The 72089-nt window shown below is 37.9% G+C and overlaps 1 pseudogene, besides 1 other annotated feature; it reads right to left on the bottom strand.

Moving 5' to 3' along the window:
* LOC392440 (MAGE family member B18 pseudogene) lies at positions 36244-37251 on the bottom strand (annotated as a pseudogene).
* Positions 50885-51092: a silencer, noted in NCBI's record as "fragment chrX:35063242-35063449 (GRCh37/hg19 assembly coordinates)". NCBI's record gives its function as "represses an EF-1alpha promoter that drives an FKBP-Casp9 reporter gene in an ReSE screen in K562 erythroleukemia cells {active_cell/tissue: K562}" and the evidence as "EXISTENCE:reporter gene assay evidence [ECO:0000049][PMID:32094911]".

The following is a 72089-nucleotide window of genomic DNA, read 5'->3' as shown; positions in this document are numbered from 1 at the left end:
AGTTGAGCCCTTAAAAGAGATATGATCCTTCCTGATAAAGAAAGATTTAAAAAGTGAAAGGGATTTGATGCAAGAGAGAGTCTTCATCACTGGCTCTGAAGATGGAGAGACCATATGGAAAGGAATGTAGGCAGCCTCTAGGAGCTGAGAGTGGCCACCGGCTGACAGTTGGCAAAGAACCAGGGACCCAGTCCTAAACCGCAAGAAACTAAATTCCACCACAACCACATGGACTTATAAGAGAATCCTGAGATCCAGATGAGAACACAGCCTGACTGACACCTGGATTTTAGCCTTGTGTGACCCTGAGCAGAGAACCCATCCATGCTGTGCCTGGGCTCCTGACCTGACCTATAGACAGTGAGCTAATAAGTAGACACTATTTTAAGTTGCGAAGTGTGTGGTATCTTGTTGTAAAGCAACATTTCTTTCTCTTTTGATACAGGATATTACTCTGTCGCCCAAGCTGAAGTGCAGCGGCATGACCATAGCTCATTGCAGTCTCAACCTCCTGGGTTCAAGTCATCCCCGTGCCTCAGCCTCCCAAGTAGCTGGGACTGCAGGTGTGTGCCACCACTCCCAGCTAATCTTTTATTTTTTGTAGAGGTGGAGTCTCACTATATTGTCTAGGCTGATCTCGAATTCCTGGGCTCAAGCAATCCTGCCACCTAGGCCTCCCCAATTCTGGGATTACAGGTGTGAGCCACCTTTCCCAGCCTTAGTAGTTTTGTCTTTATATATAAATTTTCCTATCAGTTTGTGGATATCTTTGTATATTAAAAAAGCTTACTGAGGTTTTCAGTGGGATTGCATTAAATCTTTAGATCACATTGGAAAGAATAGCCATTTTAGCTATATTGAGTCTTCTAATCTATAAACACAAATTTCCTCTAATTATGTTTATCTTCTTTGGTTTCTTTCATTAGTGTTTTTTCAGGTTTTTGTGTAAGTCTTAAACATATTTTATCAGATTTATACCAAAGTGCTTTGATGTTTTGGAGCTATTATAAATATTTCAGATTTCCTAACTTGAAATTCAGATTCTTGATTGCTATTATATAGCAAAGCCATTTACTATCATACATTGACCTTGTTTCTGAGCCCTTGCTCAACTTGCTTATCATTCCAGGAGTTGTGTTATTGTGTTTTGTTTTTAAGATTCTTATATTTTCTGCATAGACAATCATGTCATCTGCAAATAGAGATAATTGTATTTTTCTTTCCAAACTGTACATTAAAAAAATTTTTTTTCTTGTCTTATTGAACTAGCTAGGACATAGAGAGAAATGTTGAATAGGAGCGGTGATTGAGGATATTCTTGTCTTGTTTCAAGTTTGTATTCTTTATTCTTGGATTCCAAATTAAGCCAACATCATTTCTTGAAGAGTCCATTCTTCTCTGTTGATCAACAAATGTCCCTTTTTAAATCATACACCGAATGTCCGTATATGAGTTGGTCTGTTTCTATGTTATCTCTTCTATTCTGTTTGGTTTATTTTTTACCCAACCACCAATTCACATATTCTTGATTACCATAGTTTTAATAGCAACTCTTATTATCTAGTAGGCAATTTCCACATCTTGTTCTTCTCCAGGGGAATCTTGACTGTCCTTAACACTTCTTTTCTCCATAAAAATTTTAGAATCAGCTTTCCATCTTTTATAAAAATAACTGTTGGGGGTTCCACAGGGATTCCATTGACTCTATAAAACAATTTGGGTAGAATTGATATATTGACAATATTGAGCTTTTAATTCACAAAAATGTGTGTCTTATCATTCAATGATTTTCTTAATTTTCTTGACTTAATTCCATAAATTTTCTCTGTAAAGTTCACATAAATATTTGTTAAATTTATTTCCAGATACTTGCTATTTTTAATCTTATTGTAAATGGTATTAAAAATTATATTTAAATTCTTGTTCTTCGTAAATAGATATGCAATTAACTTTGTTATAAGGAATAAATACCTAAAAAATTAACTTTCTTATTATTTCTTATACATTTTACTGCAGATTGTTTTGTATTATCTATATACACAATCATATCATTTGTAAAAATGACAATTGTTTATAATTTCAACATATTTTGTTTTTACTCTTTGTCTTATGGTGGAGGTGAAGACCTGCAAGATAAGGTTGAATAGTTGTGTACAGCATCCTCGCCTCAAATGGAGATCTTTCAAAGTGTCACTCTTTAGCAGGTTAAAACATTTCCTTTCTATTCTTAAGTCATGAAGAAGATTTTTTTCCTTTTTAAATCCTGCCTGTGTGTTCAATTTTATCAAGTGTTTTATTATAAAGATTATATGAATTTTCTCTTAGAATAATGCAATAATTTATAGTAGCTGCCTTTCTAATGGTAAATTAGCTTACTCCAAGAGTATTATTCTTTTTATATCACAGATTTGGTTTGCTATTAATATATCTAAAATTTTTGCATCAATGTTCATGAGTGAGATTGGCCTATAATTTACTATTCTTGTACATTTTCCCCCGGGTCTCTCTATCAGGCATCTGGTAGCATAAAACCAAGTCTGGCACGCTCCTTTTCCCTCTCCTCTGGAAAAGTGTGTGAGAGATTAGAATTACTTGTTTTTAACCCTTGAGACCACTTATTCTGAAGCCATCTTTTGTTCATTCTCCAAGTAGCATTCCTTGCAGTTCCTGAGAGTATGTAGGGTGTGAGAGAACTTTACTGCTAATTTTCCCTCATCCTGAGAAGGTAGCCCATGTGGTAAAACGAGTTATGAGGGAAGAATTCCTATTAGTCTTCAGGCTTGGGCAGGCCTGCACTTGGCACTTTGTACCCTAAACCAGGATTTTGAAAACTTAACGTCAAATTTAGTAAATGCTCTCAGAGTAAAATCAGCTTCCATGCTCAAATTAATTATCTAGTTCCAGTTTACATTTAGATGTAGCCTTATCATTTTTTCCTGTTTTATCAGCTTGTCAGTGTTTTAAGAAAGTTACTTTTTATATTTCATCTGGCACTTTTGGTTGTTTTCAAAAAGTTGCTCAGTCCAAACACCCCGGGAGCCCTGGCACTAAAATCAAAGTTAGATTTGCACTAAATTTCTATGAATTTTAGTTAATGTTTCCTTTCTAGACAAGAATTCATTTTGGCTTGAGAACAATTTCGATTTGCTTCAGTCCCACTTATATGCCAGCCATGATGTTGGAATATGGATGATACAGTGATTAATAAGGTCTTCAGAACTTTACATTTCAACAGATGCAACCAACATCTAGGATTAGCAAGAATCTCAATTCTTTTACATTACTTTTTTAAAAAATAGACCTTTCTGTTTCCATTTATCACATTTATCATTTAATTCTTCATAATTGATTTTCTTTCTTTCTTTCTTTCTTTCTTTTTTTTTTTTTTTGAGAAGGAGTCTCACTGGTTCTCCCTGGCTGCAGCGCAGTGGCGCAATCTCCACTCCCTGCAACCCCCGCCTCCTGGGTTCAAGCCATTCTTCTGACTCAGCCTCCTGAGTAGTTGGGACTACAGGTGTGCGCCACTACTCCCGGCTAATTTTTGTATTTTCAGTAGAGACGGGATTTCACCATATTGGCCAGGCTGGTCCTGAACTCCTGACCTCGTGATCTGCCTGTCTCAGCTTCCCAAAGTGCTAGGATTACAGGCGCACCTGGCCCATAATTGATTTTCTATAGGTAGTTCTAGTATTACCCACTGCTTCTGGGTGCAAGACTAAGATCCAAATTTCTCATTCATAGTAATTAGTCTGCACTGGGTTATTACCACATAAATAAACAGAAGGGTGCATTATAACCACAGAGAAGGCAGGAAGATATGAGAAGAATATTCACAGCATTGTGCAGAACTATCAGAACTATTGCAGTGTTTGGGCTAGTTTGGATTTTGGGTAATGAAGATTTAGGTGGTATAAATGTTTCAGGATGAACTCCATGGTAACATGTGCTTTGAATACTGGTTTGTAGGAAGAAAAAGAAATGGACCCATTGTAATGTACCTTTTTCAAGTTCTGAAACTGCAGGGCAAGTCTACAGAGTTGGGATTTGGGGAAAAGCCAAAAATCACTACTCGTGAAAGGGTCTCTCCATACAGAATAACCAAAGGATTTAAAACATAAACTAGTATGTAACTGAGTGGAGTCCCCATTGGTTGGTGAATTCCTCCTGATGGAACTGAAAGAGTGCAAATCTCTTTAATGGTTCTCAAATTTTGCATCTTCAAACAGGCTAGACTTTATAAAGTTTCCTAGTGCTAAAATAAACTAGTCTCTACTGACTTTAATCAGTCTTTTATAAATTTTAAGTGTAGTGGGATATTTATCTTTCTATATCCTCACAGTTTATGATTGAGCACATTTAAGTAATAAAATTATTAGTCCATAAATATCTATCAACATATCATTTATTCTTTGGAAGCTATTTATACAAAAGGATTTTAAAAACTGATTAAGAATTAGTTATAATTTTTATGGGGTATTTTTCTGATTGTATATAAAATCTTGTATCTATAAAATGTAAAATAATGTTTCTTGTCTATCACCTTTTTGTATTGCCAGGATTGAAAGCACAAACATATTTATCCATTTTTTGTCAAGCTATCCAAAATGAATATCTTAGAATTTTAAATGGGAACTCATTTTGAATGTATTGCTCACATTTGAGCAAATAAACATCTAAGATTTTCAGTCTACTAACCAGATACATAGGTGAGGTAAGCCTGCTTGACATCTGGAAACTTCACACAAAGGAAGCTATTGCTTGGTGTCTAAGGAAATATATTTCTGAAAGCACATTCAGGCTTTTGCACTTACTGAGTGTAGATAAATTGACAGATGGGGAGGGAAGTTGCAAGTACTGTCCATCTAAGAACTGAGTAGCTAAGAAGGGATAGGGGATCATCTTTCTAGCTAAAGAGCACGTTTTCTGTAACCAAATCAATAAATGTACACTAAGACTGATTAAAGCTCACTTCCTAAGTTTTTACTCTGTATTAGGCAAATTATCTATGTTAGCTCTAACCTTTGCCATAACCAGAAAAATTAAGCATTATTATTTCTCTCATTTTACTGATAAACAGAGTCACAAACAGGTTAACAAGCTTGCCCAAGGTTACATAACTGGTAGTGGTAAAACTAGAATCTGAAGCCATTTCTTTCTGAGTCCAAATCTTGAATTCCTTTGACTATACTGTTAGCCTAATGTTTACTGCTGTGGGCAAACAAAATGTGCACAGCTTCACTTGACACCTATTTAAAACTGCATATGTGAGTCACACAAGCAACCCTTTCTAGTATAGTTTCACATAAACTATACTTCCAGTGTTTTTTCTTTCTCTAATATTTATAACTTTCAATGTTGAAAGTAATACTTGAAATTAAGTATACTTTAATTTTATTTTTCACATTAAATACTTAAAAGTCTTAGGTCCTACTTGATGTATCATTCTTTAAATATTTAACTTCTTGCTTTCTGAATAGCCACATTTAGAAATAAGGGTCTCACAAACCTAATGTTGAGAAGAAATTAAAAAAAATTTGACTGAAACTCTGCTGAGACCAGCTCGGTTGTGGAGACCCTAACCCAGCGGTGCTAGAGAAATTAAAGACATACGCACAGAAATATAGGGTGTGGAGTTGGAAATCAGGCCTTTAGAGGTGAGAACCCCAAACAGAGATTTACCCACATATTTATTGACAGCAAGTCAGTGATAAGCATTATTTCCATAGATTATAGATTTACTAAAACTATTCCTTATGGGAAACAAAGGGATGGGCCAAAACAAAGGAAGGGGTGCTGGCTAGTTATCTGCAGCAGGAACATGTCCTTAAGGCACAGATCACCCATGCTATTGTTTGTGGTTCAGGAAAGCCTTTAAGCAGTTTTCCGCCCTGGGTGGGCCAGGTGTTCCTTGCCCTCATTCCGGTAAACCCACAACCTTCCAGCGTGGGCGTCATGGCCATCACGAACCTGTCACAGTGCTGCAGAGATTTTGTTTGTGGCCAGTTTTGGGGCCAGTTTATGGCCAGATTTGGGGACTTACCCCCAGCAAAACTTCTTTTCCCTGTAGGCATTTTATAAAAAGGTATAAATAACAGATACTTCATTTTTGTTCTACAGAAGGAAAGAAAATGAGAAACAAAAGTATTCTGAAGAAAAAGGTCATAGGAAAGTGAGGATAAAGATACCAAGACAAAATATAATGACTTCCCCTTTGGACCTCAGTGCTTGTACATGGAGAAGATAATTTTGACTTGAGTTTTCTGTTTATTTGAAAAACCTTTTATTGTAATTTTCACCAGTAAGGGAGATATTTCTGGACTATGAATTGTAAATAGACTTTGTTAAATAAGACAGTAGACTTAATTAAGTTAGATCATGTATAAAATATTTATGCTACATATTAAGTGTCCAGTTAATAAACATCAATTTATTGTCTCTCTCTCTCTCTCTGCCCCTTCTCTATGCCTTTATTCTTTACAATTATTTTATTTTCTCTGAAAGTTCTGATCTTGTACAGAAAGTACTGTTTGGGTCTTTAGTTAAATTTGTGTTTACATCCTGATAAAAAAAATTGTGTTTATATCCTGATATTATGAAATTATGTTTATATCCTGATATTATGAAAGACAAAATATCTAAACTGTGTAAGCCTCAGTTTTTTCATCTTAAAAAAATGAATTCATAGTACTTTTATGAGGCTTTCATATTGTGCTGTACATAGGAAAAATACTTTTTAAATGTCTGCGACTTGATTACAATTATTCAATGGCACATTCGTCAATAAGAAAATAAACTTCTAAACAATTAATTTACATTAAATCATTTATTTTGGTTTCAATCAAGGAAAGATTTCTTGCAACCTCATGAAAGACCTTGACCAGCCATGACTACCCATCTAACATGCTGTCTAATTCCTGACCTATGGACACTGTGAGATAATAAATGTTTGTTGCTTTAAATCACTAAATTTTGGAGTAATTTGTTGCATAGCAATAGATAATGAATAAAAATCTCTTGAGGGATATGCCTAACATTTCAAATATAATTGCCTACAATTTGTGGATGTCTTTAACATTATCTGTAAAAGAAAAAAATTCCTAAGCAATTAATGAAGTGTTGTAGGTATGGGTAATGGGAAGAGAATTTGAGAATATAAACAAACTGTCTTCAAGGATATGGATTAATCACTCTCTGCTATTGTTTGTGTGTTTTATTTCAATAGGATTTCAAAGAGAGGCTGTTTGCTTGACTGAAGGAAGTGCCTTTTGACAGAAGATGCAATTTATGTTATATGAATGATATTTCTGATGGCCAAAAGGACCTGTGATAGCCTGAGAGTCAAAGACAAGCAGGAACGCATCTGTAGTCAAACAAGGTCAGGTTTATTTAGTGGACTGCATCAAATAAGAACACCCCCAAATAGGAACTTGGGGCACCTCAGTAATGGAGATTTCACAGGAGTTGTTTATATGTTTGTGCTTGTGCTTGATATTCCCAAGGCAGATATGGAATGAATCCTGGCTTGGATTGGTTCTTGTCAACAAGGAGGAGCAGGTTAGCAATCAGATTCTCGGTATTCATTGTTCAGGTGGTGCTGTATGTCCCCTCCAAAAGCATGTTGAAATTTAATTGCCAATATAATTGTATTGTGAGGTAGGACCTTTAAGAGGGGTTTGGCTCATTGAAGCTCCACCCTCATGAATAGATTAATGTCATTATCGTGGGAGTGGGATTGTTATCATGGGAATGGGCTCCTGATAAAAGAGTGGTTTCTGCCTGATCTCCTCTTTCCCTCTCTCGCATGCTCACTTGCCCTTCCACCATATTATGATGCAGCAGGAGGGCCCTCACCAGATGCTGATAACATTTTTTTAACTTCTCAGCCCTCAAAACTGTGAAGAATAATTTCTTTCTTTTATACATCACCTAGTCTGTGCTATTCTGTTATAGCAGAAGACAATAAACTAAGACAGACATCGGGAAAACAACACGGGCTTGGGGACATCATTTATAAGAAAGTGATAATCACTCAGAGAAAAAAATGATTAGTCATATTTTCAGCTATAGTGTGGCCTTTTGTATAAGCACTGTATACAAAAATGCTATATCCCATTGGAAGCATTTTTTTTTTTTTTTGAGAAGGAGTCTCACTCTGTAACTCAGGCTAGAGTGCAGTGGCACGATCTCGGCTCACTGCAACCTCCTCCTCCTGGGGTCAAGCGATTCTCCTGCCTCAGCCTCCCGAGTAGCTGGGACTACAGGTGTGCACCACCGGGCCCAGGTAATTTTTTTGTATTTTTGGTAGAGACAGGATTTTACCATGTTGGCCAGGCTGGTCTCGAACTCCTGACCTTTTCACTTTCTCAAAAAGAATATTGTGACACAACCATGAAGTGAAGAGTTCTAAGATCCAACATAGTCTCACTGAGTTGATGCATGTTTTTACCTGACTTCTGATCATTTTATAAACAATTAAAATAGTACAGCGGGACAGGACCTTAGAAATTGTCATTATATGTATGGAGAGCCTGGAGCACATTCCCAGGGTCTGCCAAGCAGTTTGTGCCAAAAGAAGGATTAGGACCCAGATCTCTGACAATTAGACAAGGATCCTTCACAGGACATCTATTTTCATCCTGGTACACACACACACACCTGTACCAATTTCAGGGGTAAAGTATTTTGCAAGTGATTTACTACTAATAAGAGTGAAAATACTGGAGTGATTCTCTATTACTGTTTTCTCACTGTAAAAATTTCAAGCATACAATCATAATAAAGTTATCTCTTTACTTCAATCTCCTTTCTCATCTCCATATGGATAAATATGTGTATCTGACTATTATATTAAAGTAATGATATAGTAGTACATATTGTTTTGCTGTTGGCTTTTCCCAATTAATAACACACTTTGGATACTGTTCTGTGTCAGTGTCAATAAAATCTGTAAACATAGATAACATTATTTTATTATTTTACAAGGTGAAGATGTCCTTAATGATATTCAATATACTTTTCTACATTTACAGACTATGTACATTTTGTAGATAGAACTTTTTTATTAAAATTAACGTTATTAACCATTTATTTAAAATACTCACAAATATTTTTATTCAAAAATTATCTTGAGTAGTAAGGTTATTGAGATGCACAATAAATGAGCTACGTACTGCTTATGAGAGATGGTAGGCCATTCTTTCTGTGGATCATAAGAAATATTTTAAATAAATAAATAGTTTGAATACTGCTATACTGTATCTTTCTATAACATATAAACATATCTTTGCATTTTCAGTTTTTGATCATCAAGGTACAATTCACAAAATCCTGCTGATCATAAATATAATGATGAAATAGCAAGTAGCAGATTGGGAAAGACACAAAACATGATATTCTTATCTTGATTTCCAACGGCCTGAATGCTCCAATATTAAACACAAGGCCAGTGAGACATTTTTCATTTGCCCCTTGAGAGCCTATTATATCATCATTATGTTGTTTTTGGATAAAGCAGTTTCTTAAACTAATCCATTTGTCATGGAATCATTTTATAGACCTTTAGGCTTATGCATTCTTTTTTGAACTTGGAGACAAGAGTAAAGCCAGCCTGTAGAACCAAGCTTCTACCTGTGAAATTCAGTTTCTATGTCTTCATTTCATTTTCTTTATTCACCTTCATATACTTTTTTTTATTAACCCCAAATAATTTGTCCTTCCTTATGCTTCCCTATTTCTTATAAAATGAGGGTTTTGTAGAAATAGATTATTTATACAGTATGTAGAATTAATTCCATTATGGGATGTCAATAATTTTTCTTTATTTCCTCCCATATTTGGCTCTAAATTATGCTTCATTACAAAGAAAATGAGTTTTAAAATGGGTAAAATACAGAACTAGACAGGATAGCATTTCATCATTTAATTTAGGGTGTTTTAATGGCACATTAAACACATGTGATTCATGAGGATTATGATATACGATAAGTAACAAAATGCATTAGGAACTTTTTTGGTAAATATAGCAAAAGGACTCCTAACAAGAACGACTTTTAATGTGTTCACCGTTCCATAAAACCTTTACATGGCAACTGTCACTGGAAACCTCCTCTATTAAGAACAGTAAATTAGAATATTAAATTAGTTTCTCTGAGTTACTGAGATTAAGAAGTCAAAAAGTGCACAATCTTCATATGGCGTTTTAATTAAACTGCCTATGATTATTGTGTGTTATAAGATGGTAATGTGCTGTGGTTTGAATATTTTCCTGAAAATGTATGTGTTGGAAACTTAATTCCCAATGCAACAGTGTTAGGAGGTAGAATTTAATGGGAAGTGTTTAGGTCATGACAGTTCTACCCTCATGAATGGATTAATGCTGATTACAAACAGGCTTGAGGCTGTGAGTTTAGTCTCTTGATCTCTGTCCCTCTCTTGACCTGTTGCCTTCTGACACAGCAAGAAGACCCTCACCAGATGGAGGCTCCTCAATCTTAGGCATTCTAGTCTTCAGAATTGTGAAAAATAAATTTCTCTTCACTACAAATTATGTAGTTTGTGTTATTCTGTTATAGCAGTGCAAAGTGGACTAAGACAGCACGTCAGCACATTACATGTGGTGTTTAATTTGCCCATGCCACTTCATGTTACAAAATAACATTTTATTTACTTTTATTATGTAATCTCTGTCCTCTGCTCCACATTTTTTTCTTTCTTTTATTTTTATTTTTATTTTTTGAGACAGAGTGTCACTCTGTCGCCCAGGCTGGAGTGCAGTGGTGCGATCTCGGCTCACTGCAAGCTCCACCTCCTGGGTTCACGCCATTCTCCTGCCTCAGCCTCCCGAGTAGCTGGGACTGCAGGTGCCCACCACCACACCCGGCTAATTTTTTGTATTTTTTTTTTTAGTAGAGACAGGGTTTCACCATGTTGGCCAGGATGGTCTCGATCTCCTGACCTCATAATCTGCCCACCTCGGCCTCCCAAAGTGCTGGGATTACAGGTGTGAGCCACCACGCCCTGCCTGCTCCACATTTTCTAAAAACTATTTTCTAGAGCAGTAAGCAGGTCATTGAATGTTAAGTTACGAAATTTGCATGTCCATTCAAAGATACTCTACCTTAACTGACCATCACCTGCTTATAAACAAACCAATAAGTAACTGGTTAGTACTAAGTTATCTCACTAAGCTGACTTGTTTCTTATAGAATTAAAATACGTTAATTGACATAATTGTAGACTGAACTAGAATTAATAGTTCATTGAATCTTAGAGGAAGATAAAATCTTATATCAGGTATTCTCAACTTCAGCACTACTGATATTTTGGGGTTGGATTTTTTGTTGTGGTTGTGACGGGCTGTCCTGGGCACTGTAGGCTGATTAGAATCCTCCCTGGCTTTTACCCACTAGAAGTACCAGTAGCACTTCTCCTCAGCTGTGACAACCTGAAATGTCTTCAGCTATTACCAAATGTCTTCTGGGGGACAAAATACCCCCAGTTAAAACCTACTGCCTTAGAGAATATCTGACTCAATACATTCATTTATCAAAGGAGAAAACTGAAAGCCAGGTAGATAAAATTACCAGGTAAAAATCACTATAATAATTATATAAACATTATCTGAATTGAATAATCACTTTACTATGTCAAATTCCACATTCATAATAAATTTAATAAAGCTCATATAATGAGCACATCCACATAATTTGGGGGTGTATATCTAGATTGTGAATTTGAAGTAAATATATCTTACAGCTTAGTAAGTGATGTTTTCCCAGATAAGCCAAGGTTTCAGATGCAAGTGTTTTAGTAAGAATTTGCTCCCTAGAGAAATTATCAAGGGATTGAAGGATTGATGATAGAAAAGGGGAAGAAACTAGGTAACTGTATAATTTCAGGTGAGGTCTCAGACTCAACACTATCCCTCAGGGAGCTCAAGATCATAAATTACTCATCAGGCTGGGCGCGGTGGCTTATGCCTGTAATCCTAGCACTTTGGGAGGCCGAGGCGGGTGGATCACTTGAAGTCAGGAGTTTGAGACCAGCCTGGCCAACATGGTGAAACCCCGTCTCTACTTAAAATACAAAATTAGCCAGGGGTGGTGGTGTGCGCCTGTAATTCCAGTTACTCCAGAGGCTGAGGCAGGAGAATTGCTTCAACCAAGGAGGCAGAGGCTGCAGTGAGCCAAGATCGCACCACTGCACTCCAGCCTGGGTGACAGAGCGAGACTCCATTTCAAAAAAAAAAAAAGTACTCATTAAAAGTATTTTGGCTTTCAGGCTTCTATAATGTCAAATCATTCAGTCACTGGCTATGGACTACTATGGGATTGGATGTGGTAATAGAAAATTCCTAGGCACTTCCAGTTTTCTGTACTGAAAGGAGACAATGGATTACCTGGAGACTTGGAGGGAAGTGTACCAAATTACTAAACATTTCTATCTCTGTGGGCAAGAAGATTCCAGTGCCCAAAGGGAATCCTCTGAGGGTTAAATGTATGACGCCTCAGCAGCAAAGCATGCAGAAACTTGGAAAGGGACACACAAAGCTGGTAAGAGGTATATGAGGGTTATTGGGCAGGTCACTGACAGTGTCTACTTCACTGGCCTTGTGAAAAAAGCAGGGACTTTTGAGACAGACATATATATTCAAGTTCTGGCCTTGCTGCTTAACGATATGCTTTTAGGCAAGTTACTTGAATTTTTGACCCATAGTTTCTATATCTTCAAACTTAAGGCAAAGATACCTAACCAATTTCATCCAACTTTGTAAGAATTAAGTTATTTAACAAACACAATATGGAGACCATATAACGAGGTATTGTTATTGTGCATTTCAATTCATGAAAACTTATATCTTCCTATTTGTTTAGGTTTTCTAAAATGTCCCTCATAAAGGATACAAAATTTCTCTGTAAAAGTTTTGAACATTTTGCATTAGATATTTTCCAAGTACTTGACATTTTTACTCCCATGGCAGATGATACTTCTTAATTTTATATTTAAGCTTCTTTCCTGATATGTAGACATAATTAATTTTGTTTTATTAATTAGTATCTGGAAAACTAATTGTTTTTCATCTATTTCCTCAGATTATTTTAGATTATCCATGTGTACAATTATATCATTTGTGAATAATAACAATTTTGTTTCATCCTGTACAAGTTCAATATATTTTGTTTATGGTATTTGCCTTACGGTGGCAGTAAGGACCTGCAGTACAATGTTGAATGACCATAAAAAACATCATTGGTTCAATTGATATCTTTTAAAATTTTAACATTGACTAATAATCTCTAGCAGGTTGAAGAACTTTCTATTACTAGATTGTTAAAAAGTTTGTCGTTTTTTTCAATGCTTAATGTATGTTCAATTTTACAAAGGCTTTCTTTCATATAATTACGTGAATTTTTTCTCTTATGGTAATGCAATAATTTATATTAGCTGACTTTCTAATGATAAATTAGATTGTTCTAAGTGTGTTTGTGTATCTGCAATATATATAAATATATTGCAGATTCTCTTTACTATTATTATGTGTCCAGGGTTTTTACATCTATGTTCATGAGTGATAAATTGGCTTATAAATTGCTCTTTTTGTGCTTTTATCCTCGAGTTTCTTTATCAGGATGCTTGTAGCATAAAACTGAATCAGGAAGTTTTTTTTTTAAATTTTATCCTCTGGAAAAGTGTGTGTGAGATTATAATCACTTTTTCTTGTACATTTGAGACCACTTTTTATGAAGCCATCTTTGTTCATCATCCAGGCTGCATTTCCTGAGAAGAGTGTGAGGCAGCTTTGCCTTTCATTCTCCCTCAGCTAGGGCTACAAAAAATAGCAAATGAAAATGCAAGGTGCCTAGTTAAATTTGAATTATTTCCCATTGTCTCTATTAGTTTGCTAGGGCTCCCATAACAAAGTATCACAGACTGGGTGTCTTTAATATCATAAATTAATTTTCTTACAATTCTGGAGGCTAGCAGTCCAAGATCAAGGAGTCAACAAGGTTGATTACTTCTGAGGCCTCTCTCCTTGGCTGGTAGATGCCATCTTCTCCCTGTGTCTTTACTCTTGTGTAGATGTCTTAATCTCCTTTTATTATTAGTATTCTGGTCATAAAAGATCGGGGCCCAACCTAATGACCTTATTTTAATTTAATTACCTCTTTAGGAAATTAAGACCGTATCTCCAAATAAGTAACAATATGAGGTACTGGGGGTTAGAACTTTAACATGAATTTTTGAGAAAGATATTTCAGCCCATAACATTGTCTGTGCATATTCACATCAAGATAAAGGAAAAATGTATGTGATATTCTTATACTAAAACATTATTTGATGTTTATCTAAAATAAATTATAAATTTCTAAACTATCTACCTTTCTCTTTAATTATATTTTCTTCAGGATTTACCTCTCTTTAACACTTTCTTGTTTTGCAGAATTTGCTTATAACATTTCTTGCAGTTAGTCTTTGTTCCATTTACATTGTATAGTAGCTTCTACAGAGGTCCCTTCCAACTTATTTCACTATTTTGCCCTTTGAAGATTCATTAATGAGAAAATATGCTCAACATTAGCATTATGAGCTGGTATACTGAATATGTACTGGCCCAAAGTTAACAGTTCTAAGAACTGTTCTTCAAATTTGCTTTGATGAAGCAAATAATTCTTTCATGGCACAGCTTACTTTTCCATTCTTCAGAATTGTGTTGTATCTCTTAACTTTTAAAAAAAATGTTCTCTATCAAAAGAAAACATGGTTATCAATTGTTATCCCCGTCTTCTTGGTCCCATGCTGCAAGAATACTTAGTGACATACATGTTACTAAATGAAATTCTTAAAGTGGTGAAATCCAATTAAAATGATAGGCTTGACAAATGCCATAATAATTATCAACTTCAGGTCAAAATTTCTTTTTTTATTCACAAGTAATGTTGTCCATTTGAAAAAACAGCCTTGATACTTAAAGCAATTCATTTTTCATCAATTCTTTAACACATTCAACAAGTTCTCTTAATCAATGGACTACATCAATAATACTTTTTTTTCATTGCATATAATGTTATTGCTAGAGAGATACTGAAAATGATGAAGAATAAATAAGTAGGCTTTGCTCAGCAGCTAATCTTAAAAGCCGACACGAATTTTGAGGGCCTTTTCTTTAGAATCAAAATATGGTTAATATGGCATCAGAGCTTCAAATAAATTAAATATTCTCTCAAATGCATTTGTACAAGAAAGTCAATGGATTTTTTAATAGGAATTGAAAAAGTTTGCATTCTAACAAAATCACAAAAATCCTATAATCTCTCAGGTTAAAAAATGTAAGGACTGAAGTAAGAGAGCTGTTTTATGACTATTACTTCAATACCAATATATAGGACATCAGATGCTCTTTGAGAGGCATTAAGCAGAATATGGGCAACACAGCCAACATTCATCAAAGAATCATGCATGCTTTGCTTCAACTTTAACCATGTTATCATTAACACTTAGCTTTTTAGATAGGGCTGGAAATTAGCTATTGTTTCTAAAATAGCATCTGTCAAAAACTTTACTCACAGCAGCCTGATGAGAAAGTATTTTTTATGAAAAAACAATTTCACAGAGGAAAAATGTATTCTGTAATGTCATTATATGCATCTGTGGCCATGGTATAAAAAGGTGAGGCATTTAGATGTTTGATAATTGTTGTAACAGTAAATAAAACTATTATTTTTTGTCATTATTATTATTGCAGTAGATTTGGTCTTGGCACTTGAAAATTTGCTTCCAGTTTGAGTTGAAAGACTGATGGTTATATACAGTGTGAAAAGTCATTACAACTTCTATTGTGATAGTCTTCTTAATTTAAATGTGTTATTTTATCATTGTGTTATTTAAAAATTTGCTATTTTATCATTGTCTTTGGAACTAGCTGAGGAATTCATGCACAGCTGATAATATATGATTGTTTGAATTTCCACAATTTTCTGTATTGAATGAACAATTGGGTATTGCACAAAAAGCTTTTAAAGGACTTTTTCCTTATTTAATAGATGTCAACTTTTCATAAATTTCATCATTTTTGCACTTGTGTTTGGGCATCGCAAGGTTCAAATAGACATGAAATAAAGAGAGATGATACCAAAAATTGCAAGAATGAAAGACTGAATTTGAAAATCTCACAGCCAGGCCAGGTGCAGTGGCTCACGCCTGTAGTCCCCAACACTTTGGGAGGCCGAGGCAGGCAGATCACTTGAGGCCAGGAGTTCAAGACCAGCCTGGTCAACATGGTGAAACATGTTGTCTCTACTAAAAATACAAAAATTAGCTGGGAGCGGTGGTGCACATCTGTAATCCCAGCTACTTGGGAGGCTGAGGCACGAGAATCGCTTGAACCTAGGAGGTGGAGGTTGCAGTGAGCTGAGATGGCGCCACTGCACTCCAGCTTGGGTGACAGAGCATGACTCTGTCTCAAAATAAATAAATAAATAAATATCTCACAGCTGGCCAGTGTGTCTGTCACTCACAAGTCTGAACAAGTTTGTAAATAGGGATTGACTGGTGGAAAGGCTGTAAGCTTAACTAACGAATTGAATATCTGATGCAATAAAAGGTGAACTACCCTTTTTCCCGTAGAGAGAACTGAACTTGTTAGGCACGGACTTCATAAACAAAGCCAGAGCTAATCCTATATAAGGTTTTGGTTAGTCTGGGGTGTCAGGGGTTGGCAGACGTACAGAAGTGGTAGTGTTTAGGGACTGACGGACTTTCAGCTGTGTTTCCATGGTCACTAGACTAAGGCTGCTGTGTTCTGGTGGACTTTCAGAAGCAAAGCCAGTGAACAGATAGACTTTCTGACTGCTTCTGTCAAGAAGTGAGCAGCTGTCACTGATTGGCTACCTTTTGGGACCAGAGCTTTGTCAGTGATTGGCTGCTTTTCAGAAGTCTTGGGGCAGTCACTGATCTGCTCACTTTCAGAAACTTAGTTACTGGAGTGAGGCTGTCATTGACAGGCTCATGATACTGATTAGTAATTTCATTTAATGGTGGTTACTTGTTCGTGACTTGGGACTTTGGCAAAGAACAGACGTTTCCTTCCATCAATATTTCCTTTAATTCTAAGTCACTGATTCTGATTTTCCTTCAACTAAACCTGAATGAGAACCCAGATCTTTATTTGTCGAGGTATAATTTCAGCTAATGTTGTCTTAAGTAATTTAATTGCTGATTACTGTGGTGAAAAAGTAACTCTAAGTGTTGAATGTTTGCAACTTGTTAAATTAAAAAAGCCAAATACAGGACATTTGGGGTTTCCTGATAAAGTCAACACAAGATGCATGACAAAATCATATAGAGTACATATCCTGTGTATTCAGGATATCTAGCAACTCTAGATGAAGTCCGTGTCTGAGGAAGTGTCTTTTAGCACTGAACTTTCCCAGTAGTGCTTAGGATACTCCCTCGATTTCTGTGAGTAACAGGGCCCACTGACCTGAGGGGGAAGAAGGGGAAATGAGTGGAAAGGACTCTGGGCTTGCAGTCCCTGCTTCACTGAGTGCTCAGACTTCTTCATGCTTATAAATTAGATTTGTAAGGAAGGCTTCAATTGGGATAAACGGTCTCATGTCTAAATATTTGGCAATCATTGTCTCTTAGTTAGACACAAAATGCATCATGGAGGTCCAGCCTCCAGGGCCCATGATTTCTTCCAGTCCCTTGCTCTGTATATCATGAGAAACTCGAGTTACTCTGGAGTTACTGTGGAGTTACCAGCTTCTTAGAACAAACATAGTAGTTAGAACAGATAAGAGTCTGGGTATTGGGGTAAACTCAAGTTTACACAAAAGTGATGAAGAGTGGAATCCTAAAAGAGATGTATGATAGCAGATGTGAGATTGAAAAGTTAGGATATATAACTTTATATATGTCACAAATACACAAGTATAGGTAATACATAAGCAAAGGTATAAATATATGCTTTAAAAAGAGAGTTTAAGGCAACACAAAATTTTTTTCTGATTGGAGAATTTCTGGGTGATTACTTCATTTATTCCTTTAATCTCTTCCCTGGATTTATTAGACTTTGTGTAATTTGAGTTTCCAGTGGTATTTGCAGGAGAGTAGACAAATTATATGCCAGCATATGCATAACACTTGATTTCACCTAACTTATGGCCTCACAGGACCTTTCCTGACTTAGCAAATCCTCATCTCCAGCCCAGGCCCCTTTCCTGATAGCAAAATTCACATTTTCTATTTCCCACTGAACATCTTCACCTAGACAGCCAGTACAATCTTGCCATCTATGTGGCCCACACTGATCTCATCTGCCACACACTTCCTTACTTCTGGAGAGTTGAATTAATTGCCACCAACTCTTCCTTTTCTTTTATCCTCAATCTCAGCTAAGAGGAATGGCTTCTACCTAGCCATCCAACCTCAGGACTTAGTCATTATAGACTCTCCCTTACCCTCTCACATAGTCAATAACTTTCAAAAACTCAAACCTGTCTCCCCTTCCTCATCATCATACCCACAGCCTAAATCAAGTGGCTTGGTACTTCCTTTTATTTTGTTTACTTAGGGTTTCTCTTAGTATATGTTCAATAAATTTTGGAAGAATGAATGAATGAGCCAACATATGAAATGTGACAGGAGAGCAAGATGGTGGAAAAGAAGGCTGCACCGATCTTCCCCCACACAAAGACATAAATTTAACAACTATCTATACAAGAAAAACATGTTCATAAGAACTAAAAATCAAGTGATTTTAATTTAATATCACTGAACGAAGCACTGAAAAGGCAAGAAAAACAGCCTTGAATCACCAGTGCTACCCCTTTCCCATCTCCCAGCAGAGGCAGCGTGGTGCAGATGGCATCTCTGGCTGTTAGGGGAGAAAGATCACAGCAGTTGTGAAGCATTGATCACAGTGCTGTCTAGTTATAAAAGACATGAAAATTGGACCAAACTCAGTTGATGCTTGTCCATGAAGGAAGCATTTAAGTCAGTCCTAGCAAGAGGGGAATTGTGATTTTAGTGGTCCAAACTTGAGTTCCCACAAACCTCATCACCACAGTCTAAAGTGCCCTGGGGCCCTAATAAGCTGTAAAGACTACAAGTACTCCAACTTTTAGGTGGATCCTTGTGCTGAACTGGGCCCGGAACTAAGGACACAGATGGTTGGGTCGGGGGGCACATGGCCTACTGAGACATCAGCCAGGGTGGCTAAGGGAGTTCTGACATCATTCCTTCCCCAACTCCAGGCTGAAAAAGTTGTGACTCCAAAAGAGACCCCTTCTTTCCATTTGAGAAGTGGAGGGGAGAGACTAGGGAAGACTTTGTCTTGCATCTTGGATACCAGCTCAGCTGCAGCAGAATAGGAGACAAGTCAGAGTCACGAGGCCCTCTTAATAAGCCCTAGCTCCTGGATGACATTCCTGGATATGCTCCGAGCCAGAAGGTAACCTGCTGCCTTGAAGGGAAGAACCCATTCCTGGCAAGATTTGTCAATTGCTAACTGAAGAGACCTTGTGCCTTGAATAACCAGCAGTGATACCAAGGTACTACACAGAGGGCCTTGGGTGAGATCATGAGACTTGCTGGCCTCAGGTGAGACTAAGCACATTCCCAGCTGTGGTGGCTATTTGGCAAGGCTCCTTCTGCTTGAGAAAAGAGGAAAAAGTAAAGGTGACTTTGTCTTGTACTTTAGGTACCAGCTTGGCTACAACAGGATAGAGTACCAAGTGGGGTCTTGAGGTCCCCGATTCCAGAACTTGGCTCTTGGGTGGCATTTCTGGACCTGCCTTGAGCCAGAGGGGAGCCCACTGCCCTGACGGGTGAATCTCAGTCTAGGCAGCATTCACTGCAAGTTGACTCAAGAGCCCTTGGAACTTAAGGGAACATTGGCAGTAGGCTGGTAGTACTTCTTGTGGCCAGTGGTGGCAGTTGACATAGGGTGAGGCTCCTCTGCCTTTTGAAAAGGGAGGGAAAAGTGGGAAGGACTGTGTCTTGTGGTCTGAATGTCAGTTCAGCTGCAGTACAATAGAACAGCAAGTAGATTACTCAGATTTTTGACTCTAGTTCCTGGCTCCTGGATGGAACCTTTAGACCCACCTGGGCATGAGGGAACTTGCCACCCTGAAGGGAAGAACACAGGCCTGCCTGGCTTTGCCACTGGCTGATTGTAGTTCTCCAGGGCCCTAAGTGAACATAGGCAGTAGCCATGGAATGGTTACACCAGGCCTTGGGTGACCCAGTGCTGTGCTGGTTTCAGGGCTGACCCAGCATAGTCATAGTGGCGGTTGACACAGGAGTGCTTATGTTACACAACCCATAGCTTCAGGTAGCTCTGAACAGAGAGAGAGACTCTGTTTGGGAGAAAGTAAGGGAACAGAACACAACCACCCCCAGCTTCAGGTGGTTCTGAACAGAGAGAGACTCGGTTTGGGAGAAAGTAAGGGAAAAGAACAAAACTCATTCCCCGGTAATACAGAGAATTCTCCTGGATCATCTCCAAGGCCGTCAAGGTGATGTCTATACAAGTCTGCAAAAACCACTGCATTACTGGACTTGAGGTGCCCCCTAAAACAGATATAGCTTAGATTACAACACCCAAGTCCTTTTGAATATGTAGAAAGTCTTCTCAAAAAGGACACATACAAACCAGCCCATGCAGTGATGACTACTATAAATACCTAACTTTTCAGTGCCAAGATACTGATGAATATTTACAAGTATCAAGACATTCCAGGAAAACATGACCTTATCAAATGAACTAAATAATGCACCAAGGACCAGTTTTGGAGAAATAGAGATGTATGACTTTTCAGACAGAAAATTCAAAATAGCCGTGCCACGAAAACTCAAAGAAATTCAAGATAAAACAGAAGGAATTCAGAATCATATTAGATATATTTAACAGAGACTGAAATAATTAAAAATAATCAAGCAGAAATTCTAGAACTGAAAAATGCAATTGGCATACTGAAGACTGCATCAGAGACTTTGAATAGCATAATTGATCAAGCGGAAGAAATAATTAGTGAGCTTGAACACGGGCTATTTGAAAATATACACTCAGAGGAGACAAAAGAAAAAAAATTAAGCAGACATACAAAATCTAGGCCTCAAAACCTCAAATAACCTCAAATGGCAAATCTAAGGGTTATTGGCCTTAAAGAGAAGGTAGAGAAAGAAGTGGGGGTAGAAGGTTTATTAAAAGAGATAGTAACAGAGAACTTCCCAAAGCTAGAGAAAAATATCAATATTGAAGTACAAGAAAGTTACAGGACACGCAGCAGATTTAACCCAAAGAAGACTACCTCAAGGCATTTAATAAGCAAACTCCCCAAAATGAAGATTAAGATAGGATCCTAAAAGTAACAAGATAAAACAAATAACACACAATGAAACTCCAATATGTCTGGCAGCTGACTTTTCAGTAGAAACCTTACAGGCCAGGAGAGAGTGACATGACATGTTGAAAGTGCTGAAGGAAAATAACTTTAACCCTAGAAGAGTATATCCAGAAAAATGGTCCTTCAAAAATGAAGGAGAAATAAAGACTTTCCCAGACAAACAAAAGCTGAGGGATTTCATCAACAGTAGACCTGTCCTACAAGAAATGCTGAAGAGAGTATGTGAATCAGAAAGAAGATGATGTTAATGAGTAATAAGTAATCATCTGAAGGTACAAAACTCACCGGTAATAGTAAGTACACAGAAAAACACAGATTACTGTAACACTTTACTTTGGTGTATAAACTACTCTTATCCTAAGTAGAAAGACTAAATAATGAACTAATCAAAAATAATAACTACAACAACTTTTCAAGACATAGTATAATAAAATATAAATAAAGACAGCCAAAAGGCAAAAAAAAAAAAAACAGAGGAAAAAGTTAAGGTATAGCATTGTTATTAGTTTTTTTTTTTTTAATCATTGCATGCTTGTTTGTTTACGCAAACAGAATTGTTACCAATGTAAAATACTGGGTTGTAAGATAGTATTTGCAAGCCTCATGGTAACCTAAAACCAAAAAACATGCAACAGAGAAAATCACCTGCACTAAAGGAAGAGAGAAAAGAAAGAATGAACAAAACAACCAGTTAACCAAAAAAAAAAAAAAAAAAAAAAAAATGACAGGAGTAAGTTCTTACTTACCAATAATAATGTTGAATGCAAGTGGACTAAACTGTCCAATCAAAAGACATACAGTGGCTAAATGGGTAAAGAATTCAGACCCTTTCATCTGTTGCCTATGAGAAAGACACTTCATGTATAAAGACACACATAGACTAAAAATAAAGGGATGGAAAAATATACTCCATGCCAATGGAAACTAAAAATTAGCAGGAGTAGATACCTACATAAGACAAAACAGATTTTATGAAAAATCTATAAGAGACAAAGAAAGTCACTACATAATGAAAAAGGGGTCAATTCAGCAAAAGGATATAACAATTTTAAAAATATATGCACCCAACACTGAAGCATTCAGATATATAAAGCAAATATTATTAGAACTAAAGAGAGAGATAGGCCTCAATACAATAATAGCTGGGGACTCTTAACACCTCACTTTCAGCATTGATCAGAGTTTTCAGACAGAAAGTCAACAAAAAAATCTTTGGACTTAATCTGCCCTGTAGACCAAACGGATCTAAGATATTCGTAGAACATTTTATCCAATAGCTACAGAATACACATTTTTTTAAATTTTTTTATTTTAATTTTTTTTTTTTTTTGAGACGGAGTCTCGCTCTGTCGCCCAGCCTGGAGTGCAGTGGCACTATCTTGGCTCACTGCAAACTCTGCCTCCCAGGGTCACAACATTCTCCCGCCTCAGTCTCCCAAGTAGCTGGGACTACAGATGCCCGCCACCACGCCTGGCAAATTTTTTGTATTTTTTTAGTAGAGACGGGATTTCACCGTGTCAGCCAGGATGGTCTCCATCTCCTGACCTCATGATCCACCCGCCTTAGCCTCCCGAAGTGCTGGGATTACAGGCGTAAGCCACCGAGCCCGGCCCAGAATACACATTCTTTTACTCAACACATGGATCATTCTCAAGGATAGGCAACCATATGTTATGTCAGAAAAAAGTATTAAAATATTCAAAAGTAATTGAAATAATATCAAGCATCTTCTCTGACCACAGTGGAATAAAGCTATAAATCAATAACAAAAGAAATTTTGGAAACTATACAAATACAGAAAAAATGAACAATATACTCCTAAATGACCAGTTGGTCAATAACAATATTAAGAAGGAAAATGAAAAATTTCTTAAAAGGAATGATAATGTAAACACAATATTTCAAAACCTATGGGATACAGCAAAAGCAGTACTAAGCGGGAAGTTTATAGGTATAACTGCCTACATCATAAAAAGAGAAATTTAAATAAACGATCTAATTGTATGTTAAAGAACTAGAAAAGCAAGAGCAAACAAAACCAAAAATTTGTAAAAGAAAAGATGTAATAAAGAACGAAGCTGAAATAAATGAATTTGAAATTTAAAAAGCAATACAAAAGCCCATTTAAACAAAAAGTTGGTTTCTGAAAAGTTAAACAAATTTGACAAAACATTAGCCAGACAAACTAGGAAAGAATATCAAAATAAATAAAATCAGATATAAAAAATGAGACATTACAACTGATACTGCAGAAATTCAAAGCATTATTACTGGCTACTGTAAGCAACTATATGCCAAAGAATTGGAAAATTTAGAATAAATTGACAAATTCCTAGACACATACAACCTGGGAAAATTGACCCAGAAAGAAATCCAAAACCTGAATAGAGCAATAATAAGTAACAAAATCAAAGTTGTAACAAAAGATCTTCCAGTAAGGAAAGGTCCAGGCCACAATGACTTCATTGCAGAATTCTATCAAACATTTAAAAAAGAACTAATAGAAACGCTACTTAAGCTATTCTGAAAAACAGAGGAGAGAATAATTCCAAACACATTCTACAAGGCAAGTGTTACCCCAATACTAAAACCAGACAAAGACATATCAAAAAAGAAAACTACAGACGAGTATCTCTGAGTAATGTTGATGCAAAAATTCTCAACAAAATACTAGGGTTTTACATTTAAGTATTTAATCTATCTTGAGTTAATTTATGTATAAGGTGTAAGGAAGGGGTCCAGTTTCAGTTTTCTGCATATGGCTAGCCAGTTTTCCAAGCACCATTTACTAAATAGGAGATCCTTTTCCCATTGCTTGTTTTTGTCAGGTTTGTCAAAGATCAGATGGTTGTAGATGTGTGATGTTATTTCTGAGGCCTCTGTTGTGTTCCATTGGTCTATATGTCTGTTTTAGTACCAGTACCATGCTGTTTTGGTTACTGTAGCCTTGTAGTATAGTTTGAAGTCAGGTAGCATGATGCCTCCAGCTTTGTCCTTTTGTTTAGGATTGTCTTGGATATATGGGCTATTCTTTGATTCCATATGAAATTTAAAGTAGTTTTTTCTAATTCTGTGAATAATGTCAATGGTAGCTTGATGGGGATAGCATTGAATCTATAAATTATTTTCAGCAGTATGGCCATTTTCACTATATTGATTCTTTCTATCCATGATGATGGAATGTTTTTTCCATTTGTTTGTGTCCTCTCTTATTTCCTTGAGCAGTGGCTTGTAGTTCTCCTTGAAAGGGTCCTTCACATCCCTTGTTAGCTGTATTCTCAGGTATTTTATTCACTTTGTAGCATTTGTGAATGGGAGTTTATTCATGATTTGTCTACTTGTCTATTGTTGGTGTATAGGAACCCTTGTGATTCTTGCACACTGATTTTGTATCCTGCGACATTGATGAAGTTTCTTATCAGCTTAAGGAGTTTTTTGGGCTGAGACAATGGGGTTTGCTAAATATAGAATTATGTCATCTGCAAACAGGGACAATTTGACTTCATCTCTTCCTATATAAATACGTTTTATTTCTTTCTCTTGTCCGATAGCCCTGGCCAGAACTTTCAATACTACATTGAATAGGAGTGGTGACAGAGGGCATCCTTGTCTTGTACCTGCTTAAGAAACTATCATCCGAGTGAACAGGTAACCTACAGAATGGGAGAAAATTTTGGCAATTTACCCATCTGACAAAGGTCTAATATCCAAAATCTACAAGGAAATTAACAAATTTACAAGAAAAAGTAACCCCATCAAAAAGTGGGCAAAGGATATGACCAGACACTTCTCAAAAGAAGACATTTATGTGGCCAACAAACATATGAAAAGAAGCTCAACATCCCTGATCATTAGAGAAATGCAAATCAGAACCACAGTTGGATACCATCTTATGCCAGTCAGAATGGTGATTATTAAAAAGTCAAGAAACAATAGATGCTGATGAGGCTGTGGAGAAATAGGAACGCTTTTACACTGTTGGTGGGAATGTAAATTAGTTCCACCATTGTGAAAGACAGTGTAGCAATTCCTCAAGGATCTAGAACCAGAAATGTCATTTGATCCAGCAATCCCATTACTGGGTATATACCCAAAAGAATATAAATCATTCTACTATAAAGACACATGCACATGTATGTTTATTGCAGCCCTATTCACAATAGCAAATATATGGAACCAAACCAAATGCTTATCAATGATAAACTAGATAAAGAAGATGTGGTACATATACACCATGGAGTACTGCAGCCATAAAAAGGAATGAGATCGTGTCTTTTGCAGAGACATGGATGAAGCTGAAAGCCATTGTCCTCAGCAAACTAACGTAGGAACAGAAAACCAAACACCACATGTTCTCATTCATACGTGGGAGTTGAACAAGGAGAACACATGCTCACAGAGAGGGGAACAACACACACTGGGGCCTGTTGGGGGTGGGAGTGATGGGAGGGAACGTAGATAACAGGTCAATTGGTGCAGCAAACCACCATGGCACACGTATACCTATGTAACAAACCTGCACATTCTACACATGTATCCCAGAACTTAAGGTTAAAAAAAAAATACTAGTGAACTGAATTCAACAATATGTTAAAAATATCATTTATCACGACCAAGTGGGATTTATCTCTGAGACACAAGGATGGTTCAACATATGTAAACCAATTAACGTGTTACATCACGTCAACAGAATGAAGGACAAACACCACATGATAATTTCCACTGATGCTAAAAAGGTATTTGATAAGATTTAACATCTCTTCATGATAAAATCTCTCAAAAAACTAGATATGTAAGGAACATACCTCAAAATAATAAAAGCTATATAAAACAGGCCCACAGTTAATATCATATGGAATGGAAAAAAACTGAAAGCCATTCCACTAAGACCTGGAACAAAATAAGGATTCTTATTTTCACTACTGTTATTTAAGATAGTACTGGAACTTCTAGCTAGAGCAATCAGGCAAAATAAAGAAATAAAGGCACTGAAATTGGAATTAAAGAAGTCAAATTACCCTTGTTTGCAGATGATATGATCTCATATTTGAAAAAATTCTAAAGACGTTCCAAAGAAACTATTAGAATTGTTAAACAAGTTCAATAAAGTCGTGGGATAAAAATAAACATACAAAATTCAGTAGCATTTCTATATGCCAACAGTGAATAATGTGAAAAATAAATTTTAAAAATAATTCCATTTGCAGATGGGGTTGTTTGTTTTTTCTTGTAAATTTGTTTGAGTTCTTTGTAGATTCTGGATATTAGCATTTTGTCAGATGAGTAGATTGCAAAAATTTTCTCCCATTCTATAGGTTGCCTGTTCACTCTGATAGTAGTTTCTTTTGCTCTGCAGAAGCTCTTTAGTTTAATTAGATCTCATTTGTCAATTTTGGCTTTTGTTGCCATTGCTTTTTGTGCTTTAGACATGAAGTCCTTGCCCATACCTATGTCCTGAATGGTTTTGGCTAGGTTTTCTTCTAGGGTTTTTATGGTTTTAGGTCTAACATGTAAGTCTTTAATCCATCTTGAATTAATTTTTGTATAAGGTGTAAGGAAGGGATCCAGTTTCAGCTTTCTACATATGGCTAGCCAGTTTTCCCAGCACCGTTTATTAAATAGGGAATCCTTTCACTACTTCTTGTTTTTGTCAGGTTTGTCAAAGATCAGATAGTTGTACATGTGTGGCATTATTTCTGAGGGCTCTGTTCTGTTCCATTGGTCTATATCTCTGTTTTGGTACCAGTACCATGCTGTTTTGGTTACTGTAGCCTTGTAGTATAGTTTGAAGTCAGGTAGTGTGATGCCTCCAGCTTTTGAACCCCATCAACAAGTGGGCAAAGGATATGAACAGACACTTCTCAAAAGAAGACATTTATGCAGTCAAAAGACACATGAAAAAATGCTCATCATCACTGGCCATCAGAGAAATGCAAATCAAAACCACAGTGAGATACCATCTCACACCAGTTAGAATGGCAATCATTAAAAAGTCAGGAAACAACAGGTGCTGGAGAGGATGTGGAGAAATAGGAACACTTTTACACTGTTGGTGGGACTGTAAACTAGTTCAACCATTGTGAAAGTCAATGTGGTGATTCCTCAGGGATCTAGAACTAGAAATACCATTTGACCCAGCCATCCTATTACTGGGTATATACCCAAAGGATTATAAATCATGCTGCTATAAAGACACATGCACACGTATGTTTATTGCGGCACTATTCACAATAGCAAAGACTTGGAACCAACCCAAATGTCCAACAATGATAGACTGGATTAAGAAAATGTGGCACATGTACACCATGGAATACTATGCAACCATAAAAACGGATGAGTTCATGTCCTTTGTAGGGACATGGCTGAAGCTGGAAACTGTCATTCTCAGCAAACTATTGCAAGGACAAAAAAACCAAGCACCGCATGTTCTCACTCATAGGTGGGAACTGAACCATGAGAACACTTGGACACAGGAAGGGGAACATCACACACTGGGGCCTGTTGTGGGGTAGGGGGAGTGGGGAGGGATAGCATTAGGAGATATACCTAATATAAATGACGAGTTAATGGGTGCAGCACACCAACATGGCACATGTATACTTACGTAACAAACCTGCACGTTGTGCACATGTACCCTAAAACTTAAAGTATAATAAAAAATAATAATGATAGTAATAATTCCATTTGCAATAGCCACACATAAAATTAAACCCATAGGAATTAACTAAAGAGGTGAATGAAAGGTCTCTGTAAATAAAACTATAAAACACTGATGCAAGAAATTGAAAGGGATGCCCAAAATACTGAAAAATATTTCGTGTTCATGGATTGGAATAATCAATATTGTTAAAATGCCCATACTACCAAAAGCAATCTACAGATTCAATGCAGTCTATCAAAATACCAATTACATTCTTCACAGAAATAGAAAAAAAAAATTCTAAAGTTTATATTGAACCACAAAAGACCCAGAATAGCCTAAAAAGAACAAAACTGAAGGAAGGAATCATATTACCTGACTTCAAGCTATACTACAGAACTGTAATAACTAAAACAGCATGGAACTAGCATAAAAACAGACACATAGACCAATGGAACAGAATAGAGAACCCAGAAAAAAATCCACATACCTTCAGTGAACTCATTTTAGACAAAGGTGCCAAGAATATACTCTGCAGAAAAGATAGTCTCCTCAATAAATGGTGCTGGGTTAACTGGATGTCCATATGCAGAAGAATGATGCTAGACCCCTATCTCTTGCCATATACAAAAATCAGATCAAAATGGATTAAATACTTAAATTTAAGACCTCAAACTATTTAACTGTTACAAGAAAACATTGAAGAATATCTCCAGGACATGGGTCTGGGCAAAAATTTCTTGAGTAATACCCCACAAGCACAGGCAACCGAAACAAATATGGACAAATGGGATCACATCAGGTTAAAAAGCTTCTGCTCAGCAAAGGAAACAACCAACGAAGTGAAGAGACAACCCACAGAACAGGAGAAAATATTAACAAACTACCCATCTGACAAGGGATTAATAACTAGAATACATAAGCAGCTCAAGCAATTCTAAGGAAAAAATTAATAATCCAATTAAATAATGGTCAAAAACTGTGAATAGACATTTCTCAAAAGAAGACCTACAAATGACAAGCTGGCATATGAAAAGATGCTCAACATCATTGATTATAAGAAAAATGTAAATCAAAACTTCAGTGAGATATCATCTCACCCCAGTTAAAATGGCTTATATCAAAAGAGGGGCAATAGCAAATACTGATGAGGACGTGGAGAAAAGAGGGAACCCTTGTATACTGTTGATGGAAATGTTAGTACAACCACTATGGAGAGCAGTTTGGAGGTTCCTCAAAAAATGAAAAATAAAGCTGTCATCAAATCCAGAAATCCCACTGCTGGATATAGACCCAAAAAATAGGAAATCAGTATATGAGAGAGACATCTGTACTCACACGTTTGTTCCAGCACTGTTCTCAACAGCTAAGATTTGGAAGCAACCTAAGTGTTCATCAACAGATGAATGGAAAAATAATATATGCTACATACACGCAATGGAGTACTATTCAGTCATAAAGAATGAGATCCAGTCACTTGCAACAACATGGATGGAACTGGAGATCATTATTTTAAGTGAAATAAGCCAGGAACAGAAAGACAAACATCAAATGTTCTCACTTATTTGTGGGATTTGAAAATCAAAACAATTGAACTCATGGACATAGAGAAGTAGAAGGATGGTTACCAGAGGCTGGGAAGGGTAGTGGGGCTATATGAGGATGGTTAATGGGTACAAAAAAATTTGTTAGAAAGAATGAATAAGACCTACTATTTGATAGCACAACAGAGTTACTATAGTAAATAATAATTGTACATATTAAAATAATGAAAATATTATAACTGAATTGTTTGTAACACAAGAGATAAATGCCTGAGGGTATGGATACCCCATTCTCCATGATGCAGTTGTTATGCTTTGCAGGTCTGTGTCAAAACATTTCATGTACCCAATAAATATATACACCTATTATGTACCCACAAAAATTATAATTAAGAAGTACTGAAATATGAAGCCTGCCTCCTGGTAGGTTCTTCTGCCTTCATGGAAGAATCCCAAAGTGCTACAACTGTTCACCTAACCTGAGAATTATCATTAAAATCTATCACAGTGTGTGATTGGAAATGTCTCCTTCCCAGGCCCTAACACTCTCATCTTAAAGGTGGAGATGCTGGCAATAAGATGTTATATGATGCTTGCTGCATTAGATCTCACATATTTTCATCAGCCACCATCAGTTTAACAGGGTAGTGTGCCATCTCCATAAGCTCACCATCCACTCTGCAACTGTCTATACTGTAGGCCAATGCACTTGGAATGGACTGAATGTTTATGTTTTCCCCAAATTTACATTTTGAAATCCTAACCTCTCATGGTAATGGTATTTGGAGGTGAGGCCTTTGGGAGGTGATTAGGTTCTGCGGGGGTGGGGGGTGGGGATTCATTATTGTGATTATTGCCCGTGTAAAATAAACTCAAAAGAGATTCCTTGCCCTTTTCACGGTGGAAGGACACAGCAAAAAGACAGTTATCCATGAACTAGAAATTAGGTCCTCACCAGAAACCCAAATTTGTTGGGCTTTGATTTTGGGTTTCCCAACCTCCAGAACTGTGAGAGATAATTTTCTATTGTTTATAAGCCACTAAGTTTACGGCATTTTTGTTGTAGCCACCTGAAATAACTAAGACACCCTTACCCCGTGCAGTATCTGGTGGCAAACATAGACCAGCAAATACAGATATCCACCCTCTGTAGTGCAAAAATTCAAGAAGCATGAAAAGTCCGTCTAAGCTTGGGACATCAATTTCTCCCTCCTTCCAGCTACGTGTCCTCGTCCACTACTCATGCTATTCCTGGCCTGTCTCAACTATGTATCATTATTCACTAACCCCATTTATTTGCACAGTGCCAACCTCAGGGGACAGGATCCACTGTTCATAGGGGAAGAAATGCCTCTGTTCAGGAGACATAAAGATAGCCTTCAGCTCAGGTACATTGGCAAGAATGCATTGGGTCCCAGGGTCATCAAGAAATGTTGCTCCCTCAGGAGCCATAAGTAGTATTACTTGATATATAGGAGCCAACAATAGTCAGTCTGCTTGACAATATGTAGCAAGCAGTCTAAGGTAGGATGGGGTGTCTGATATGCTCTGGTTCTTTCACCCCGTAGACCTGTTCACTCAAATTATCCAGTAATTTTCATCAGGCAGTGGTGAGTAAGAGATATCTGAAGGCTATTCATATATGTTGTCCTGGATGCACCACCCAGATCCTCCACTTTGTCTCTTTATAGCTCCTCCACACAAGGCTGAATTCTTGATTCAGAACCCTGACTACTAGCCTGCCCAGACCTCTCTGGACTTGGTTGTGCATGGTGTCTCTCTCATGGACTCTGGAAATTCTTCTATCCCCTTTCTTCTTGATACTCCTCACTAGCTGAGAGTGTCATGTGTGGCCTCCTTCCCTGGCATTCAGTCATACTGACAAATGCTTGCTTTCCAGTACAAAGGGGAAATATCTTTTAGGCATCATAATTTTTTTTGTCTCCTGTGGCCTTGGCTGAGACATTAGAATTTTAAAGAATGGCCTGAGGAATCTTGTGATTCAGAATATTACTGCAGAAATCCAGCTTTACATGTGTGAAGTAGTAGGCAATTTTCTGCTAAGTCTAATTAGAAAACATTAAACAAATTAAAATAATGATATTAAAATTAAATTAACATAATTGTAAGACATTATCTTTCAACATATAAGTTTAACTAAAGGTTAAAGGATTGAAAACAATGTCTGGGAGGAGACTGAGCATTAAAAATTTACCTACTGGGTACAGTGTACACTATTTGGGTGATGGGTACACTAGAAGCCCAAATCCCATCACTACACAATATATCCATGTAACAAACCTACACAGGTACCTCCTGAATCTAAAATAAAATGAAATTGAAAAAGAAAAAATAATGTCTGTGAGAGTGCACAGTATTTGCATAAATTAATTTGTGAGAATATGAATTGGTAGAATATTTGTGGGATGACATTTTGGCAATATTAAAAAATAAATTTGCTCTATCTCAGCTTCTGCTTTGCTATGTTTTTCTTATTCACACTTGCCAAAATATTGATGTTTGAAGATGTTTATTTCAGTTCTATTAATTATATCAACTAATGGGAAACTACTTATGTGTCCATCAGAAAGAGAATTGTTAAATTATATTGGGAACTTACTTTAGAATTTCAAGAAAGTAGATAAAATAGTGAGATAGATTTACACATGCTGGCACGGAATGATGTTGTGGTCACTTTGTTAACTGACAAAGGCAAGTGGAAGAACAATATGTATATCACTACCCATTACGTTAAAACATTACAATATATTTTATAGCAAATCTATATATTAAAAAGCTTAACATTATTTTTAAAATTATACATACTAGGTTTTTTAATTGTAATTCCCTCTGAGGAGAAAGTTGAATTTTGAGGGAACATTATAGAGGGAGGGAATTGATTTATGTATGCTGTAAGAAATACTTGGAACAAGAATATATGCATTACTATTAGCTTTGCTGTTAAAAGATTTAAATAAGCTTATCAACATAAACAGTATGTCAGTATTAGATGAAGGAACTGCTAGCTGATGCAAAACAAAAACCTGAAATCTGAATGGCTTAACACAACAGAAGTTTATTTGTTTGTTCACATAAAATCTTACGTAATTTGGCAGTGGGTCTTTGCCACCAGGTGACTCACAAATCCAAGCTGTTTCCATCAGTAGTTCCATATCTCGACATGAGCTCTCCATATTTGCTACTGACTGGTAAAAAAATAGAGGCAGCCACCTGGATTTCACATGTCTTGGCCTATAAATGGCAAATATTGCTTCTGCTCATATATCAGTGGCAAAGATAGTCACATGACCCTTCCTAACTACAAGTGAACTAGGCAATGTAGTTTTTCCATGCACCCAGGAAATAAATCAAGACAGTATGTGGATGAGCACTTGCAGGATCTCTCATTACCTGTTACATAGCAGGTGCTCAAAAAAGAGCAATTATTACACTTTGTTAGGACAACAACCCTCTTTGTTTCCTGGAGGGGTTTCTGAGAAGGCCAAATTGGCCTTGCATTTTGCCAACTTTCTTAAGATTTTATTATGTGACAGATGCTTTCAAATAGAGAATTACATATATTTTTCAAAAGAATGCTTTAAATCTCTGAAGAAAGGGTTCATCCTTCTTCATTCAATAGTACCTTCCTGCACTTCCCTGTCTAATAACTTCTATAATATCAGTAGACTGAGTATTTTCTCCTTGCATTTGTTGCATGGTCATACTCTTAACGTGGAAGCCCCTGCTGCATATCACCCTAATGCTCCTGCCTGAACATCTGTACAGGTGCCATTAGACATATGGAAAACCAGGATTTTTTTTCTGGGGAAAGTACACAGACAAGAGGTAATAAAAGGATAGTGAGGTTTTTTTTTTTCCTTTTTTTTAAATTAAAGCTAACATATAGGACAAAAAAATCAATTCTTGACATCTCCATTTCTTCTACCCCCTAGAGGAACTCCAGAGTTTACCAAAATTCAGACTCAGGATTTACAGAGTTTTGTTTATACAGTATTTTCTATGGTCTTTCCTATTCTACCACTTAAGGGGGAGTCTTTGGATTTTGACCACCTAGAAAAGCTCACTTATTGTTGTGTATGTTCAGTGACCAGTCTCAAATGCAATACTGCATTAAAATCCTACTGCAAATATCAAGATGGTTTTAGAAACTTCTCTAACTTTACATTTGCATCCCAAGAACCAGTATATTCTTTGCCAAATTTGACTCTACTAACCAGCCCAACTATAAAATGCTTTGAGAATGTGGTGATGATGTCCATGGGGATGACTATGTGCCTAAACATCACTGTTCAAGAAAACTTCATATAGAAGGGGACTGTTGCCATCTGAGGGATTGCATGAGTGAGGGTACACCAGGAGATGTCTGCACGAAGTTTTGGTTATTGTAGTTATGTTAGAAAGAAGGAAGGTGATTTTGGGCCGCCTGTTCCACTGGAAGCAGGTACAACCTTTACACGAGCGCACAGCAAAAAGCTGGTCGGCAGGACAGGTTCCAGATTTGGAAAGGAAAGAATACAGGGTAAGATCTAGGGAAAGGGTGCTGTAATGTGCAAAAGTAGTGGGACTGCAAACCTGTGCCAGCTCCTGAGCAGAGTCAGTTCTCAAGACACTCTGGGGCTAGGAGCAGCAGTACTTTAGGTAAATGAATCCTATAAACAATTCCCAGTTGTTTTTGATTCTCATTTTCACATTCTTTCTCTACACCTGCTTTTAGTGCTTTGGCTTAGTAGTACCTTGTGGTCCTTCTTTTTATCCTCTGAGAGGCATTATAGAGTCAGGAGAAAAGGAATGAATTAACAGACAGAATGTCACCTTCAGGCTGGGAGGAGTGTAACAGTGCTGGCTTTAGAAAAATTCAGACCAGAGGTCCAGTGCTAGCTCTTTCACATACCATGTGAAATAGGACATACTACCAAGCTCTCGGTGTCTTACCATCTTCCTCTGTTAGATAGTCTTGATAAATCCTGGCTTGTATATAAGACTGTTGGAATGCACATACTGTAGGTAAAGCATCTGCCAAAGCATCTGGAATGTATTGGGTCTTCACTGACTGGCAGTTAGTACTATGATTATTTTTGACCACAGACACAACCACTTTCTCATCTGGGATTTGTTTATCCAGGAGATGTCAGAAGATATTCAATACTCTAGGACATGGCACACCAAATCAGCCAAAAACTTTACCTAGCATGAAATCTTCAGTAAATCTTCACCATTACAGTATATATTATTTAATTTGGCTTTGGGGGAGTATTTCCCAAATAAGTGCACTTGAAATCCCCTAGAAATTGTGTCAAAAACCAAGCCCTTTCCTCCCTCCAGTTGCCCTTCCAGCAACCCATCTCTGATTTCATCCATTCTCTCAAACAAAAAAATGTAGGCCATGCTTACAGTTGCCAAATTATATTCAACATAACCTATTTAAAATGTTCTTTGAATGGAGTGGACTCTGGATCTCCCAGCCCTTGGCAGACTTCCAGTCCAGTGACTTCTGCGTATCTCACCTCAAGAAAGTATCACCCTTATTTTGCGTAAACTCTTTGAACACGATGTGCATAAAATATCTAATTTGTGCACTGTCTTGTCTTCAACAGCACTGGGACAAACACACAGGACACCTACCATTCTTGTTTCAGGTGCTATCTGGTTTATGCATAATCTCAAAGTAACTACTGCTAACAACAGTTTTCCATTCTAGGCTTAATTATCTCAACACTGAGGGTCCGGCCCCTGCTCGTCACTCCCACAGCCTCATCTAGTGTACTACCCCGGTTAATTTAAAATTACCCCCAATGAAAGACTTGCAGTTTCCAAAGGCCTCTGCCTGCCTTGACTCAGGGTATTTAAATTTTAGCGCTCTCATATAGATCCCCCTACCCTGCCACACCTCCTGACTCTTTTTTAATTTTTATTTTGTATTGAATAAAGGATACTCACCATCATCTTCATATGACTGCTGCTCTTGCACTCTAAAGTTCTATGGGCAGGTAGTGCATCTTGCTTCTCTTAGCATCCCCAGTAAAGTGCTTTACAAAAAAGACATGTTCACTTAATGTTTGGGAAATAAATGAACCAATGTACACAGGGTCTGATTTATTAAGATTTATGTCTTATACATTCTTAAATAAGCTAAGCAAATGCATATATGTATCATGTAGTTTCACAGAAAAACTAAAAGAGATAGGCAAAAACAAGAATTGACCATCTTTTAGGTTTTTTTTTCTTTGTCCCAACTACTTTGCTGCTGAGTTCACAGTTGCAAGGAAATGTCTATTATAATGCTGCATTATCTTTTCCCAAATAAAAAAATAAAATGATCTGTTTCATAGTTTATTTTACAAACCAGCAAAACTTGTATTCTTAAACTTCAAAAATGGTAATAAATATATGAACAATGTCATTCATAAATGTAGATTCTGAAGCTAATGAAATGTCATATTAAAAGTAACAGCATTTGAAATCTACTGCCCCCCTCCAAAAGAAAAGCCTCCAAGTTCACCATCTAGAACAGGGATATGAAGATGTTATATACTATCTCCCCTACAGCCCCACCTCAAGCCTCCACTACTTAGAAGGCTGATGACTCTCTTCAAAGAAAAAATAAAGAATCTGCTTCAGACTACACTAGGGGTGGGAGAAGGTGCTGAACCTGGTCCTGGAACTTGCCTTGGCCATGGCAGTAGGGCTAGCCCTAGCTGCAGCTGTGGCTTGGGCTCTGTCTGATTCATCTCTCAGAGCCTCCTGATACTGAGATGGGAAGCACTTGGGGTCAGACTCATGAATCCTGGTAAAAAAAAAACTCCAGCAATCTCATCTTGCTGATTTCAGAATGGGCTCTTGGACCCCACAGGAATTCATAGCATGGAGGATCACTGTTGGGCACCTGGCAGTACTCCAAGTACTTTTCCTGCACCAGATCTTTGGTGATAGACTTCCTTGGCTCACCAAAGATTAAGTATCTCCCCTTGGAATATAAGTTCACCATATTCAGCACTTCCCAGATCTCCTCCTCAGAGGCACAGTTGCCCTTCATGAAGATCACACTCGGGGTGATAATCAGGAGGCCAATCTTAGGCATGTCCTCATCACCACTGAGCCTTGCATCATAGGTGAGGCCCAGTTTGTTGACAAGGGAGTAACTGTGGCTGGTGGGATCAACCTCCTTCACATCAACAGCAAAGACCAGCTCCATGCACTCAGAAGCTCTCTTGAAGATCTCAAGAAATTCATCCTTGTACTCGTTGATGACAATATCCAGCATGTCTGCCTTTGTGATCAGTTCTTTCGTTTGATATTTTTGCAGAAGGAACTGCATCAGCACAGTCACTTCTCATCTACAGGGTCAATAGGCAGGTTCTCAGTGTCTTGTGAAGACTCTAAAGAAGCTGTACTATCCTCCTCTTCTTGGCTGCTGGAGCTCTCATTTGACTGGCTTGTTGAAGTGGCAGTGTTGACAGTGGAAGATGAACAGGCATTTCGAAGACCCTGGAGTGTACAGGGTGTCTCAGCAGCAGAGAACACCTCCAGGTTGCGAGGCATTAGAAAATGGGAGGAGGAGGGAAATGTATCCTCCATAATCTTGGATACCTGCACAACCTCTAGGCCCTGGGTCTCACTTCAGGCATGGTGGTGTTCACGTGTTCAATGCAGATTCTCCTGACTCTGAGACATGGTTACTCTTGAAGGTGGTAGCAGGCAGGAATGTGGGCAGGAAGCTAGATGACAGTGAAGCCCAACTTGGGGATAGAGGGAAGATGTGAATGGCCTCATCTGGTAAACTCAACGGTTGGTGGCTCCAATAAATGCTGCCTCCAGCAGTTTTTTTCTTGAGGGCAGTGCTCTAGAGCCTCACAGGTCTCCTGTTCTGACCTGTAAGAAGCTAAAGGAGGAAATGAGGATGCTTTTCAGGGTGCCGCTGGTCAACTCAGCACAAAGATTCCCAGAGCTGACCACAGGACATATGAGGCTCTGTGGAATCCCTTCGTTTTGCAGTCAGTGGTTCCCTCTGTCCTTGTTCAGAATCCTCACTGTGACCCAAGGGAGTATCTGGGACTCCCACCTCTACTGACCCAAGAGCTATCACCTCAGAAAGAGCTCTTAATTTCCCTGAGATATTTAAGGTAGATGGAATTGAGGGAGTACCCCAGACTCTCAACAGCTTTTTCTAGAACCTTTAAGCCAGGAAAGCCAGAGGGGCAACAGATTCTACAGGAAGGAAGTGAGAGGGCTTCTCATTAGGCCATACCTGTTTGGGCCTCCCAGAGGTGACAGCAAGTGGCAGTTGTCTGTACAGATTTTGCTGTTCTGAGGTATGTGATTCTCTCGGTCATCACTCAGGGTTATCACTTTGCCCCTTAAAGGGGCTAGGATGCCTCCCTCTGCTGACTTGACACGGCAACCCTCAGACTACTAAAGACAAAACCAGAAAGCACTAAAGTCTGATAGCTATTCTATGCCCTACCAGATACCAGATCTGATAGCAGGGACAGGGCTCTTTGGATCTTCTGGAGTGTGTGGTTCCCCAGTCATCACTCAGTGTCTTGCCTTGATGTTTGGCAGGGGCTGAAATTCTTGCCTCTGCAGACTGAAGGTCACACTTCTTAGACTATGGTACTCACCATTCTCTCACTCTCCAAGCAAAAGACAAGAAAAACCACTTAAGGCCATTCCTCCTTTCTGCAGGGAGAACGACAGAGTTGTGAGGGGCCTTCTTCATTTGGGGGTAGAGGTCCACTCAGATCTCACTCAGCATCTTACCTTGACTCTTGGAAGTGTCTGAGATTCCTCTCTCTGCTGAATAAGGCCTCCCCTCTCAGATAAAGGCATTCGCCATTGTCAGACTAGTGAAGCAAAAGTCAAGGAAAGACACTACCCACAAACTCTCACCCTCCCAGAGGTCACAACAGAGTTCTGAGTAACCCCTTCCCTTCTGAAATGGGTGGTCACCTCAGTTCTCACTCAGAATCTTACCTTAACTCCTGGCAGAGTCTGGGACTCCTCCCTCTGCTGACCTGAACCAGCACTCCTCAGAACAAGTCTCACACCTCCCTGCAAACACAAGGCAGAAGTCAGGGGGCAACTCAGTCTCAATCATTCTGGGGTCTCCTGGGACTGGAGGAGGGTCAGGGATCTTATCTGTGAAACCCCCATGCTCCACGTTGGTGGTAGCCTCATTTTTCACTCTGTGTCTTATCTTGAAAGTCTTGAAACTCAGTAGTGCTGGGGCCTCATCCCTCTGCTAGAGGGAAGTGTCATGTGTGGACATATTATTAAGGAGTTTTCTTAGCAATGTTTTCTCCTGTTGAAAACATTGTGTCATTTTATATAATTACCAAATGCAGAGTTCTAAGAGACAGCATGGGCCAGCTGGGTTGACGTGTGCCTCCTAACTCCTGATCACTCCATAAACAATTAAAATACTAAAGTAGGACAGAACCTCAGAAATCGTTATTTTCTGGATGGAGAGCCTGGAGCATAGGGAAGTTCTGAAGAATTTTGCAAAAATGTTGTTACTGGTCAGAATTAAAATTTTGTTAGTGATCAGAATCAAAATACTAAACTGGTGCTCTATGACTATGTTCTCACTGTGAACATTTCAAACAATGTCGTCAAAATGGCATTCTCTTGTGCCTTCTCTTCAATCCTCTCCATCATGCCCACTATTATATAACCTAATTGTAAGTTAATTTTGTATGAATGTAAATGTGAACTTGACTTATGTAAATGCAATAGTAAAGTACATATTGTTTTGCTATTTGCTTTGTCTGCCAATTAATAATCCATTTAGAAAAGCATTCCATATCAATCTTCAGACTAACCTTAGAGTCTGAAAAAAAGGTATTATTTCATCATTATTTGCATTGAGGTGCCCTTGGTGGCATTCTATATATTGTTGATATTTCTAGATTTTATGAGCAGTCTATATACAGGCACACGTTGTTTTATTGCACTTCACTTTATTGCACTTTGCAGATACTGCATGTTTTACAAATTGAATGTTTGGGGCAACCCTACTTTGAGGAAGTCTGTGGCACCATTTTTCCAACGGCCTGTGCTCACTTCTTGTTTCGGTATCACATTTTGGCAATTCTCACAATATCTCAAGCTTTTTCATTAATATTATATCTGCTATGATAATCTGTGTTCAGTGACCTTTGATGTTATTATTGTATTAGGTTGGCACAGAAGTAATTGCGGTTTTTGCCATTAAAAGTAATTAAAAGTAATGGCAATTACTTCTGCGCCAACCTAGTAATTGTTTTGAGACACCAAAAACAGTACCCATATAAGAGGACAAATTTAATCAATAAATGTGTGAGTTCTGACTGCTCCATTGACCAGCCCTTCTCTTATCTCTTTCTCTCTCTCCTTGGGCCTCCTTCCCTGAGACATGACAGTATTGCAATTAGGTCACTAAATAACCCCAAAATGGCCTCTCGGTGCTCAAATGAAAGGGAGTCATACCTCTCTCACTTTAAATAAAAAGCTAGAAATTATTGAGCTTAGTGACGAAGCCATGTCAAAAGCCAAGATAAGACAAAACTAGGCCTCTTGTGCCAGTCAGACAAGGTGTGAATGCAAAGAAAACGTTCTTGAACAAAATTAAAAGTGCCACTCCAATATACACACAAATAGTAAGAAAGTGAAACAGTCTCATTTGTAATATGGAGAAAGCTTGAATGGTCTGTACAGAAGATAAAACCACCCACAACATTCTCTTAAACCAAGGCCTAATCCAGAGCAAGGCCCTAACTATCTTTAATTCTAATAAAGGCTGAAAAAGGTGAGGATGTTTCAGAAGACAAGTTGAACCCTGGCAGAGGTTCAGGAACTTTATAGAAAGAAGCCATCTCCATAACATAAAAGTGCAAGGTGAGGCAGAAAATGCTGATGTAGAAGCTGCAGCAAATTATCCACAAGATCTAGCTTAGATAATTGATGGAGGTGGCTACACTAAACGGCATATTTTCAGTGTTGACAAACAGCCGTCTATTGAAGGAACATATCATCTAGGACTTTCACAGCTAGAGAAAAGTCAATCCCCTGCTTCAAAGCTTAAAGGACAGGCTAACTCTCTTGTTAGCAACTAAAGAAGCTGGTGATTTTAAGTTGAAGTCAATGCCCATTTATAATCCTGAAAATTCAAGGGCTTTCAATAATGATGATAACTCTACTCTGCCTGTGATCTATAAATAGAAAACCAAAGCTGGATGATAGCATTTCTGTTTACATCATGGTTTACGGAATGTTTTAAGCTAACTATTGAGACCTACTGCTCAAAACAAAAAGATTCTTTTCAAAATATTACTGCTTATTGACATTGTGCCTAGTCACCCAAGAACTCTGATGGAGATCATCCATTCCATAGCCCATGAATCAGGGAGTAATTTTGACTTTCAATTCTTATTATTTAAAAAATACATTCCATAAGGCTTTAGCTGCCATAGATAGTGAATCTTCTGATGAATCTGGGCAAAGCAAACGGAAAACTTTCTGGAAAGAATTAACCATTCTAGATTCCCTTTAGAACACTTTTGATTCATGGGAAGAAGTCAAATTATCAGTATTAAGAAGGGTTTAGAAGTTGATTCCAGCTCTCATGGATGACTGGAGGGGTTGAAGACTTTAGTGGAGGAAGTTACTTCAGATGTGCGGGAAATGGCAAGAGAATTAGAATGAGAAGTGAAGCCTGAAGATGTGGCTGAATTACTACAATGTCTTGAGAAGATATGAACAAATGAAGATTGCTTCTTATGGATGAGCAAAGAAAGCAGTTTCTTAAGATGAAATCTACTCCTGGTGAAGATTCTGTGAATGTTGTTGAAACCACACACACACAAAAAAGATTTAGAATATTTTATAAATTTCATTTATAAAATAGTGGCAAGGTTTGAGAGGATTGATTCCAATTTTTGAAAGAATTTCTGTTATGGGTAAAATGCTATCGAACAGCATCAGGTGCTACAGAGAAATCTTTTACAAAAGGAAGAGTCCATCAATGTGGCAACTTTCATGGTTGTCTTGTTTTAATTAATTGCCACAGCTACCCCAGCCCTCAGCAAACACCACCCTTGTCAGTCAGCAGCCATCAACACTGAGGGAAAATCTTCCACCAGCAAAAAGATTCTCACCTGAAGGCTGAGATAATCATTAGCATTTTTTCTCAATAAAGTATTTTTAATTAATGTATGTACATTTTTTTCTTAGACATAATGCTATTGCACACTTAATAGAGCACAGTATAGTGCAAACATAGCTTGCATATCCACTGGGAAAACAAAAATTTTTGGAAATTTTTAATTTCATTGTTCACTTTATTGCAGGGTCTGTAACTAAACCCATAATATCTTTGTGGTATGACAGTAGAGATCTACCTTTTTAAAAAAGTAAAATAGATGGTACTTTAGTTCATTTGCATTGCTAAAAAGGAATACCCGAGGCTGGGTAATTTATAAAAACAAAAGTTTATTTGGCTCATGATTCTGCTGACTGGAAGACTGGGCATCTGGTGAAATCCTTAAGCTGCTTCCACTTATGGCAGAAGGCAAAGGGAGTCAGTGCCTACAGAGAGCACGTGGAAAGAGGAAGCACGAAAAAGGGCAGATGCCAAGCTCTTGCTGACAACCAGCTCTTGTGGAAACTAATAGAACAATGAAATATACTCTTCCCTCTTCCATCAGGAACAAAGGGTATTGACTTCTCTCTAGCTATGAAAGTCCTAGATGATATGTTCCTCCAATAGACGGCTGTTTGGTCTAGACTGAAAATGTGTTATTTAGTGTAGCCACCTCCATCAATTATCTTAGTTGGATTTTGTGGATAACTTGCTGCAGCTTCTACATCATCATTTTCTGCCTCACCTTCTGCCCGCACCCCCTGGAAGGCATTAATCTATTCATGAGGGCTTCACCCCCATGACCCACGCACTTCCCATTAGAACCTGCCTCCAGGCTGGGCGTGGTGGCTCACGCCTGTAATCCCAGCACTTTGGGAGGCCAAGGTGGGTGGATCACGAGGTCAGGAGATCGAGACCATCCTGGCTAACACGGTGAAACCCCGTCTCTTCTACAAAAATACAAAAAATTAGCCGGGCGTGGTGGCGGGTGCCTGTAGTCCCAGCTACTTGGGAGGCTGAGGCGGGAGAATGGCGTGAACCCGGGAGGTGGAGTTTGCAGTGAGCCGAGATCAGGGGCCACTGCACTCCAGCCTGGCTGACACAGTGAGACTCTGTCTCAAAAAAAAAAAAAAAAAAAAGAACTTGCCTCCACTATTGGGGATCACATTTCAACATGAGTTTTGGAGCAGTTAAATATCCAACCATAGCATATGGTTACTTCTCTAGTTAAAACTCTCACGCATATTTGTCCTCAGACATTTTCATGAATACCAAGAGTGTTGAGATATCTGATTAGTTTGCTAAGTATTGTTTGTGAGAGTCAGTGGACCATTCTTTCCATGGGTCATAAGAAATGTGAGAAGCACATAAATAAAATGGTTGAGTACTGCTATACTGTATCTTTCTATTATAGACTTGCCTCTACATTGCATTTCTTGCTCTTCAAGGATGGTCCACAAGTCATTACTGATCATAGTGATGAAATATACTCCTCCCTCTGCCAGTAGGAACAAAAGGCATAATGGTAGCTTCTGCTGATTGAGTGACAGGAACCTGGGATATTGGGCACATCTGTGGCGACTTCCTGGAAACTGAGCTGTGTGTAAAGAAGTCTGCTTTGGTCCTAAGAGCATCTTCCTGACCCAAACTCAGACGGCTGCTGTCAAGTTCTACATTTCTTTCAGAATAAGCAATAACAACTGTTGCAGCCCTCCTTGCTAACTAGGAGCAGAGGTCCCGAGCAAGGTGGTACAGGCTGTAATTGGAAGGAGGATGGGGTGCCTCTCAAGTTTTCATGGTTAACACTATCACCTTATTGCGACTGGAATAAAAAGCTGGACAACCTGCTGGCTAACAGTGGTCAGTCCTCAGGGTCATCCAGCTGAATGGAGAAATCCAGTAGTGCATTGAAAATCTGTTCTGGGAACACCTTATTGCTGAGCAGAGTTCATGTGATTTCTAGTTGTGGTGACCTAAAAAATTGCCTTAAAAATTGCCTAATTGTGTGTTGTGAAGCATACACAAAATATGATAATGTGGTCTTGATGGCCAATAGTCAAAGCCTCCAAAAAAACGTCCAGTGAGAGATTTTCCATTTGTCCTTTGAGAACTTTTTTTATTTTATTCCTATGCTGCCTTCAGATAAAACAAGCTCATCACCTAATCAATTTTTTCATGGAATTATTTTACAGCCTTTTAGGTTTATTTTATTTATATTATTTTTCTGAGAGTGGAATATGAGAGTAAGGTAGAGTATATCTTTTATGCATTCATTTCATTCCCTTTATCCTCTCTCATGGACTATATTATTAATGTAAAATATATTTTGTTGCTTTATTTCTTAAGTATTTGTGGATTGAATAAATAGATTATTCAAGGAATAGGTGAAATTAATGTCAGCCAGAAATTTAATGTTTTATTATTCACTGTTTCCACTATTTGATTCTGCACTATGCCTCGTTTTGAAGCAAAGGTACTTTACAATGGGTAAAATTCTGAATTATACTGTTTCATATGACATGTTCAATAACATATTAAACACTTAAAATTGACAATGACCATGCTACATTAATTGAAAAAGCTGAAATAGAAACTTTTTTTTTTGCAAATGTAGCACATGAATTTTAACAACAGTTCTTTTAATGTGTTTACTGTTCTATAAAAGTATAACTTGATGATTGTTACTGGAAATCTGCTCTATTAAAAAAGGTAAATTAAAGCATTAAATTACTTTTTCCTTGTTACTCAGATGAAAATAAAATGTCAAAATGTGAATACTGGGCCGGGAGCAGTGGCTCACACCTGTAATCCCAGCACTTTGGGAGGCTGAGGCGGGTGTATTACTTGAGGTCAGGAGTTTGAGACCAGCCTGGCTAGCATGGTGAAACCCCATCTCTACTAAAAATACAAAAAATTAGCTAGGCGTGGTGGCAGGGGCCTGTAATCCCAGCTACTTGGGAGGCTGAGGCAGGAGAATCACTTGAACCCAGGAGGCAGAGGTTGCAGTGAGCTGAGATCGTGCCATCGCACTCCAGCTTGGGCAACGAGAGCAAAACTCTGTCTCAAAAAACAAAACACAACAAAACAAATGTGAATACTGTTCATATAGCCTGTTATTTAAACTATCATTTTTGTGTGTCATGAATGACATGGTACATATTATATTTAATGTTCACATGCCACTTTATGTTAAAGAACTTAGTATCGTATTTACATTCACTAGGTTATTTATATCCTATGCCACACATGTGTATTTATAAAAACCATAATATCTTCTAAAGCAGAAAGGTTATTAAATGTTACATTACACAGGTTGTATATTCACACAGAGGTAGTCTACCTTAACTATCAACTGCTAATAAACTGACTGTGACTGGGTAGCACAAAATTATCTGCCTCAAGTATATAGGTTCCATCAAAATGGTGAATTGACATGATTATAGGTTAAGAAAGATTTAGTAGCTCACTGAATTTTAGAGGCTTATAGGACCTTGATGACTACTTGACTAAATAACACTCATATTTACAAGGAAAATCTTGCCTTAGTCCAGATGGGCTGCTATAACAAAAACAGCATAGACTGGGTGACTTACATTCAACAGAAATTTATTTCTTACAATTCTGGAGACTGTAAGTCTTTGATCAAGATATTGGCAGATTCAATGTGTAGTGATGGTCCACTTCGTGCTTCATAGATGTCCATCTTTTCACTGTGCCTTTACATTATTGAATGGGCAAGGCAGCTTTCTGGGCCCTCTTTAGTAAGGGTAAAGATGTTTTTCATGAGGGCTCCCCTTCATGACCTAAATACTTCCTAAAGGCCCCACTCTCAGATACCATCTTATTGAGGGTAAGGATTTCGACATGAATTTTACGGGGATACAAACATTCGATCTATAGCAAGTTGATACCTGAATAGATAAAATGACTTGGTCAAGGTCACTAAATAAACTACACTCATATTTTATTAATTAAATTATCATGTCAAATGATGAATTTTGATTTAATTTTCACAATGTGATCTAAAAATCTCATAAAAACTTATTTCCATGATCTTTCAGTTAAAACTTAGACAAACCCACAGTAAAATATCAAACAAACAAAAAGCTCAAAATATAGATGTCTTTACTCAGAATCTTCCAGGAGCACTCCCTAAGAGAAAATTTGTGTGGTGAGAATATGCCCAGGAAAAAATCAGTAATAAAGTAGGGACAGCAAGATAGACAAGGAAAATTAACCAAGAAATTTCAGGTGAGGGCTCAACCTCATCCTATGGAGAGTTTTGGAGCATGAGTTACACTTTAGAGTTTGCTTTACCTCGTGGCAAAGGAAATGGACTTTTATAATACCACACCAATCATTGGCTATGTGCCACTCCAGGTTTTTTGGGTGTTAGGGAAACGTGAGGAAGGCCAGTTGTAGACATTTCTTACTCTGTTCAGGCAAGGAGACTGCAGTGTCCAAGAGCAATCTTTTCAGGTCAAAGGTGCAAACTTTTACTAGCACAACATGCAGAAGTTAGGAGATGAGCACATAGAGTTGGGAAAAGGGATCTGAGAGGATCGGTACAGGGCATCAACAGTGTCTGCTAAAATAAGCAACCTGGTATTGTGGGAAAAACATGGACTCTGGAGACAGAGAACTTATGTTCTGGCCTTATTCATCAGGCATAAACTTGGGCACATTACTTGGGAAGTCTCTTACACAGATGTTTGTGAATAGATCCTTTTCATTTTTTACTCCCAAATCCTAGCATAATGCCTGGCACATAGATGGCATTCAGGAAAAAAATGTTGAATGAATGAAACCGCTAAACCTATTTTTAGCTCTAGTGAGATTCAGTTGTTTTTATTGTTATTGTTCTGTGCTACTTAAAAAAAAGTCTCCCCTTTTTTTTTAACACAGAACTTTGCTTCCATGGTTTTAATTCACATCTTACTGAAACACTATCTTTACCCCAAAACTGACTCTGGGATTAGTTTTCACATCATAAATGTGTGTGTACATATGAATATTTATTGTTGTGTATGTGTATATATATGTATATATGAATGCTTAGCAGCAAATTTGTATGTGCTATATATAATGAGAAGATTAGCAGCAATCTGTCACTAGTCAAGAAAGAGCTTAAGATTGTTTTCCTGCTCTAATCAGCCAGATCCTAGAAAGCAAATTTGAAGTATGGACCATAGATTTAAATTCTCTATAAGGTTATTAACAAAAAAATAGAAATAAATTTGCTCAACCATTTTTTAAATAATCAATGTTGACCTACCAAGTCAGACTTAAATGGAGAAGCCACGGAAAATAGAAATTATGAACTTATTGTTCATTGCCAAAAAAGATGAGAGAAAATTTAAATTACATTCACTCTGGGAGGCCACAGCAAAACTTATTATAAAACACTGTTACTAGGTTGCTCTAAAATATCTTTGATTATTTTTTTCACTTCATCATTCGTCTCTCTTTATGCATTGATGATTTTAAGACAGTCCTTTTCAAACTGATTCAGCTACCTGAGTGGTGAAATTCACAAACCCATATGTGCAGAAATACACTATAACCACAGGTAACATTTATTGAGCACTTACTTGTTCCCTGTATCATGATAAAGATGATCTCATCTCATTTCTCATTTAATCCCCAGTACAGCCCTATGTATTAGGAACTACAGTCATCTCCATTTCACAAATGAATAGATGGAGATTAAAAGAGGTGAAATAACTTGACCTCTTAAGGATTAAAAGAGGTTAAGTAACTTGGGCATGTAGCTAGAACAAGGAAAAACCAGGATTCACACACAAGTGATCTGAAACCAAAGACTCAGCTTCAGGAACCAAAATGAAGAAAAAGTTTGCAATTCTATATTTGAATCTGGGGAGCCCAGTCTGCTTTAAAGCGTGATAAAATGAAACTACAGAGAGAAGACTCTCCTCCTCTAATTAATATAACTAGCATCCCCAGTGAGACAAATCAGATTATTTTTCATTCTCCATTACTTTGTCAGGGTATCCTGTTGACCTATTCTTCACTCGTAACTGCAGTGTACATAATTGCTGGGAAATAATGTCACAGGGGTTTGAATAATGAAAACATGTGAAAGTTCCATTTGGACTACTTAAACACAAAAAAGCAGTTAACTTAATCTGAATGGATTGTTGAATTTGCTGTATTCTCTCATTTTAAAGCCAAAAGTTTTAAGAAAGTTTTTTGCTTACTTTTTAAAAGACAGATTATAACAACTCCATTTTAGCGTATATGTCTCTTTTCAATAAAAGTAGAGTGCTAGACAAGTCTTAATCATGCCATTTTCACTAACGAAGAAAATTTAGAACAATTTTACTACCTGTGATATGAACATGCAATTATTGACCAAGAAGCTTCCTGAATTATTAAAGGAAGTGCCATCAAGTGAGGGGAGGGCAAAGAAGCCAGCAGAGCAGCAACCATCAATGAGAATTTGAAAGCTTCACAGAAGAGGCACATCATCAAATCAGACTTACGCCTCTGTGCACTAAAGTAGAGACTAAAATCTCTGACAGCTCACATTACAGAAAGACTTGCTAGTGAACTGGAAATCCTACACTTCATCCAAAATGCCAGGCTTACACTAGGAAGGATCACAAATCTTGCACGAAAACAGACCCTCACATTGGAAGCGTTAGTCCAAGTCAAGTAGGAAGTTTTGTTTTTCTATGTAAATACTAATTGTGGTGATCCTGGGGACATGTGGATTTGGGGTAAACACAACCTGCAGTGGCAGCTGAGAGAATGAGGAGAATTTTGTATCGAAACCCCATTATGGATGTTGCATTATTAGTGGAATCTGTGAATTACATCTATCCCAAGACTGGTTCTTTATTGCTAATAACCCATATTCATAGACCAACTTTAGATGGAAAAGGCAGTCATTTATCTAAACTGGGCTCCATTCTTCCCTGTGCTGTATACCATGCTATAATTAAGTTAGTGAAGGCAATCTAATTCCTAATGCTCCAAGCACAATGCTCCATGTTTATGGTGTTCCTAGGTCTGTCTACCATCTTTTCTCTGGTCATGAAAACTAAATAAAAACAGGTGAGGTAGGAATGGTGATGAGAATTAGCATCAATCACCTTGTTCTCTAGTTCTCATACACACAAAATTGGGAAGTAGAAACATTATTTTCACAGCCATGGTAGGGCGATTGCACAGAAGAATTCTACCAGTTCAGGCAACAAGCTACAGGAATAGTAAAAGGAACAGAGCAGAAAGCCATATTTCCTACTGAGATTTATGTTGGAAAATTGTTGCTGCCAGGATCATGGGTTATTCTGAGACATTTTCTGAGCCTCTTCTGAGTTTATGAACAAGACCAGCTTTGCAGTGTCTGAGAGTCGCAGGATTACTGTTCTATTTTTGGTGTTAGAAGCAATTAATCATGGTTCTATGTCACCAACAAATAAAAAATATTTTTCTTTTAGACAGGCAGGGAAGTTGGAAAGGAAGGCAAGAAGAGTGAGTGTTCCATTCAAAATACATCTTTATTTATTTTAGCTTCAGTGCAGGATGTTTTTATTTTACAAGAACACTTCGAACACAAGAGCTGAAAACCCTGAGGCAAGGCAGGCCCACTACACTATAATTCTGTGGTCCCAGTCATATGCCCTGCTAACTCAGAGATGTCGTTAGTCAGTTTCTCTCACAATAGTAATAGCACAGGCATTTTACTTCCAGTGGAAAGACACAGTGGTTCCCAAATCTGCAACCCAAAGCCGTGACTGGGTATTCTGGTTGCATTTATCTTTCCCCACCCTTAGTATTTTATACAATCTAGCTCCAGTTCTGCTTATGAATTTTAGCAAGAACCGATTTCACAAAAGCTTGTCCCAGAGTGCTTCAAATGCTTTCCAATAGAGGTTGTATGTGACATTTTTTTTCCCTAATGGAAAAAATGAAATTTCAAGGGCCCAGACTTCACTTATTTTTGCCCAACTTTGAGGTTTGGTTATGAACAGGATCTTTGGAAGAAAGCACACGGACGCTGTCAGCAATCTTAACTGCCTGGCTGTATCCTGTGTTGTTCACCAATGGAAATGGCTAGATTGAAAATTTTAGCTGAGCCAAAACATTTCCATTGTCTGCAACTTAACACATAAACAAAAAGGAAAAACAAGAAACTCTATCCAGGAAAGTGTATTTTCTTTAGCACAGTGTGTGAAGCAAAGAGCAACAATGAATATGTTTTATTTATCTTTGTCTGAGGGAGAAATATTAAATTATGTCAATAATAGATCTATTAGTTTTACTATTACTATTTATTATCATTGCTTATTTTGTTTTATAGCCCAGGGATTTTACAAAAAGTCCTGTAAACTCAAACTGCTGTGTTTAATGTTGCTCTTGCTCTCCTATAGTTTACAGAAAATTTTCACTTACATTTGAGTTCATTTGTGTAGCATTTCACTTTAATCAAGGCTGTCTGACTTATTGTCAAAAGTGAATGGAAATGCAGTTTTAAATCCATTTATGTCACAACTTAAATTGAAATAATCCCGGTATTCAGTAACCTCCAAGGATGTTTTCATCAAAGTATGTCCCATACATTTTTGCCCCCAATAGGCTTGTATCTATGTTTCATAGAATCAGATCTCATTGCAGATAAAGTAAATTCTCCTTTTGCTTTCTGTTCTTCAGTCACTCAACAAGTGTTTGTTAAATATCCATTTTGAGCAACTCACTTAACGTCCTCATGCCTCAGACTCTATTTCTAAAGGAAGGTATTAGGCAAGATAATGTCTAAGATATTGTGAACTCTAATGTTACATTTATAATTTTGCTATAGGCTTAGGTAAGTTCTAAAAACTGAAAACAATTATATATAGGAATACATATCATGACACAATGGAAAGATAATGGACTTCTGTGAGCCACAGTTTTGTCACTTAGTGCTATGGTCTGTATGTGTGTGTCCCTTCAATATTTACATATTAAAATACTATTAGGAGGTGGGGCCTTTACAAGGTGATTAGGTCACAAGGGCTTCACCCTCACGGGTGAGATTAGTACCCTTATAAAGAGGCCTGAGAGGCGGGGAGCGGTGGCTCACGCCTGTAATCCCAGCACTTTGGGAGGCCGAGGCGGGTGGATCACGAGGTCAGGAGATCGAGACCATCCCGGCTAACACGGTGAAACACCGTCTCTACTAAAAAATACAAAAAATTAGCCGGGCGCGGCGGCAGGCGCCTGTAGTCCCAGCTACTCGGGAGACTGAGGCAGGAGAATGGCGTGAACCCGGGAGGCGGAGCTTGCAGTGAGCAGAGATTGCGCCACTGCACTCCAGCCTGGGCGACAGAGCAAGACTACGTTTCAAAATAAATAAATAAATAAAGAGGCCTGAGAGAGCTTGTTTGTCCCTTTCACTATGTGAAGACACAGCATTAAGGCAACAGCTTTGAAGCAGAGAGTAAGCCCTCACCAGATACTAAATCTGTTGGCACTTTATTTTTGTACTTTCCAGCCTCCAAAACTGTAAGCAATATATTTCTATTTTTTATAAATTACTCAGTCTAAGACATTTTGTTATAGCACTCTGAATGGTCTAAGAGATTTGGTGAATGAGTACAATACTCCTGTCCTCACAACATTGTCTAAAGATTTAAATCAGAATAAATAGAAAAGTATGTAATACATGGTAGTTCAATAAACAACAGTGGCTGATCTTTTTTGCCTTTGTTAAAATTACTTACACTCCAAGTGTGAAGAGAGGATCTGTGCAAAAAAGAGAGACATATAAGAATGCAACGTAAAAAAAAAACACTGAATGAAATGAACAATTTATACATAATAGACATCTTAGATGTTTTGCAACAAACGGATTCATATGAAACTTAGCAGCCCTAGCCTTGCTTACTTCTAAACCATGATATTTACTGCTTCCTGATTATTGCCTTGACTTGACATTTGTTTTTAGTACTCCTGATTAACCCTTTGTATATTAATCAATCAAATAAGATCTGAATCTATTTCCTCATACCAGGATCTGAGGAGATATTTAGATCAAATGTAAGAGCTGTGGATACCATGTGAAATTTAATTTCTGGATTGAAAGGTAGACGACCTGCCGAAAGGCTAGAGCTTGGGGCCTGAACACAGCTAGAAAGACCACTTCTTCAGCCTGATCTTAATTTTTTTTGTTCTTTTTTAGATGGAGTCTCGCTCTGTTGCCCAGGCTGGAGTGCAATGGCACGATCTCGGCTCACTGCAACCTCTGCCTTCTGGTTTCAAGCAATTCTCCTGCCTCAGCCTCCTGAGTAGCTGTGATTACAGGCACACACCACCATGCCTGGCTAATTTTTGTATTTTTAGTAGAGATGGGGTTTCACCATGTTGGTCAAGCTGATCTTGAACTCCTGATCTCGTGATCCGCCCACCTCGGCCTCCCACAGTGCTGGGATTACAGGCGTGAGCCACCACACCCAGCCAACCTGATCTTAATTTGTAGATTCATCAATCTGTTCTGTTTCCTCACTGGGCCCTGACAATTCATTAAAGATAGAACAAAAAAAAATAAAAATCAATAAAAAAGCATGAGAGCAGAAATCCTTTATCAAATATTTTTGTTTTGACACAGGCTGGGGGACAGGCTAGAGTGCAGTGGGGTGATCATTGCTCACTGCAGCCTAACTCCTGGTCTCAAGGGATCCTCTCCCACCTCAGTCTCCCAAATAGCTAGTACCACAGGCATGCACCACCACACCTGGCGGGTTTTTTTTTTTTTTTTTTTTTGAGAGACGAGGATCTTGCTCCATTGTCCAGACTGATCTTGAACTTCTGGGCTCAAGCAGTTCTTCCCCATTGGTCTCCCAAAGTTCTGGGAATACAGGCTTGAGGCACCATGCCTGACCTCAAATATCTGTAATGAGACTTTAACAACAAATTTATCAAGACCTTTAAGATGCTTAGAATGATGAAAATCTAGAGTTATCCATAACATCTCAGTTTTATGTAAGCCAAACTACTTTATGTAGATGGCTCTGAGTTATTTTGAAGGGTCTCTGAAAATCCCAGAATAATGACATTTTATAATAAAAAGAAATCCAGTCCAACAACCTTATTTTTCAGACGAAGAAACCGAGTCCCAGAGAAGTGAAGAGCAAGGCTCTGCTCTGCCTTTCCCTGCCTGTGTCTTTGGGAAGTTACATACCATTTCCAACTTTCAAGGTACTTATATGTTAAACGGGGCTAGAATAGTAAGTATCCCATAATGCTAGGTGAAACACATGTGAAATGTTTAGCAAAATGCCTGACATATTAAATATTATCATTATTATAAGAATGAGGAGTAAAATCTGTCTTTATAATACCATACTCTGGAATAGTGAATAGGAGAGCTCTACTTCATATATTAGTGAAGTCGAAGAAGAATTTAGATAAGCCTTTAAACATGCTTGTATTAAAGATAGCAATACAGAATATTTTCCTTAATACTTACTTCAAAGAAATAAATCTTTTTGCTAAAAGCCTTCTGTTATAGCAACATTCCTGGAAATTTCCCAGTAAATACAATAACTGAATATTTAGACGAAAAAGTGAAATTTGTTTTTCTGTAAGTTCAAAATTAATATTTATTTACACTGGAAAATCCAGGCATACTTAGTGATTTCAATCACCTACCTAAAAAGCAATTAAAACCAAAAAAGAAAGAAAGAAGAAGAATTACTTCAAATATTATTGTTTCATGATTTGAAAGATTCTTTTTGTGATATTATTTGGCCCTGAAAAACTCAGACACATTTTTAGTTTTATATACAAAGAAGTCTACCCAATAAAAGGGGATATCATGGAGAACTAGTTTACTTAATAGTTTCTCCTTTCTAAAAGTTTTTTCTCAGTTATGAAACTATTCCAAAATCCAAATGAATGGTTTTAAGGTAAAGAGGCATTATTTTATTTAGTTTAAAAAAATTTTTATTTTAGGTTTGGGGGCACATGTGAAGGTTCGTTACATAGGTAAGCGCATGTAATGGGGGTTAGTTGTACATATTATTATTGACATCACCCAGGTATTAAGCCCAGTACCCAATAGTTATCTTTTCTGTTCTTCTCCCAGCTCTTTACCTTCCCACCCAAGTAGACCCCAGTGTCTCTTGTTTCCTTCTTTGTGTTCGTAAGTTCTTACCATTTAGCTACCACTTATAAGTAAGAACATGCAATATTTGGTTTTCTGTTCCTGTGTTAATTTTGCTAAGGATAATAGCCTCCAGCTCCATCCATGTTCCCACAAAAGACGTGATCTAGTTCTTGTTTATAGCTGCATAGTATTCCATGGTGTATATGTACCACATTTTCTTTTTCTAATCTGTCATTGATGGGCATTTAGGTTGATTCCATGTCTTTACTATTGTCAAAGATCAGATGATCATAGATTTACAGCCTCATTTCTGGCCTTTCTATTCTGTTCCACTGGCCTATGTGCCTGTTTGTGTGCCAGTATCATGCTATTTTGATTACTATAGTTTTTCAGAATAGTTTGACGTTGGGTAACATGATGTCTCCAGCTTTGTTCTTTTTGCTTAGAATTGCCCTGGCTCTTTGAGCTTTTTTTTTGGTTCCACATGAATTTTAAGATAATTTTTTCTAGTTCTGTAAAGTATGTCGTTGGTAATTTGATAGGAATAGCATTGAATCTCTAAATTGCTTTAGGAAATATAGCCATTTTAATGATATTAATTCTTTCTATTTATGAGCATGGGATGTTTTTTCATTTGCTTGTGTCTTTTCTAATTTTTTTGAGCAGTGTTTTATAATTCTCTTTGTAGAGATCATCTTGCACCTCTCTGGTTAGCTATATTGCTAAGTATTTTATTCTTTTTGTGAAAATTGTGAATGAAATTGCCTTTCTGATTTGGCTCTTGGTTCAGCTGTTGTTGGGGTATAGGAATGCTAGTAATTTTTGTATATTGATTTTGTATCCTGCAACTTGGCTGAAGTTGTTCATCAGCTAGAGGAGCTTTTGAGCTGAGACTATGGGGTTTTCTAGATACAGCATCATGTTGTCTGCAAACAGAGATAGTTTGACTTCCTATCTTCCTATTTGTGTGCACTTTATTTCTTTCTGTTGCCTGATTGCTCTGGTCAGGACTTCCAATACTATGTAGAATAGAATTGGTGAGAGAGGGCATACTTGGTGCAAGTTTTCAAGGGGACTGCTTCCATCTTTTGCCCATTCAGTATAATGTTGGCTGTGGGTTTGTCACAGATGTTTCTTATTATTTTGAGGTATGTTTTTTCAATACCTAGTTTATTGAGAGTTTTTAACATGAAGGATGCTGAATTTTATCAAAAACTTTTTCTGCATCTATTGAGATAATCATGTGGTTTTCGTCTTTAGTTCTGTGTATGTGATGAGTCATATCCTAGGGATGAAGCCTACTTAATTGTGGTGGATTAGCTTTCTGATGTGCCACTGCATTCAGTTTGCAAGTATTTTCTTGAGAATTTTTGCATCAATGTTCTTCAAGAATATTGTCCCCAAGTTTTCTTTTTTTATTTTGTCTCTGCCAGATTTTGGTATCAAGATGATTCTGACTTCATAGAATGAGTTCAGGAGGTGTCCCTTTTCCTCATTTTTTTTAGATTAATTTCTTTAGGAATGATACCAGATCTTCTTTGTACATCTTGTAGAATTTAGCTGTGAATCTGTCAGGTCACAGGCATTTTTTTAGTTTGTAGGCTATTTATTACCACTTCAATTTCAGAGTTCATTATTGGTCTATACAGGGAATCAAATCCTTAGTCTTGGGAGGGTATGTGTCCAGTAATTGATCCATCTCTTCTAGGTTTTCTAGTTTGTGTGTGTAGAGGTGTTCATAGTTTCCGATAGTTGTTTTTATTTCTGTGGAATCAGTAGTAACATTCCCTTTGTCACTTCTAATTGTGTTTATTTGGAGCTTCTCACTTTTCTTTATTCATCTAGCTAGTGACCTACTTTATTAATTTTTTTCGAAAAACCAAGTCCTGGATTTATTGATCTTTTGATGGTTTTTCACGTCTTGATTTCCTTCAGCTCAGTTCTGATTTTCGTTATTTCTCATCATGTGCTAGCTTTGGGGTTGATTTGTTCTTGCTTCTCTAATTTTTTTCAGTTGTGAAGTTAGGTTGTTAATTTGAGATCTTTCTGTCTTTTTGATGTGGAAATTTATTGCTATGAATTTCCCCCTTAACACTGCTTTAGCTATGTCCCAGAGCTTCTGGTATGTGGTATCTTTGTTGTCATTATTTTCAAAGAACTTCTTGGTTTCTGCCTAATTTCATTATTTCCCCAAAAGTCATTCAGGAGAGTGTAGTTTAATTTTCAGGTAATTGCATGATTTTGAGTGATTTTCACAGTCTTGACTTCTATTTTTACTGTGCTGTGGTCCAAGAATGTGTTTGGTATGATTTCAGTTCTTTTACATTTGCTAAGGATTGTTTTATGTTCAACTGTGTGGTTGATTTTAGAGTATGTGCAATGTGGAAATGAGAAAACTGTATATTCTGTTGTTTTTCAGTGGAGCATTCTGTAAAGGTCTATCAGATCCAATGTTGAATTGAGGTCCTGAAAATCTTTGTTAATTTGCTGCCTCCATAATCTGTCTAATACTGTCAGTGGAGTGTTGAAGTCTCCCACTATTGTTGTGTGGGAGTCTATGTCTCTTTGTAGGTCTTTAAGAACTTGATTTATGAATCTGGGTGCTCCTGTTTTGGGTGCATATATATTTAGGATAGTTAGGTCTTCTTGTTAAATTGAACTTTTTACCATTATATAATGCCCTGCTTTGTCTTTCTTCATCTTTGTTGGTTTAAAATCTCTTTTGTTTGAAATTAGTATTATAACCCCTCCTTTTTTCTGTTTTCTGTTTGCTTGATAGATTTCCTCCATCCCTTTATTTTGAGCCTATGACTGTCATTATGCATGATATAGGTCTCTTGAAGACAGGATTCCATAGGGTCTTGTTTTTTATCCAACTGGCTACTCTGTGCCTTTAAGGTGGGGGCATTTAGCCCATTTACATTCATGGTTAGTATTGATAGGCATGGATTTCATCCTGTCATTGTGCTGTTAGCTGGTTATTGTGTTGGCTTGTTTGTGTGGTTGCTTTACAGTGATAACTGGTCTGTGTGTTTAAGTGTGTTTTTTTATTTGTTGGTAGTGGCCTTTCTATATTTAGGGTTATTTTCAAGACCTTGTGTAAGGCATTTCTGGTAGTAATGAATCCTCTCAACATTTGCTTATCTGAAAAGGGTCTTATTTCTCCTTCACTTAGGAAGCTTAGTTTGGCTGGATATGAAATTCTTCCTTGAAGACCTTTTTCTTTAAGAATGTTGAACATAGGCCTCTAATGTCTTGTGGCTTGTAGGATTTCAGCTGAGAGGTCCACTGTTAGCCTGATGAGGTTCCCTTTGTAGGTTACCTGTCTTTTCTCTCTAGCTGCCTTTAACATTCTTTCTTTCATTTCAACCCTTGAAAATCTGATGATTATGCATCTCGAGGATGATCTTCTTGGGTAGAATGTTGCAGAAGTTCTCTATACTTCCTGAATTTTACTGTGGGCCCTTCTAGCAAGCCCTTCTAGCTAGAAGGCCCTTCTAGCAAGCCCTTCTAGCTAGAAGGCCCTTCTAGCAACCATCCAGAAGTTTTCATGGATGATATCCTGAAATACATTTTTCAAGTCGTTTGCTTTATCCCCCTCCCTTTCAGGGATGCCAATGATTCAGAGATTTGGCCTCTTTACATAATCCCATACTTCTTGGAGGTTTTGTTCATCCTTTTTACTCTTTTTGCTTTATTTCTGTCTGACTCTCTTATTTCAGAGAAACCATCTTCAAGTTCTGAGATTTTTTCCTCCACTTGGTTTATTCTGCTGTTAATACTTGTGATTACATTGTGAAATTATTGTATTGTGTTATTCAGCTCTATCAGACCCATTACGTTCTCTTTAAAAAAAAAACTGGTTATTTCATCGTTTAGCTCCTCTATCACTTTATTGTCATTTTAATTTTTGTTGGATTGGGTTTTACCATCCTCCTGAATCTCAACTATCTTTGTTCCTATCTATATTCTGAATTCTATTTCTGTCATTGCAGACAGTTCAGCCTGGTTAAGAACTCTTGTTGGAAAACTGGTGCAGTTGTTTGGAGGACATACGACACTCTGGCCATTTGAGTTAAGAGTTAAGAGTTCTTGTGTTGGTTCTTTCCCATCTCTGCCCATGGGTGTTCTTATAACTGCAGTATAGATTGAGTACAGCCAGTAGACTTCATTTCTGCATGTTTTCACAGAGCCATTGCTTTGTGTAGGGTCTTTATTTGAAGCTGACTTCTTGTCTCTGGTTTCAGAGGGGGGTATATTAGTGAGGTATTTTTAGTGTTGAAGCTTGAGATGTGATCCAGCAGATGACACTTAGGCTTATTGGTCAGTTAGTAGACTCTTGCTTTGTTGTGTGGCTCCCCTATGTTTCCTCACCATTGCAGCCATGTTCCCTCTCAATGCTCTGAAAGTGTGGGTTCCTCTTCCACTTGAGTGCTAGCTGTGGATTGTGACTTGGCACTCCTGGGCTGTCCACTGCAGTTCTGCAGCAATCTCAGTGTATATGTTATTTCCTCAACTTGGAAGCTGCAGAGAGAGGGATCTTAGTAGTGGTTGTGGCTAAGGGTCATTTGTTTGTCTCCTTGGAGCTCCACCCAAGAGAGATGAAGGTCAGCAATTGCTCAGTGCGATCAGCACGGGATGAAGGGTCTGTGCTGTGGGCCCAAGACAGGGATTCCCTGTCTAGTGACAAGCAGTGGGAGCTGCATGAGACTCTTGGGAGATAGATTGGCCTCCTCTCCTTGGGTGGACTGCAGCTTGTTGGAGGTGTGGATAAGGCACTTAGGGTCTTTGCTCCTTTGTTAGTCCGAGGGTGGCAAGGGCAGTTTCACTGCAGAGGCAGTGGCAGAGAGGCTTTCAGTTGCTCCCAGAGGCTCTGTCCAAGGAGTTGCTGAGTTGCTACAGGCATGATAGCTTTGTTGGGGGGTGGTTGGAGGCCCAGACCTGGAGGATTTGCCCAGTGAGGAGATATGGGAATGAGTGCCCGTGTAATAGTCTGGCCACTTTTCCATAAAGCTGCTGCAATATGCTTGGAGCCCACTCCGGTCCCTAGTTGTGTTGGATTTTTCAGTACCTGGAGGTACCATCAGCAAAATCTGTAAAACAGTACAGATGGCAGCCTGTCTTTCCTTCTGGGAGCATCATCCCAGGGAGATTACAAATCTTTGTCAGTCTGAGACAACAGACAGGAGTGGCTGGAGGCCCCAGTTGGAAGGTCCCACCCAGTGAGGAGGAAGGCATCAGGCACCCACTTAAAGCAGCAGTCTGGCCACGTTTTGGTAAAGCAGCTGTGCTATGCTGGAGGATCCCTTCTACCCCTGGTTGGCTTGGACTCTCCAAAACCTGAAGGCTGGAATGGGTAAGGTGCCCAAACAGCAAAGATGGCAACCCACCCCTCCTACTGGGATCTCCTTCCTAGGGAAGTTCAATGCCACTACCAGTGGAATTCCAAGCCAGTGGGTCTTATCTTGTGAGGTGTTTCGGAAGTGGGGCTTAAAGGTTGTTGCTGCTTAGCCCCCTGCATTCAGCTTCTTTCCTAGGGGTATGTATGGGGGTTTAACCTCCCACTTTGCCAGAGCTGTAGCTACTTTTACGGGAAAGCCCAAGCATCTAAGGCTTCAGGGTCTCCATGCATTCCTGAGTGGCTGCTCTACTGAGACTCCATATATCTCTGTCTGTCAGACTGAAAGCCCTGGTAGACTAGGTTCAAAAGGAGATCTCCTGGACTGAGGGTAGCAAAGATCCATGGGACAAGAGTGGTTTCCGGGGATCGCACATTCACTCATCACTTCCCTGGGTGAGGGAAGTTCTCCTGGTTCCATGTTTCTCCCAAGTGGGCCATTGTCCTGTTTTGCTTTATTTGTTCTCCATGGGTCAATTGTTTCCTTAATTAGTCCCAGTGTGAGTACCTGTATGTTTCAAGTGAAGGTGTTGTATTTACTCGCGCCTCCCATTTGTCTTTCTGAAAGCCATGCACACTAGCTGCTTCTAGTTGGCCATCTTGACCACTCCCTCCAAAGTACTATTTTAAACAACCAAGCCAAATTGCATTCACACTGATTCTAATTCTGAAAAGCACTGCTCCTGCTCCTTCTCTTCACAGAATAAATGAGAAGACCCTGTGTTTCATTTCAGTTTCCAATACTCTCATGAAAATGGAGAAGTGGGGTTGTCTTGGATGAGAGCAAGCTTGGATTTAATTTCGTTGGTTCTTAGTGGACAGGTCATTGGTGAGTGGTCATAGGGCAACAGGGTGTTTTAATGGATCTGTGGATGTCAGAAAGCACAACTCAGGGCACTCAAATGTTGCATGACTCTTAGTTAATCCACTCTGAAACTATAAATGGCCTTTTGGATTATGTGCCAGAATTGCAAGCAATATTATCTAATTCAGCCTTGTACTTGGGAAAGAGATCAATATTATTAGAACAATTATGTCATAATGGAATTTGAACTTTTTTTCTGATTAGAAGTAGAAGAATAAAAGACTTGATTATGCTCACTCTCACATGCATCTACATGCCCTGTTAGTTTTCACTAACTTAAAGTTAGATTTTCCCCCACTGAGTGGTACACTCCATTCCTGAAACACACAGAGACTAGCAGGAGTTGTTTATGGAAGATGCTGCCTTAATTCTCATAGTTTATCTATGAAAGGATCAAGATTCCAAACCCTTTCCATTATGATTACTGCTCATTATACTAATAAAATATTTCTTGGCCTATGACATGGTCTATAATATCTTGAAAAAATATTTAGATTAGATATCTTTATTGCCTCAAATAAAAATTACATGTTCAGTTTTCTGTATAATTAACCCCAAGTGAATTATTTCCAATATCCAGTTATGAAAATTACATACACCATATCCAACCTTCATATAGTGAACAGGACAATTTGCCTGAAAATGTAATTATATGCATCAAATAAACTAAGTCCCAAGAAAGGCGCATTTGCTTGTCATTTAATTTCCAAATTGTAAGACCATACAATGGCTCATAAAGTTGTTATGCCCATTATCACTGATGATATTATTCATGATGAAACAAATCCCTGAAGTATTTGTTTTTATACTAGTGCTTGTTTGATCATGGCAGTGATTCTGGAGTAATAATTTGAAGTGAAACCCATAAATATGTCTGAGAAAAACTAAGTTGGTAAAAGAGAGCATTATTGAATTTTAAAAGTTGATTTTCTTTTTATGAAGGAAGGGTTTTCTTAAGGGAAAATATATTACATTATGGAACCATTCAAACTGGCATTTACTCTGTGGTCTATAGAGACTTTCTATTTACATCAAATGGAAGACTGACTGGGTCCTCAGCCTTGAGGCTAAATTGTTCTACAGGTTGAACTCCAACTTGTCTCATTACATGATTAATGATACCTGCAGTAAGAGTAATGTACTGTTAGACTGTGGTGTATCTACATAAATAACTTCAATGTTGAAAGTTATAAATTAAGAGAAACAGAATGGTATTTTACGCAAACAGGAAATCACTTTTTAATACTTTTAATAACATAATTTATTATGGATTGACACTTCTACTGTTATTTCCTTTAGGCTATTAAAAAAAGAACTGTTTTTCCACAATAGCCAGGATCTATTTTTTTAAGAAGAAAAAAAGGTTGGGTGGTGGTGTGAATATCACCAGGTAGGTAGTTACCAGAATACATCACATTCCTTTACTGAATCATTTTCTATAAAGAATGAATGCATGGGCTTCAAATGCTGAGGTGATTCCTATGATGATACTGTGCACTTGAAGATGGAAGACAAACTGAAAGGTCATGGGAAAAATCCGGGCCAGCTTTAGGAAGCTGATTTACATTTTTAGCTCAGGTCCTGGGAAGTAATGCTGTAAAGATTTTGAGGGCTATTTTTCTAAGCAGGAGTTTTTCATACAGGAAAATTAATTGATTCTCAAAATTGATCACCTATTAAATGGGTTTTAGGCCACTTGTTTTTAAACTACTAATGCACTTATGGACTTCAATAGATATTTTTAAGTATATAATTCAGTGGCTTTATGTACATGCACCACCTTGTGCAACCACCACCACCATCTGCTTCCAAAACCTTTTCATCATCCAAAACAAACTCTGTTCATTCAGCAATAACTCCCCACTCCTCTCACCAGCCCCTGGTAAACTTTAGTCTACTTTCTGTCTCGTTGAAGTTGCCTATTCTGGATATTTCATATAGGTGGAATCATATGATATCCTTTTGTGTATAGATTATTTTACTAAGCCTAATGTTTTGAAGGCTCAGCCATCCTGTAGCATGTTTCAGAAATTCATTTATTTTTATGACTGAATAATATCCATTGTACATATGTACACATTTAGCGTGTTCATTCAGCTGTTGATGGACTTGGGTTTTGACAAGTTTTGTCATGATAAAAGCAAAAGGTAGGAAATAGTTCAAAAAAATCAAACAGCTATTTTATGAATCTTCTAATAATATAATGCTTAGCTTGTTATGGTTGAGTTTATTTTAATGAATTATATTTAACATATGAGATATAAAATGCAGATTACTTATGAGACTACTGAATATATTATAACCTTCAGAGTACATTAAAGAATGCCTAGATTTTCTGAAAACACACCCAACTTCCAAAATGAGTAGTTTCAGCAAAGTACCCCCTAAGTACATTTATCACATCACCATTCATTCATGATTTTTCTGGTCTACATAAAGGAACCAGTCAATAAACTAAAATATCAAAACAACCCCACCAGTCGCTACTGCTCACCATATTACTAAATCCTATGGCAAATTATTAATCCGTATCTTACTTGAAATATCAGCACCTTTAAAATAGCTGATTATTTGCCTTTTGTGTAAATACTTTCTTCATTTTTTTGTGTATGTTGTTTTATCTTCCTCTCTCTGAACTTTTTTTTTTAACATTGAAGTACCCTTGGGATCAGTCCAGAGCCTTCTCATCACTTCATTCATCCCTTTGCTGATGTAATTTCAACATGAGTTCTGAATACCATCAGCATTATAATGAATCCTTAATCGTAGCTCCAATATGGGCAATTTCTCTTTCCTGCAGACTCTCAATGTTAATTGCCTATTTGATGATTCCCTGTTTGGATAGCTAATAGACATTTTTAATGTAACATATCTGAAACTGAATTCTTAGTGTCCACCTATAAACCTGCTTTTTCATCATCTTAATTAATGCCAATTCCATCCTTCCAGTTTCTTCGACCACATTACTTGAGGTTATCCCTAATGTCTCTCATTCTATTATTTCCATTTTCAATCTATTTAGAAAATTCTGTTTCTTCTACTTATGAAATATATCCAAAATCAGATAAATTATTACTTCTATCACAATTGCTTCATTTTTCATCACTGTTGTTTCTCGCTCACATTACTGTAGGAGACTTCCTGCTGTTCTCCTTGTTTCCACTCTTGCTCCTCAGCTGTCTGGTCACAACATAGCAGCCAGAATGATCATATTGAAAGTCCTTTGGATCATGTTATTTATTTGCATAAAACCTATTAATGGCTCCACATTTCTCTGAGAGTAAAAGCTCAAACATTTAAAATGTTTAACAAGGCCCTATATAATCTGGTCCCTCTCTAACCTTGTTTCCCAATTTTCCACTAACATCCTTTCTGTTCTCATTGGTCAAGCTATAATGTCTTCTTCAAACAACTCAGATAAGCTCTTGCGTCAAGATTTGGCACTAGCTGTTCCTTCTGTCTGAAATGCTTTTCTTCTATGTATTGTGTGGCTAAATTTACTGTCTTCTTGGCAGAGGTGCTGCCTTTCAGTGTGAAGGTGGTGCTTTGCAACAGAGCACCTGGCTGAGAGGAACATGGGTACAGAATCCATGGCCCCAGTACACGCCTTTGCATTTGTGGGCCAGCATGGATTCTGCTCCTTATTTATTTATTCTTTCATTCATTTTATTTTTCAAATAAATTTTATTGTATATATTTGAGGTTTACAACATGATGTTATGGGATACATATAGATAGTACAATGATTACTATAGTAAGGCAAATTAATATATCTATCATCTCACATATAAGATGCATCCTGATCAGCCTTAGAAGTCCTAGTTTTTCCTACTGTATTAACCATGTTTCTTAAAATTTTCTCTATTCTGATGCTTTGATATATGGAACCTTGCTGACCCTGGAAAGACTGTTCCTCCCAGGGTTTGCCAATTCCTAGAAATAGTACACAACTCACCTATGAGGACACTTTTCAAATACAAGCCAAGTGATCCAGAACCCACAATCCTACCACCGACCTTTTCAGGCTATTACACTCTGGGCTACTTATCTTCTCTACTCACCCCAGGGACCGCTACCAGACATGTAGGGACAGCACCTACAACACCTAACTTATTAAATTATTCAAACTAACCAATCCTAAATCTGCTTACTGTGTTTTGCCCGTTTCTTCTTGCAGTAGCCACAATAAAGACTCTTGCACATGCTTCTTTCTCTCTCTCCTCTGCCTCTTGACTGACCCTGTTATTTCTCCCTCCCCACACCCATAGTATTTCATGCCTCTTTCTTTTGGGAACTGTAAGGGATAAACTATCTTTTTCAGTGATAAGCACCTGCCGATCTGTTGGCCTTACTATAGCTCAAATTTGCTATTAATATACTGTATTTTCAAATACACAATTCTAATTTAAGCTTATATAATCCTCTAACATACATATCTTTCTCTTATTTGTTATCTATCTTCTCCATTTGATTAATAGAAATAGGAATATTTGTCTGTTTTCCTCACTGATGTATCTCCCACTGCCTAGAATGGTATGTAGCACACAGTAGGTATCCAATAAATATTTATGAATGAACAAATAAATAAATAGTCGAATCTAAGAGTCAATTTACATATTTTTCAAAAACACACATAATGCTTTTAAATAATTTTAATGAACTCTAAAGTCGCTAAAAAAAGCAAGGCATCTAAATGAGCAAAATCAAATTTAAAAAAATTAAAACACCTTTAAGTATGTGTATTTTCAGAAGATATCAATGTTTATGTAATATTCTTTCCATTGAGATACATTTGTTGATCTGCCTATAGTAGATGTCCAATAAACATTATATATACCTACACATGTTATGCATATTATTTATGGCTTATCCTTACCCTTATTACCTGTCAAATGAATCTCAAAATATTCAGGTAGTAGGTAAAAAATAGAACCCCAAGTTATTCAGGCAGCATTACAGCATGCAGAGATACCTTAATTTCAGGGAAATTGGATCCCTTTCTCTTCAGTGGATGGGCATAGATGGCAGTATGGGATGGAGGAAGTGGGTAAGATGCAAACAGCCCCTGGCTAAAATACCACAAATTTTCATTGTCCTTACCGAGAATTAATACTTTTTTTTTTTTTTTCAGACAGAGTCTCACTCTGATGCCCAGGCTGGAGTGCAGTGGCATGATCTTGACTCACTGCAACCTCTGCCTCCCGAGTTCAAGCGATTCTCCTGCCTCAGCCTCCCGAGTAGCTGGGACTACGGTCATGCACCACCACTTTTGGCTAATTTTTTTGTATTTTTAGTAAAGACAGGATTTCACCATGTTGGTCAGGCTAGTCTCAAACACCTGACCTCAAATGATCCACCCACCTCAGCCTCCCAAAATGCTGGGATTACAGGCGTGAGCCACTGTGCCCAGCCACCAAGGTTTAATAAGTTTTCATAATTGCTTCTCAATTTTTAATGTGTCTTTATCCATTTCCAATTTCTTTATATGGTGGTTTTTACAAATTGGTTTAATATTATATTTATTTCTGGGGGGGTATTTTCTGAGTTCTTCACTCAGGCATTTCAGAAATCCCACTCTCCTAATGTTGGAGTTTTACACATCTTTGACATATAGTGTGAGTGAGCCAGCTCCATGTAAAGGGGAAGGGTTGGTATAAAAGATGGTATAGGTAATGCTCAGCTAGGATTGTAGCAGGATAACAATATGATACACCCTGTAGAAATGCCTTGGCTGGTTGAATTGGCAGGACATTATTGACTCGATTGAATTTGATACATGAAAAAAAGGGAAAGTTTCAGCCTTGCCTCTGAGATTAAGAAATAGAAATAGGCATAGGATCAAGTTTGGAGAGGATAATTTGAAGGTTTCATGCCATACGTAGGAGGATACGCCAAGCAGATAACTGAAAATGTGTGCATTTTCACATGAAGGGCAAAAAATAAAGTACATTATAATTTTAACATTACCTAGAGATACTGTCCGAGATGTAAAATGTCTACAAATCTCTAAACTTGTATATATCTTAGTAACAAGGAGTAATTAGGAGTTATTCAGTAAATAATGCTGAGTACAGGACAAAAGAAACATTCTCTTAAGATATAACTATGTGGCAGAATTCTGGGCTCCTTATGTGTGTCTAGCTCCTGTTCTGCTGTACTCAGTATTCATATTCCTACTTTAGTAAAATTATAATTATTTCTCATCATGGACATTTGTATAAATCTCAAATAGTTTAAGCATGAGTCTCAACAGCCATGACACTTAGTCACTAGGGAGCCAAAGTGTTTCATACACTCTGGTCAATAATTCATTCAGTCCCCCTAGGTCCTCAGTCTCCCTGATCTCTGCATATTCTTCCCCTGACCCTTTTCCTTCCCTACCATCTCTTTAATATCTACTATTTGACCATTAAACAATTAAATATAGAAATATAACTTGAAATATGACATTAAACAAATTGTAAAAGTTTTTTAACTCCATCTATATGTGAAGAAACTATCAACTCCACTTGATTTTGTGCCATGTTCTTGTTTCCTCTTATTTCTTAGAGTACAGAGCCTCTTAGTTATCATTATTATGTTTTTAAACACAGAAAACTCAGGGACATATAGTTAATGAAAATTTTTTTATGGTAATGAATATTGTTATCAATGTGTCTTGGAAAATGAATTGATAATGTCTAAAATATAAATGAATTTCTCTCTTTTGAAAATAAAGTTGACCTTTGAACCATACAGATTTGAACTGTGTGAGTCCACTTACACACAGATTTTTTTATGCCTCTGCCACTCCTGAGACAGCAAGATCCACCCCTTCTCTTCCTCCCCCTCAGTCTATTCAACGTAAAGACAATGGGGATGAAGACTTTTGTGATGATCCACTTCCACTTAATGAATAGTAAATACATTTTCTCTTCCTTATGATTTCCTTAATAACATTTTCTTTTCTCTAGCTTACTTTAAGAATGCAGTATATAATCATATCACACACAAAACACCTGTTGACCTCATGTTATTGATAAGGCATCTGGTCAACAGTAGGCTATAAGCAGCTAAAATTTTGGGGAGTCAAAAGTCATACTGAGATTTTTTTTACAGCACAGGGGGTCGGCACCCCTATCTCTGATTTGTTCATGATTCAACTGTATTTTATTTCTCTTTATTCTAAAGATATTTTTATAAGGCATGATATGGCTTGGCTCTGTGTCTCCACCCCAATCTCATCTGGAATTGTAATCCCCCTGTGTCTGAGGGAGGTACCTGGTAGGAGGTGATTGTGTCATGGGGGCAATTTCCCCCATGCTGTTCTCATTATAGTGAGGGAGCTGTCATGGGATCTGATGGTATTAAAAGTGGCAGTTTCCCCTGCATGCTCTCTCTCTCCTGCCGCCTTGTGAAGAAGGTGCCTGCTTCCCCTTTGCTTTCCACCATGATTGTAAGTTTCTTAAGGCCTCCCCAGACATGCAGAACTATGAGTCAATTAAACCTATTTTGTTGATAAATTATCCAGTCTCAGGTAATATCTTTATAGCAGTCTGAAAATGGACTAATGTGGGGCACCAACTAACAATACCCATAGAAAGTTACCATTGTTTTTCCAGGATTTTTACTGGTTTTACTAGTTTACTATATTTGCCTTGGGTGCCATGAGGTATTCATAGATTATGACCATTCCATTCTAATTCCTTTTATTATTGCAGTTATTTCAAAAGATGTGTGTATGTGTGTGTCTGTGTGTGATCTGAGTGTTTCTGAAATTTTATATGTTATGTATTGTATGTGATTATATATAGCCTTAGTGAAGCCTGGTTTCAAGCCAGAATTCTGTGTTTTGTTTTCAGAAACCAAATCCCATATTATGACCTTGGACATGAGGATCTGCATGAGTGTATCATATCCTTCATAAAACAGTGCTTAATTTCTCATCAATATGATGCAGTGAGCTGAATTTTGACATATGTCTCTATTCCAAGGAGATAGTACTTGATAAATCGTAAAAATAGAAAAAAGAAGTTGTATAGCCAGTCTAAAAGTAACAAGATAAAAATCATCAAGGATCATAAAGAGAAGAGTAAAACAGTTTTACTGCCTTTTTAGTTTTTTTTCAGTTTCTATGAGGTAAATCAGGTAAGTCCTCTTTGTATTTGGGGGAATGGGAGCACTTTTCACATTCCATGCGTGAATTCTAAGGCTGAGAGGTGTTTTCTCCACTTTTGAAAGAAGACTGAAACATTCTTGTGGAGTCATTGTTTGTCCAACAAAATCCCACGCTGATGAACTGCATAAAGTTTCCAGTTGACAGAGATAGGATTTACAATACCCCCAAGATCATAGCAGGAATGGAAACCAGAGATGACCATGTCCAATATAGTTCTGGAGGAGGCAGTAGGGGAAGGGGCTTCTAGAAGCCTGTGGACCAGGTAGAAATAATTGTAAAATCTCTACATAGGAGAAGACTACATAGAGAGGGGATGAATTACTTTGTACTGTGGGTATAACAAATTACCACAAATTTAGCAGCTTAAATTTATTTATTTTTAATGTATTATATTTCTGTAGATGAGAAGTCTGAAGAGGCTCAAATGGCTTATTTGCTTAGGGTCTTATAAGTCAAAAATCAAAATCCCAAGCTGGGTTGGGATCTTATCTGGAGAGTCTGAGGGAGAATCTGCTTTTCAACCTCATTCAGATTGTTGGAGAAATTAAGTTCTGTTTGGTTGTAGCACTGAAGTACCCTTTTGCTGTTTGGATATCAGCTAGGGAGTCATTCTCAGATTCTAGAAGCCCATTGCATTACATGGCTCTTGACCCATACCATTTACAAGGCTAAGAATGGTTTGTTGAATTATCTTCATGCTTCAACTCTCTCTGAATTTTTCTCCTGCCTTCTCTTTTGCCACCAGCTGAAGAAAATCCTCTGCTTTTAAAGGCTCATGTAATTACATTAGGCCAACCTAGATCATTTCTTTTTTAAAGGGGACCTATGCCACATAACATAACACAAGCATAGGAGTGACATCTCATAATATTCGCAGGTTTCAAGAAATATAGCCTGGAATCTTGGGGCTGTATTTGTTTCCTGTAGGTGCTATAACAAATTATCACAAATGTGGTGCCTGAAAACAAGAAAACTTTACTCTGTCACATGTCTAGAGGCTACAAGTCTGAAATCAAGGTAGGTATTTCTAGGCTAATACTCTCCCTAGAGGCTCCAGAAGAAAAAAACAGTCCTGGCTTCTTCCAGTTTGCAATGGCTGTTGGCCTTCCTTGGCATTCTAAAATTCTAATCATTGCATAGATGGAACTGGATGTGGGATGTGAAAAGGGCAAAAAGTCCTCCCTCAAAAGTTCAGTGGTGAAACTCTATACAGGATGTGAACAAAGAGAACAGGAGAATCTTTACAGCACTAGTACTGAGGTATAACTGGACAGGACATAAGAATGAGGCAGAAAAGAAGTCCCAAACTCTCAGTTCAGTGCTGTATCTAAGCAGCATTATGTAGATGGGGCAAAGAGGAGGTACCCTGCACCATCAGCACCGTGATTATATGGCAAGGTGGACAGAACAAGAAGCAGCATGCCCAAAGCACCAGCACAGTGTTGTAGCTGGTTTGTACTTGGGTTGGCAACGTAAACAAGATCAAGGAAAGCAGCATTGGTGTCATGGTGTAAATGCAAAGTGGATCTGAATGAGCAAGGGAGGATCCTCCCACCATTAATACTGTGGTGTGCACAGACAGGGCATGTGAGAGGGGTGAAAGGGCAGGAGGGAGTCCCCATCTCTTCAATGCTATTGTATTACTGGGTTCAGAATCTGAACAGAGTGAAGAGGAGAATCCCAACCCTATCAGGGGACTCATTAAATGGAAAGGGAAATCGAAGCTGTGAGGATGGGAAAACCTACATCATCTAGGCCATTGTGTAAGTGAATAGAGAGGGTGAAAGGAGTAAACAGGTCTTCACACTGTCAATGTATGCTGTGCTAGGCCAGAGGAGGAAAACAGAGCAGAGATGAACATATCCATACTATCATTGTAATCATGTAACCAGGGCAAAGAAGATGAGACTTGACTCATGAATTCAATGACGTAACTGCACAGGGGAGGTAAAAGGCCTGAGGAGGTAGAACCTGCACAACCACTGCAGTCGAGTAACTGCACAGAAGCCAAGGAAGAGGCAAACAGAAGTGCAGAGCATCAGGGCTATGGTGTAACCTGGGAAAGGATGTGACAATGTAGAGGAGCAGCCCTCAGACATCATTGCAGGGGTCCAGTTTGACAGGGGACAATTACAGGGCAAATAAGAGGGCCCCCAACATTAGTGCAGTGGAGTAACTGGGCAGAAACCTAATGCACTGCTGTGCCTGACTCAGCATTCCTGCCTCTATACTATTTGGGGGCAGCCTGAGGTGGATTTGATACAGGCAATGCAATCGCTTCCTGAGTCAACAAGAATTGGAGTGCCACTCTATAATGCCCTAGGAGAATTACAAGTGTGCCTTCAAGATGCCATGATTTATAGTCACAGCGTCATTAAACATTTCATCTGAGAGCCTGGTCTGCTTTCCAGGGTGTGAGGTGACCTGCCAGACACTACCAAGATAGTGGAAAACCAATTCTCCTGCCATCCTGCTCAGAGCCTGTCTTGTGTTTCTCTGCTAATATATATCACTGAAAACTATGAAAGCAGAGGTCCTAAATCTTCAGACATTGTAGTTGTCTAAGATATATATGCTTGTATAAATATGCAAAATGGTTACACTCCAGAATACTAGATGACTAAAGCAGGAACCAAGTCAATGACCCAAATCCAGCCCAGATCATAGTGACTAAATGTCATCATGGACTGTCTGGCAGCCTTGACAAATTGAGTTTCAGCAGCAAAAAGAATGGTTCACAAAACAACCTTTGCAACAATTGGCACCATATTGACAGTTTCTATTCCTATGGCCAGGAAATCAATGACCTGTGAACACTGAATGATCCTCTTACCCTTGGAAGTGATCCCTGCAGGCCAACCTGCAGGATGTTAGAGGAATGGCTTGCAAGAACACACACCAATCCTGGCTGCTTCTCCTTCTGCTCTGGGAGCAGAGGGGCTGCCCTGGATTCAAGGTTGTGGACCTGACATTGGAAAGAATTATCTTGTTTACCACAGAGCCATCTACATCGCCAGTTGAGTTTCTCACTACATCACTGTGCTATGTTAAATGTGTCCAGCTTAAAATAAATTGAAAAAGATATGCTACATCAATGTGTATAGGTGTAAACTCTAAACTTTTAATTTATTTATTTGGGGTGGGGGCATGGTGCTCATGAAGAAAGAAGAGGAACTAAGTTTAGGGGACAGAGTGGGGTAACCTTGAGACATATAGTCAGGGTTCAGCAAGGCCACCATACACAATGAGGTTTGTTCATTGCAAAAAGTGCCCAGTCATGGAGGTGTGGGGTTGCTAAAATCCAGCCCATATCCCCCTCTCCAACATCAACACCCCTTGCTGTGTCTGCAGGGTGGGGCACTTCTGTCTGAGTTCTCTTCTCACAAGGGGGAAACATTTTTTATAGAGTGGGGTGGGGGCTTTTTTAGTTCATTCTCCTAAAGACAGTACATTTTCATTCTGAGGAGCTGTCTTTTTCTCATTCGTTTCCCCAGAGAATCTTTTATTTCTTATAAACTCTTCCTCCTGAGAGCCTTTCCTTTTCACAATGAAGCCAGCCACCTACTCACCCAGTCTGACAACAGAGAATGCTTTCTTTAATTCACACAAAGATGCCATCTAAGTTGCTGGTGACCTGGAGTCTGTGGCACCAAGGGGAACTCCTGATGCAGGGATGCTCATTCACTCTGGCCTGTACCAGACTAGTTAATAAACTGAGGCTGCTCTGGGATACCTACATGCTCTACAGGAGCCCTCCACTGCCCCTGTTACCCTTGTCCCTTCTCCAGGACCTAGTAACCACAGAGTTAGTGTCTCACACAGCTGGGA

This window comes from Homo sapiens, chromosome X (genome assembly GCF_000001405.40).
Source record: "Homo sapiens chromosome X, GRCh38.p14 Primary Assembly".
In the NCBI taxonomy this organism is placed as follows: Eukaryota; Metazoa; Chordata; class Mammalia; order Primates; family Hominidae; genus Homo; species Homo sapiens.
The sequence above is the reverse complement of the archived record's forward strand: the minus strand, read 5'-3'. Positions and strand labels throughout refer to the sequence as shown.